Source organism: Mauremys reevesii, linkage group 24, assembly GCF_016161935.1.
Source record: "Mauremys reevesii isolate NIE-2019 linkage group 24, ASM1616193v1, whole genome shotgun sequence".
NCBI classification, from domain to species: Eukaryota; Metazoa; Chordata; order Testudines; family Geoemydidae; genus Mauremys; species Mauremys reevesii.
Genome location: NC_052646.1, coordinates 11,802,168 through 11,866,084, shown reverse-complemented (window position 1 = coordinate 11,866,084; position 63,917 = coordinate 11,802,168). Strand labels below are relative to the sequence as shown.

At 46.6% G+C, this 63,917-nt stretch overlaps 1 protein-coding gene and 1 pseudogene across 5 annotated transcripts; one reads left to right on the top strand and one right to left on the bottom strand.

Annotated features, from left to right (window-relative positions):
• The first annotated feature begins 6,323 nt into the window (after positions 1-6,323).
• LOC120390182 (natterin-3-like) lies at positions 6,324-58,157 on the top strand. 5 transcript variants are annotated; one of them, XM_039512575.1, is made up of 6 exons: positions 6,324-6,455; positions 6,546-6,656; positions 30,993-31,328; positions 50,452-50,594; positions 52,766-52,871; positions 57,104-58,157. In XM_039512575.1, the coding sequence occupies exons 4-6, from the start codon at positions 50,544-50,546 to the stop codon at positions 57,673-57,675; spliced, it is 729 nt and encodes a 242-aa protein (XP_039368509.1). In that variant the 5' UTR covers positions 6,324-6,455; positions 6,546-6,656; positions 30,993-31,328; positions 50,452-50,543; the 3' UTR covers positions 57,676-58,157. The 5 variants fall into 5 exon arrangements, with proteins under 5 accessions (XP_039368509.1, XP_039368512.1, XP_039368511.1 ...); XM_039512578.1 differs by lacking the exons at positions 6,324-6,455; positions 6,546-6,656 and adding an exon at positions 27,120-27,164; XM_039512577.1 differs by lacking the exons at positions 6,324-6,455; positions 6,546-6,656 and adding an exon at positions 29,636-29,712.
• On the bottom strand, positions 29,444-29,982 carry LOC120390512 (annotated as a pseudogene).
• Positions 58,158-63,917: the final 5,760 nt, after the last annotated feature.

Below are 63,917 nucleotides of genomic sequence, written 5' to 3'. Positions count from 1 at the left end.
CTCTGAATCAATCTAATATAGTAACAGACACTACAGATAAGAACTAAAGTAAGCAGAGTCAGAATGAGCTCTACCCTGACATCTGGTGGTGAGCTGTGGAAAAGGACTTCAGGGGCTGATCTCGTTTGCATGGGCACACCCACCCTGCCTAGCATGATGTGACTGCTTGCCCAAATGGTCACTTTGGCTGCTGTGGGATCTCCAATCTCTTTGTTATTAGGGGCAGGAGTAATAAAGTGTTGTTACCCTGGTTATGTGAATCAGTAGAACCATACTTGTCATTTTTATGATGGAGGGACTTACCCTCAACCTTTTGGGTATTATTCCCCCACCAGGGACATTAATTTTAACTATATTATGCTCACTCTTAAAGTGAGTGGTTCAGTTATAGTTACCTCTTTGACCAGATCCTGTGCTCCATTTAGGACTAAATCAAGAATTGCCTCTTCCCTTGTGGATTCCAAAACTAGCTGCTCCAAGAAGCAGTTTTTTATGGTGTCTACAAATTTACATTTACCCATTCAATATGAGGGTAGTTGAGATCACCCATTCTTATTGTGCTTTCTGCTTTTGTAGCCTCTCTAACCTCCTTTAACATTTCACAATCACTGTCACCATACCGGTAAGCTGGTCAGTAGTATATTCCTTCTGCTATACTCTTATTATTCAAGCATGGAATTTCTATACATAGAGGTTCTTTGGTACAGTTTGATTCATTTAAGATTTTTACTTTATTTGACTCTATGTTTTCTTTAACATACAATGCCATTCCCCCACTATCACAACCTACTCTGTCATTTCTATATATTTTATACCCCGGTACTACCTTATCCCATTGATTATCCTCATTCCACCGAATTTCCATAGTGATACAAGAATGAGCTGAGCTCTGGAAAACATGCCTTACAGTGAGAGACTCTTAGGAAATTCATTCTATACAGCTTATCAAAGAGAAAGTTAAGAGGTGATTTGATCATGATCTTTAAGTACCTACCTGGAGAAGGTTTTTGAAGTAGAGAGCTCTTTAATTTAGCAGACATAGGCATAACAAGATCCAGCGGCTGGAAGCTGAAGCTGGTTAAATTTAGGATAGAGATAAGATGCAAATGTTAAATACTGTTGGTAAATAATCACTGGAACAACATACCTAATGGTGTGTGGCTTCTCTATCACCAACAATTTTAAAATCAAGATTGAATGTTATTCTAAAAATATACTGTAGCTCAGCCACAAGTTATGGGCATGATGCTGGAATAACTGGGTGAGATTCTCTCACCCCTGTTATACAGAGAAAAACTGAGTAATCATAAAGTTCTCTTCTAGCCTTAAAACTGGTGAACCTATGAATATGAATAATTACATAAAAAGAAGTCAAAAGAACATTGTTGAGTTGCAAAGTCAAGCACTCAAAAGTTAGGCCTGTGCCACCTTAATTTGGCCCTCTTGTTCATATACATACTTAAGTTCCCTGTAAGCTGCGCAGTCATGCAGCAGCCTATTTAGCATTGTGCAGGTGCTCAGGGAACCTGCCTGGGAACCTGCCACAGCCAGGGGAGGGGAAGCCCTCCCCCAGCCCCAACCTAGCCCATACCCCAACCTGCCATGGCTGGACCGGGCCCCAGGGCCCAACTATGCCACAGCCTGGACCTTCCCTGCCCTGGCCCAAATGCAACCAGAGCAGCGCAGCCCGGTCTGGCCCCAGCTGCAGCCGGAGCAGCGCGGCATGGTCCGGACCCAGCCGTGGCAACCCAGGAGCTCTGGCCCGGACCTGTCATGGGGTGTTCCTTCCTGAACCCAGCCCCAGCCCGGACCTGTGGGGGCCAGGGGACGGGCACCTATCCTGCTTCCCCAGCCCCAGAACTGCCGTGGCAGGGAGAGGCACCTCTCCCCCCACCCCAGATACTGCTGCGTGGAGAGAGAGCTGGGGGGAGTCCTCTCTTCCCACCATAGCCCCAGAGCTCCCTCCTGCATCCCAAACCCCTCATCCCCAGCCCCACCCTAGAGTCTGCACCCCAGCTGGAGCCCTCCCCTCAACCCCAACCCTCTGCCCCAGGCCTGAGCCCCTCATCCCCAGCCCCACTGCAGCGTCTGCAACCCCAGCTGGAGTCCTCACACCCCTGCACCCCAATTCTCTGTCCCAGCCCTGAGCCCCCTCCCACACCCTGAACCCCTTGGCCCCACACCCACCACATGAATTTTGTTATGCTCACCAATATGAAGGTGATATGTCACACATCACCTCCATGTTGGTGCACATAACAACATTTGTTCTGCACATGGGTGGGAAAAATTAGAGGGAACACTGATTATGACATAGACAACTCATGCCTCCTGATACTAGAGGGCATATTGTAAAGGGGAGGATATGTGACTGCCCCACCTGTCTCCTTTGGGAGAAACTTGCAGCCCCATCTACCTGGGCCACGGCAGTTAATCCCGCCAGCTCCTGGGGGGCTGGGGCCACAGGAGCAGGGAGCATATGCCTCTGGGACCGGGTGGGGCCAGCCTCAGCTGAACAGAGGCCAGAGAACCTGCTCCCAGCACCTTCCCCAGAGCCACCCCACCCCACCCTGTGCACAGCCCAGGGACCGCCACACTATCCCCACCCCACCAGAGTTACTGGAGCTGGAGTCTCTGTTCTCCTGCTGCACCTCCCGCCCAGCAAGTTTGGCCTCTGTCCCTGGCAGGTGGGTCCAGGCAGGTAGAGGAGAGGGCGGGCAACTGCCCCCCACCTCTCCTGACAGGCTGTCTTTCAGGCAACTGCCTTGCTGCACAGAGCAGCTACCCGGAGAGGCCAACATGAGAAGTGGCTGGTCATGCATGCTGGGGGGCCGGTGCAGTAGGACAAGGACAGAGACCTTCTCCCTCACCACGCTGCAGGCCAAGCAGAAATCAGGGAGGGGGGGACTTGACCCTGCATGCCCCCCATATGTCGCCTATGCATTATGATACAGCCTTTAATGATATGATCACATGCTAAATTTTTCCATCAGACCATTGCATCCAATATTGATTAAAAAATTGTCAGTGATGGAGAATCCACCATGACCCTTGGTAAGTTGTTCTAGCGGTAAATTTCTCTCACTGTAAAAATGTGCACCTTATTTCCAGTCTACATTTGTCTAGCTTTAACTCCCAAGCCATCGTATTGTGTTAGACCTTTCTCTGCTAGACTGAACAGCCCATTATTAAATATTTGTTCCCTATGTAGATACCTATAGACTGTAGTCAAGTTACCCTGAACCATCTCTGTTAAGCTAAATAGATTGAGCTCTTTGAGGCTATCACTATCAGGCAGGTTTTGTAATCCTTTAAACGGTCTTGTGGCTCTTCTCTGACCCCTCTCAAATTTATCAACATCTGTCATAAATATAAAGGGAAGGGTAACAAACTTTATGTATGCAGTAATATAAAATCCCTCTTGGCCAGAGATACAGAATCACTTACCTGTAAGGGGTTAATCAGTTCAACTAACCTAGTTGGCATCTGACCAGAAGGACCAATGGGGAAAGAAGATACTTTCAAATCTGGGGGAGGGGCGGGGGAAGGGTTTGTTTGTTCTCTTGTGTGTGTGTTCCCTCTTGAGAGAAAGAGAGAGACCAAGCAGGTAATCCAGCTCCTACAAAAATGATACATCTAAAATTCCAGAAATTGTAAATAATTGCAAGGAAATCCATTAGATTATCTTTTGTTTTAGCTTGTGAATTTTCCCTATGCTAAGAGGGAGGTTTATTCCTGTTTTTTTAACTTTAAAGTTAAGCCTAGAGGGGAATTCTCTGTGTTTTAAATCTTTTTATTACCCTGTAAAATTACTTTCCATTGTGATTTTACAGAGGTGCTTCTTTTACTTTTTTTTTAAATATAATAAAAGTTCTTCTTTTAAGAACCTGATTGGTTTGTAGTGTCCTAAAAACCCAAGGGTCTGGTCTGTGCTCACTTTGTTAACCTATTTGGTTGGTATATTATTCTCAAGCCTCCCCAGGAAAGGGGGTGAAAGGGCTTGGGGGATTTTTTTGGGGGGGATAGGGCTCCAAGTGGCCCCCTCCCTGAATGTTTGTTTAAATCACTTGGTGGTGGCAGCAATACTATCCAAGGACAAGGAAAGGAATGTGTGTCTTGGGGAAGTTTTTAACCTAAGCTGGTGGAATATAAAATTAGGGGGTCTTTCATGCGGGTCCCCACATCTGTACCCCAGAGTTCAGCGGGAACCCTGACACATCCTTCTTGAATTGTGGGCACCAGAACTGGACACAGGATTCCAGCAGCAGTTGCACCTGTGACAAATACAGAGGTACTCACTCCTACTTGAAACTCTCCTATTTATGCATCCTAGGACTGCATTAGCCCCTCTGTTCACAGCCTTAAATGGGAGCTCATGTTCAGCTGATTACCCATCAAGATCCCCTAATCTTTTTTAGTCACTGCTTTCCAGGATAGTGTCCCCCATTCTGTAAGTATGGTCTACATTTTTTGTTCCTAGATGTATGCATTTACCATTAGCCATGTTAAAACTCATATTGTTTGCTTGCATCCATCCTACCAAGCAATCCAGACAGCCTATCCTCCCCATTATTTTACCACTCCCCCAATTTTTGTGTCATCCACAAACTTTACTTGTGATGATTTTGTTTTCTTCCAGATCTTTAATAAAAATGTTAAATCATTAACTTGCTGATCCAAGGTTCCAATTTCCAGTAATAACATAGCTTGTTCCTTTTACATTTCTTATCAAGTGCTGTCCATTGAAGCTCCTTTCCACCCAGTCCCAGACTCTGCCTAACACATCTCTGGGAAGTCCGTAGGGATCTCCTTTGGATTCAACACACTCTTCCAGCGTGCTGACCTCAACTACACATTATCCTTCTTCCAGTCTTCTGAAATTTTCCCAGTGTTCCAAGACTTTATTGAAAATCAACATGAACAGTCCAGTGAGCTCCTCAGACAACTCTTCTAAAGCTCTTGGATGCAAGTTCTCCAGACCTGCTGATTTAAATATGTCCAACATCCTTCAAAGATACTACTGGACTGGAAAGAGTCCAATAGTGATATGATGTGACTACCTGATCTATTTTTTTTACAAAATATGGAACAGAAATATTTATTGAACACATTTTTCTTTTCTGCATTATTATTGATAATTCTGTTTCCATCCAGTAATGGACCAATATCAGTAGTATACTGCATGATAGTATTAATCACCATGTATTTTTGACAGGTTTCCATGCCCCATTTAGGGATTATATCCCGCCCGCCACCCCTGTTTCCGTTGGTGCCGAAGTTTGGCGCCGTCGGCCATTTAGAAAAAAATTTATGTTTGAAGAGGAGGAGTGTTGTGTGTTTGTGCTTGGATACATTTAGAGAAAAAGGTGAAAGAATAGAGTGAGAAAGTTTAAAGATTACAAAAAGAAAGTTTGGGATAGGTTTAGAGGAAAGAAAGGTTATTTGGGGATGTTGAGTAAGGAGATATGCTTTTAAAGATCTAGTTTGGCAGGTTATTAAAGAATAGAAAGAGAGGAAAAAATAAAGCAGTAAGAGAATTGGTGTTACTGAACACAGGCTGAGTGAAACATCCTACCTCAGTGACTGTCGATAGTGAAATGACAGCTGTTCTGGGCGGCGAGTCTGGGGAGCTAGCCCCTTCTTTTGGTGGACCAATCCATAGCTTTTTTACAGCTAGGTCACAGAATGCACTTGTTGAACCAATCCTAGAGGCCCAAGGTTTTTAGAAATGGACTATCGCTGGGGTGAGTGATTTGAAAAACTCTAACCAATGAGCATTTCACAGTGTGTATAAAACCACATAGTTTTGTGAATGGGGCTTTAAAATCAGGTACCTAGACACAAAGACATGTCTTTTTACAAGACGCCTACAGATGCCGGAATTATTCCTGGGTGCACCAGTGCGTGTTCAGAAGAGAAGACCCCTTTACACTTATTTTGCTAACGAGGCAGACCCGTTGCTGAACCCCGCATTTCATCCTGAAATAGAACCGAAGAGACAGGAAGACTTTATGGAACCATGGCCCTTTGTAAAAGAGGAAAAGGATAAAGTGCAAAAAAATTTGTTGCCGGCTTTGGAGGAAGCAGACTCGAAGGCAGAGGTAAGACCCCTTTTTATAAAAAAGTGAGGAAAAAATACAAATGTTTTATAAATATTTATAGTTAAATATTTTTGTTTTTTATAGGTAGGAATGGAAGAAGAGCCTGTATACAAGGACATGGCAACCGAGAGGCCGTTGGAGGATAGCGATGTCGAGAACCAACCGAGTCATGGAAAGATGGTGATGTTGTTATGGTAAAAGCAAGTGAAAGCTTTACCAGTTGTGAAAAAATTATTACATTTATGCACTTAAAAATGATTTTTTTGGTTTTTGGACAAGCCAGGACCATACAAGATTACTGCTCTGGTGTGTGACCAGTGGTCGACAGGTGCAGAGCCAGAAGCACATGATGAGGTAAAATCAGCTTAAATTATTTGAAAGAAAAGAAATATATCTATGTAAGCTGCTGGTTAAATGCTACTATATGGTTGTGCTTAAAAATAGGTTGCTGAAACGATGACTGACGGAGCCCCCACCTGTGATGATTCAGAAACAAACACAGAGAGGGTGTGCAGCGAGTGGTTGTCAAATGTAGAAACAAAAGAGCATGATGAGGTAAAAGCAACTTAGAGGACAAAAGCAAAAACCCAATCTTGTGTATACATGTGTTTTAAAGTAAGACGGGTTAGACAGGTCGATGTTGCTAAAGAAAATGTATTACTCTCCTGGAGAAGTTGGGAGTTTTGGGGGTGTAACACCCTTATTTCAGGCTACTAAAAGACACTGTAAAACTTTAAGCAGAAAGCAGGTTGCCGCTTGGCTTGTGGATCAAGATGCTTACACTTTACATAAACCAGCAAGGCTTAAATTTAAAAGAAATAAAATGGTTGTGTCTGATGTGGATGTGCAATGGCAGGCGGATTTGGTTGACATGGCCTCCTATTCTAACCACAACGACAGTTGTAAATCTATTTTAACGGTGATAGATATTTTGTCTACGCCTGGGCGGTAACCCTAAAGAATAAGACAGGGGTAGAGGGGGCAAAGGCATTTAAAGCTATTTTTACATAAGGCTGCGTGCCTCAAAAATTACAAACAGATTGAGGAAAAGTTTTAAAACAAAGCTTTAAAGACTTTGTTTAAGCAACATGGGGTACACCATTTTGTTACCAATAATGAAGTCAAAGCTGGGGTCATGGAGAGGTTTAACAGAACTTTAAAATCAAAGATGTGGAGGTATTTTACCGCCCATAGCACCTTTCACTACATCGATGTGCTGCAGGCCTTCATAGATGGTTATGTAAGCAGAGTCAGGATGAGCCCTACCCTGACATCTGGTGGTACATTATGAGGAGTGGGCAAAGGAATTTTAGGAATGTGCATTTGCATTGGTAAACCCACTCCACTTAGCATAACACACAGCAGCATGGGAAGGTTATTTTCACACTGTGGAATCCCCAATTTCTTTGTTATTGGGGCAGGAAGGAAAAAAGAATGAGGAACTATGAGACTGCTTTATGACAGAAATGACTCAACCTACATTAAATAGTAAAAACCCAGTGAAGGGAGAGAGCTGGGGACTGGTGTGTGTACCTGATGGTATGGGGCACTTCCTCCTCTCTCCACTGTTAAAGAGCAGAGCTAATTTTGAATCCTTTAGGTCCATCTAGAGAGCTGCTGACCTGAATTAGTTGAAATCACTAGATCACTGAGTGCTGTGTTAAGTGGTAGGAGAGCCTGAGATCTATCACCAAGCAGCTGGGCAGAGGAGCAGTTTGCACAGCACGTTGGCAGCCCATGGAACAGTGAGCAGTGTGGAGCGGTTTGTGGTCTGCTGGAGGAGCGGCACAGCTGGTGGAGGAGCCAGTCATGGTGAGGCTGCAGCAGAACTCCATTTCCACCCAGGCTGGGGTAAAACTCTGCAGATAAACTTTTGAACTCTGGGGTGGCACTGACCGGAGACTGAGACTTTTGGGGTGTTGGACTTTGGGGTGATTGGACTTAAGACCCTAAGGACAGTGCCAAATGTGTATAGTCCTGTTTGTGGTGTCTCTCCAACGTGATGCCACATTGTTTTGTCCCAGGTCACTGGGTTTTGCATTGTGTTTTGCTGCCAACTCAGAAAACAATTGTCTTTATATTTTGAGAATTACTGTTTGTATAATGGCTAATATGTTTGGGCACAAGCACTGGGGCATATATTGGAAAAGATTGTGTTGGGTTATTTGCTGGGAAGAGGAGTTTGAACCCTGGTTGGAGCATACCACTGAAATGCTGCATTAGATGTGCTTCGCACTCATTGACCCTAAGGTCAGTGTGAAGGACTGCCTAGAGGCCCTTGATAATACCTTTGGGGTTACTGTAAATTCCTTGATTCCCGACAGGAAAGGGGTGAAAAAATTTCAGCCTATATACAGAGGCTGGAGAGACTGCAGAGAGAGCTGTTGCAGTGACTGCTGAGCAGATGGATCAGACCAGACTGGCCGATCCTACTTCATCTCCGACTAAGAGAACGGCAGGATCATCCCCCAAGTTACTCCCAGCTGATAAAGGAGGTCAGGGAAGAGGAAGAAAGGCAGGCTGCCAGCAAGTGTTGGGAAGCCCAAACATTGGAACCAGCCAGCACAACGCCACTGCAAATGGCCAGTGTACTGATGGTGAGCACTACAGAGGAACTTGCCCAACAAATGCAGGTCCTGACAGAACGGATAGCTGAGCTGCAAAGCACCGTTGACCGAGCTAAGATTTCCAGGAATAAGGAGCCTCAGACTGTGACAATGGAGAAGTCAGTATCTAGAGCCACTGTGAGCAGTTGGGAGAGAGGAAGGTCTGGGGACAGAGACCACCTAGACCTACAGGATTTGAAGATTCCCCAGCTGGGATCCCTGCAGGACTGATAAGCAGAGGTCATGGTGAGGATTGAAGGGGTGGAGTGTAAAGCCGTGCTTGACACTGGATCTCAAGTGACTATTATATTTCAGTCATTCTACCAACAGATGCTTAGGCACCTGCCTATACAGCCACTGACTGGCATTGGTCTGTGTGGCCTCAGCATGGATGAATAGGTATGTCATAGTGCACCTGGAATTCCCAGAGGAGGTTGCTGGGGTAACGGAAGAGAGAGACACAGCTGCCCTCTGATGTGTCTGTGCTGATAGGGACCAACTCCAGTCTCTTCAAGGTGCTGGCTGGGGACCAGTACCTGAGTACCCTGATGATCCATACGCTTACTGAAGAAGCCTATGGAAGATTGTGCTTGTCATGAGTACCAGGCTGAAAGGCAGTAAAGGGACATTAGCAATGATAGAGCAGCCAGTTGAAGGAGAGCTCCCGAAGGAGTGCTGGTGTGACTATACTGATTGCTAATGAAACAAGTCGAGATGTTGTTGTGAAGCAAGGACAAAGATAGCAGACCTCTTCGAGCCTGAATCATTGTGAAACCCCCAGTGTGAGACAGTTTCGACAATAGACCCAGCCCAGTGTTTTTTTTTGGAGGAGATTCACCATTAGAGGAAGTGGAAAAGAAGGTCTGAGAGAAAAAAAAAGAAAGACCCAAGTGTTCTCACTGAATGAGTGGGATGTGGGATGTGCAAAAGGTAGAGCACAACATCAGACTACATGACTGATGGAAGATGTGCGACAACATCTTCAAGAGCTGGCTGCAAATGGCATCATTACAAGTGGTTGATCAGTACACAATGCCTCGAGTCCCAAGATGCTTTACTGTGTTTTACTGAAGCCAGTGGTTCTCTGTGTTGGATCTTAGATCCCTCTGGGTGAAGAAGATAAGAGAAGACAGCCTTCATCTGCCCATTAGGGTTTTATCAGTTCATGCCCCAAGGGATTTCTGGGCACCTGCCACATTTCAACGTCTTATGGGAAGTTGTTGGAGACACATTTTTACTAGTGTTAGTGTTAATTATTTGGATGACCTGATTGTGTTTGGAAGAACTTTGGAAGAGCATGAAGAAAGACTTCTTAAAGTGCTTGATAGGTTGGAGGATTATGGTTTGAAGCTTTTACTGATCCTGATAAAATCAATGATCTTACCAGGGGATATCAGTCCAGCAAAACAAATCTAAGACCAGGAATAAACCATTTATCCTGCATACAGATGCCAGTTTGGAGGTCTGGGAGCAGTACTGTACCAGGAGGTGGGGCCATCACTGAGAAATTTCGAGACTACTTTGTATGGTGCTCAGTTCCAGGTGTGGACAGACAAACAACCCACTGACTATGTGTTAACAAGTGCTAAACTGGATGCTACAGCAAAGATGGGTGGCATTCAATACCGATCAGGAGAAGCAATGTAGATGCAGATGCATGTGTCAGGCGTCCACAAGCACCAGGAGTTTGCTGTATACCCACGGATGGCATGGATGCGTTGCTGAAGCTTTGGGACTGTGACTGGCAGGAAGCCCAGCTGCAAGATATTGACAAAACTACTATTGAGAGAATGGACCAAGCTAAACTGATTCAATGACTTTGGACATTTAGGGATGGGCTGCATATCTGAAGAACATTACCAGCAACAAACCTCTGGAGCTGGTTTGCATTGATTCTTGTCTTTAGAAGTGGACAAGAGGAATAGAGCAGAAGGCAACCTGGAGCCAACATGTTGCATTTCTCTCTTGATGTTTAGATTACCCATAGACCTGTGCTTTGGTGTATCAGAGGATGGCGATAGCTATGAAACCCATCAGCAATATGTGCTGCATCTGCAGCTCAGAAGAATGCAGATCGTAACAAACATCGATATGATGCTGCTGGCAAACACAAGATAGCTGACAGATGGAAGGCAATACCTTACTTGGTGATGGATCAAACCTGAAGAGGTCCAAGCCACTTCCCAACGTGGACAGCCAGCCTCCTGCAGCTAACCTACCCCTACTCAGCACATCTGAGAGAATCTGAGAGGAGAGGACACAACCATGGTGTATCCTAGGATGAAGACAAGATTGCAGTCTCGATCAGCTGAATCAAAAGAGACTACCTCTCTTCCGCCTAAAACCCTATGGCAGAGTATTAGGCCCCATTTCCTGACTCCTGAGCCACTGGTGGAACCCCATGTAATGACTTACACAGATTATTGGACAGTGGCGACATACAGATGGAAGATGTCCCAAGCACCTTCGATCCTCCACGGTTAGAACTAGAAATGCAGGGGCCTATGCCAGTATCTGAGGAACTCACAGGAAACCTCCCCATCCGTCACTCAGAGGATGTCCCCTACCACAGCAACAGAGTTTCTTCATAGGCGAGACAGAGTAATAAGACCAGTGGATGCACCTGGGGTGATTAGTGAACAGGTTTGTGAAAGCTAAAGTGGGCTATCTGAGGCCCTTTGGAGGACCAGTAAGTTGGTATAGTAGGGAATGTGATTTGTCGGGACGACAAATTTCTCGGCTGGGGAGGATGTAAGCAGAGTCAGGATGAGCCCTACCCTGACATCTGGTGGTACATTATGAGAGTGGGCCAAGGAATTTTAGGAATGTGCATTTGCATTGGTAAACCCACTCCACTTAGCATAACACACAGCAGCATGGGAAGGTTATTTTCACACTGTGGAATCCCCAATTTCTTTGTTATTGGGGCAGGAAGGAAAAAAAGGGGCTGTTACCTTAATTATGTGAATGAGGAACTATGAGACTGCTTTATGACAGAAATGACTCAACCTACATTAAATAGTACTTGCCAGACAAGGGACAGGGGTTCCAAAACCCAGTGAAGGAGAGAGGCTGGGGACTGGTGTGTGTACCTGATGGTATGGGCCCTGGAACACCAATTGCACTTCCTCCTCTCTCCACTGTTAAAGAGCAGAGCTAATTTTGAATCCTTTAGGAGTCCATCTAGAGGCTGCTGACCTGAATTCACGTTGGGCCATGTGGCAGTGGGGCTCTCCTACTACAAGTTGAAATCACTAAAAGAGCTAAACACTAAGCTAAGATCACTGAGTGCTGTGTTAAGTGGTAGGAGAGCCTGAAGATCTATCACCAAGCAGCTGGCAGGCGGAGCAGTTTGCAGCACGTTGGAGCAGCCCATGGAACAGTGAGCAGTGTGGAGCGGTTTGTGGTCTGCTGGAGGAGCGGCACAGCTGGTGGAGTGGAGCCAGTCATGGTGAAGGCTGCAGCAGAACTCCACGGCATTTCCACCCAGGCTGGGGTAAAACTCTGCAGATAAACTTTTGAACTCTGGGGTGGCACTGACCGGAGACTGAGACTTTTGGGGTGTTGGACTTTGGGGTGATTGGACTTAAGACCCTAAGGACAGTGCCAAATGTACTTGGAGGGGGGTTTTGCTTATGGTTTGTGTATAGTCCTGTTTGTGGTGTCTCTCCAACGTGATGCCACATTGTGTCCCTCCTTTATTAAAAATCCCCTTTGCTACTGTCCCAGGTCACTGGGTTTTGCATTGTGTTATTGAAACGGAACCCCTGGATACTGAACCCGGCCCTTGTTGCTGCCAACTCAGAGGGGCAGAAGGGTTACAGTTACAACACAAGTTATCACAGAACTATTAGAGGATGCTCGATTGACATGACACATGCTAATGCACTGAGCATATGGAAAACTGTCTACGGGGATAGTTTTAAAATAAAGGCGCCGCATGTGATTTTTAAGAAAGGGGATCACGTAAGGGTATCTAAAACAAAGGGCACTTTAGAAAAGGGATATCAGCAATCCTTTACCGATGAACTATTTATCGTGTCAGGGGTTTTATTATGAGGACAGAGGCCTGCGTATGCATTACAAGATTACGGAGAGGAGGAAGTCGCGGGCTCTTTTTACCCCAAAGAATTACAAAAAGTAAACCCTAACCAGGAACGCGTTTACAGGGTAGAAAAGATTTTAATGAAAAAAGGCTAGGGAAGGAATGAGTATTTTTTTGTGAAATGGAAAGTTTGGCCTAAAAAATTTAACAGTTGGGTTAAAGTGTCTCAAGTACAAGACCTTTAATAAAGGAGAAAAAAATGACTGAATGGAGTTTTTACATTATCTTACCAAGCAATGCCTCTGCCGGGGCTTTTCCTCAAAATATTAGTTCCAATTTTACAATACAACTAGACAAGCCTTTAAATTTGATAGGTAGTTGGGATGTCGCTTAATCGGAAATTCATTATTGTCACATGGGTTGCCCTAACAAACTACTCCATCGCCACCCTTTTTAACCATCTGGATGTCATTCTAGGGCTAGGCGACCATCTTATCAGTCAGAGCAACAATTGTTACCCTTTCAGAGCTTTGATAGAGTTGATTCTGAACTACAGCCATGACACCCTCGCTACACAGTTTTCGACAGGAGGGTTTCATAAAGACGTGGTGGGGGCCCACGAAAGCACCCTTTTGGTCGGTGCATAAACCCCTAAACAAGGGGTTTATGCACAGGGCCAGACTAACGGCCGGCAGCCGGAAGCTGGACCTGTTGGGGCCTCTACACAGCGATTTGTTTTTTCAAGAAAAACTATTGCTGAATGGCATGGACTTGAAAATTAAACTAATGCGTAGCAAAGATGTTTTTTGCCTCATGAGCGGGAATGCCAACCAGAATTATAAAGTTCACATTATTTCAGCGTCCCTGTTTGTAAAATGGGTGAAAGTGATCCCGGGGGTCCGCTTGGGGCACGCTGAAAGTCTGATGACTGCCAATGCTAGGTACTCGGTAGACAGGGTGGGCAAAAGGTGTTTAGCATTCTGGCCGGGCAGTTGTGTCAGTAACAAGGAAAACCTCTTTTTGGGACAGTTACCCAAGCAGCTCGTAATTGGTTTTATAGACAACAACGCCTTCAGCGGCAGCTATGTTAAAAACCCTTTTAACTTTAAACATTATAACATTAATTTTGTGGCCTTGTATGTGGATGGCGAACAGGTGACAGCGAAACCCCTACAATCCGATTTTGAGAATGGAAACTGTGTGAAGGAGTACATGCAGCTTGTGCAGGTGACTGGAAAATATGTAAAGGACTGCTCGCTCTTGATTGACTGTGGTGAATTTGCCCAGGGCTATACTCTGTACGCCTTCGATTTGACCCTGGATCAGGAGTGCTCCGATCATTATTCTGATTAAAACTGGAAACCTGAGAGCAGAGATTCGGTTTGCAACGGCTCTGCTCTCTACGGTTAACATGATAGTGTATGGGGTTTTTGATAACGTGCTCGAAGTGAACCATAGAAGAAATGTCCTGTTTGATTATATGTAATCATGAACACCATGCAGCAAAGGCGTATTTTATCAAAGGACCCTTATTTTTTAGATGTTTTTCCTAGCGACTTGCTTCCTAAAGGTTTTGTGTCTGGAAGACCTTTGGGGCTTATTGTTAACATGCACCCCCATGACATACCTGGGGAACACTGTCTGGCTCTCTGTTTACCAAAACAGGGGCCTGGTGAGTTTTTTTACTCCTGTGGATTTCCCCCAGACAGTAACTTTTTTCCTAAATCTATTATGACTTTTTAAAACCGTAACTCTAATAATGTTGCGTTTCATCAGAGACAACTACAGGACCCCCTAGCTGTAACCTGCAGTTATCACTGAATTTTTTTTAAACAATATAATAGGGGGTTTATCTTTTAATCATATTTTAAAATTGTACACTGATGATTTACCAGAAAATGACCACCTAGTGATATGGTTTGTAAAAGGGAAAAGACCAGGCATGCCCAGACTTGTTTCAAACATGTTTCAACATGTTCAGATGTGTTTGTCTTGTCGTTAGTTTAAAGAGGTGCATCAATAAAGCACACATTGAATTTTGTTTACGTCTTTTATTTTACACCGTTAACCATTCGATTTTTTTGTTTTTTAACAGGGACAATTTTAAAAGGGGTGATGCTACTTGTAGCCTTGACAGGCGCTAGCCCTGTTTTTAGACGTTCTAAAAACTCTTTATTGCTAACATGCCCTACAACAGACGTAGGCACGTTCAGCTCTGCCAAGGCTTTCATAAAAACAGGCCACCCTTTAGGAGTCCTCTTGTTAATGAAAGAATAAGAACCGGTTACCTCCCTGACCAAATTGAGCATGTGAGACCCCGGTACACAAAGCTACCATTATTGGCCCAAGAAGAAACATCTCTATGGTTGTCTGAGTTTATTTAACAATATTTCAGCTTTTTTCTTATAGCGAGAATTTACCCCCTGTGACGTTATGACTGTGATACAATATCTCATTGAAAGATGACAGGGCCAGAAAGAGTTAATTAACTCATAGACCTGACCCATGGGTGAATCTTAAGGACGGATTAGGAAGATATGTAAATGACTAGAGCTTTGAAATGCAAGTCTGCATTGTTAGAGGTAGAAGGGGAGATGTTTGCTCAGGTCTTGTGATGTCAGCAAACAAGTCTTGTCTATTGCTATAGTTTTAATTCAAAGATCAAAAAAAGGAATATTAACATTTATAATGATACTTGAGTAAAATAGTATTATTGTCTATGTGTCTCTTTGAAGGTTGTGCTAACCTGTATCTGAACTGTTTAATGGGTAAATTACTCTGTGCTAATTGCCAGGATGTTTGGGAGAAGGAGTTGAGCCTATTGTTTTCTCAGGCCGAAAGGCTGCTGGAAATGTATAAAAAGCCTGGGACACGATCCTTCTTCATCTCAGATCTGCTTTGGGTTTCAAGAGGGGGAGACCTTAAGCCATAAGGATTGAGATCCCCAGTCATTGACTGGAGCCACCCTGAATATGGAACTTGGACTATAACCTATGGACTATTTCTAAAAGGACTTTTGGCAACTACAAGCTCATCTCTGCTGTGTATCTGAACCTCAAGAATTGAATTCAAGTCTGTCTGTAGATTAATCTTTTAACCAACATTCTCTTTTCTTTTTTAATAAATTTTAGCTTAGTTAATAAGAATTGGCTATAGCGTGTATTTTGGGTAAGATCTAAGTTATAATTGAACCTGGGTATGTGGCTGATCCTTTGGGATTGGAAGAACCTTTTCTTTTATATGATGAAGTAAGATTCTTAGGAATCATCATCATATCTGACAGGTGTGTCTGGACGGAGGCCTGAGGCTGGGCACTTTAAGGGAACTGCGTGGTTTGGACTTCTAAGTGACCAGTGAGGTGCTGTAGAAGCTGTTTTGTGCTGGTTGGTAAATCTAAGTATTGGAATAACCACCAGCGTCTGGGGTTTGTCTGCCCCGTTTGGTTTGCAGTTCACCCTGATTGAGTGACCTCAGCTGGCTCCCACGGGCAGCACCGTCACACCCCCTCCAATACCTCCCGAATGACAAAGTCCGATAATCCCCCCTGGACTTCAGGAGGTCGAATTTCCTCTTGGGGAGAAAAAGGTTTATTTTAGTCTTTTCCATTTCACCATGCAATACCAGGTATCTTTGCAGGACCCCCTCGTAAAGTTTAGCCTTCTCGTAGTTGGATAGACCAAATCTTTGAAGGTCTTTCATTTCTGACTCCAATTTGTGAGTGGTTGTGGTTCTGATATTTTCTTCACCGCTAGCAGCAAGCTTTATTTGTTCTAACTGGTGGCTAGGAATGAGGTACAATTTTTAAGCATGTTCCATTATGTGTTAATTAAAAGGCTTGACAGTAGAGGGAGTGCAAAGCTCAGCAAAGGTCCAATAAAGCCACTGGCTTGTTTTACAGTTAGTTTTTTTTTCTGAGGGATAGCTTTTTATCACTCAGCTTTTTAATAATTCCCCGTTTTCTTTTTAGGACGCTTATTTGTCGGGGTTTTAGAGGAACGTTTCCTTTTAAAGTATTGAGCACTATTTCTGAGATGGCTGCTACCCAGGGCCGGTGCAAGGAAGTTTCGCGCCCTAGGCTAAACTTCCACCTTGTGCCACCCCCTCCTCAGCTAACCCTGCCCCCCGCGGCAGCTAACCTAGCCCCCCACCCGGGGATCCCCCCCCCGCGGCAGCTAACCCCACCTGGGGAGAATCCCCTCCATCCTCCTGCGGCAGCTAACCTTGCCCAGGGAGACTCCCCTCCTGTCCCCCCTCGGCAGCTAACCCCGCCTGGGGAGCCCGCCCCAGCTCACCTCAGCTTCACCTCCTCCGCTGAGCAGCCAGCGCCGCTCTAATTCTCCTCCCCTCCCAGGCTTGTGGCACCCATTGGAGGAGACTTAGAGCGGGGGCTGTGTGCTCAGCGGAGGAGGCAGAGTGGAGCTGATCTGGGGCGGGGAGTGGTTCCCCCGCACCCCAGCTCACCTCCACTCCACCTCCTCGCCTGAGTGGGCTTTTAGGCACCCCCGAACCACTAGGCGCCCTAGGCAGCTGCCTAGTTTGCCTAAATGGTTGCACCGGCCCTGCTGCTACCAGGTCATCAGAAGCTGAGCAGAGAATAGCCTTCCTTTGTTGCAGCTTGGCTTTGATGAGAAATCTTAAAAGAGCCAGGTTTTTCTGCATGCAGCTAGACATGTTTGTTAGGGGGATGCTCTTTTTTAAAATTGAAGTTTGATAAAAATAACTATTTTTTATGTTGTTTTTTTTAAGGTGTATACACAGGGCCAGTCTGAGAGGAAAAGGCCTGTTCTTAAGCTGAAGGCTTCAGGCACTGAAGCATTTAAATCCACCAGCAGATACCTGTAGGGGTTTTTGGTAGCGTCCTCAAAAGCCTCCAAAAAGAATTGTGTTTTACCAGGGTACATTTGCCAGGCCAGACTGGTGATTTGCAGTTTATATACTTGGTATTTAAATTAATCATTTGCTTTTTTTCCCCTGACAAAACACGTTTTGCACAATGTACATAATACTTAGGTTTTTGTGGTGCACGTATTTTGTAAAGGCTTTCTCGATTTCACCGCTTTCAGAAGCAGACTCCATTAGATCATCTATAAAAACCATATTTACTTTATTACTAGGAAATAAATGTTCATCATTAAAAGTATTAGGTAAACCTTCCAAAAATGTAATACATGGAAATTTTTGCAGCAACTTTTATACAATGGTTGGCAACAACTATAACACCACACAATATTTTCAAGCATACATGATAACTTATTACCATTTTCTAACAATTGCTTTATAAAAAATGATTTTCCAGAATTCGAGGGGCCACAAAGCAAACAGGAAAAGGAGGGCTCTTTTGTCGTAAATGACTTTCTGGGTTTTCTATAGAATTCTTGTTTCTATAAACCAATGTTTTTTTATCCTTACTATTCCGGGCTGCTGTACCATGATTTCTTTTGGGACCTCTCCCGTGGGGTAATCCCAGACAAGTTCTTTTAAGCTTTTAAAATTATTTTTTTCACTATTTCCTGAGTTGAGTGTGATGCCATTTAATTTCATACAGGTTTTACCACTGGACAGTTTGTACCCGTATGTTTTAGGCCCAGTGGACAAAAACTCCACGATGTGTCCATCTGGTGGTATTTCGCTGGTGAGATCCCCTAAAATTTAGGGGTCCCCAACCCCCGGTCCGCAGCCCGGTACCGCGGCCTCTTAGAAACCGGGCCGCGAACCGACCCAGTGGAGCTTCCGCAGGCATGCCTGCGGGAGGTCCAGCTGAGCCGCGGGACGAGCGCTCCCTCCGCAGTCGTGCCTGCGGGAGGTCCGCTGCTCCTGGGGCTCAGCTCCACTGAAGCCGGTGGACCTCCCGCAGGCGTGCCTGCGGAAGCTCCAGCTGAACCCCGGGAGCAGCGGACCTCCCGCAGGCACGACTGCGGAGGGAGCGCTCGTCCCGCGGCTCAGCTGGACCTCCCGCAGGCACGCCTGCGGAGGGTCCGGCAAACGAAACCGGTCCCTGGACCTACAAAGGTTGGGGACCCCTGCGAAATCCCCTAGGGGCAGATTCCACTCCGCTTCTTTACTCACAAAAATCACAGAGACCGTATCATGATAAAGGCACTGCTCCTGTAAGCACTCTAACAGACGGAGCTCTAGCCTGGCATAAGCGGTAGTGAAGCTATAAACAGGTTAGTGTTGCTGGAATGGGTGCAGTGTTCTTTTGCGTACTTCCAAGACACTACGGCTGTGTCATCATCGATAAACTTGCACACTGACACATTGTAATAAGGCACAAAGACGTACTTGAAGAGCTCGTCGGGGTCCGTTACTATACTTGTGTTAGTCAGATTCTTCGCTGACCAAATTTTCCCCACAAGGAATTTAAAAACAGCTTTGAGAATTGCCTTTTTGCGGGGTTTACCTTTATTTTGTTTAGATGCAGACACATGCCTTCTCTTTCACGGTACTCTTTAACATACTGTTTTTTTTTCAACTCATCCGTACACCAGTGAGGGAACCCCGAGGCCTCTTGTTTCTGTCTCAAGTGTGTTTTAATGTAGTCTGAAAACAGAGCATCTGAAGAGTGCTTAAAATGCCAGACTTCATAAATCTCAGCGATCCTGTACCCTTTGTTTAAAGCCTCCACCAAATCTACTGTGCACCAAGTCCCTGTTAAAGTCCTCTCCTCCTCACTGTGCATGCAGGGGTCCTTTTGTCTTGTTTCTGCACAAAGGGCACACAGGGGGAACATTAGTTTACCACTGACCCTGTATACAGGGAAATACAGGCCTCTCGGAGGGTACACTTTAATCTTGGTGATGCCAAAGTACTGTCTGATATCCCCCAAACCCTTATACATGATAATGGGGTGCCCCACAGAGTATTGTTTAGTCTTGTTAACAAAAGTGTAGAGGCTGGTAAAATCGTAGTAATGACTCTGTTCCCCGGGCTGCAGCTTGTAATAAAGGCAGATGGCATTCATTCTACCACCATAAAAGGCGTCTCTAGGAACCAAAGGCTGTGACAGCTTCTTTTCTCATAAAAAATCCCCCACCCAGTTATTGTTAGCTAACATAGCCTGCCACTTGTGTTCCCACATGGTCCTTACCTCAAACCCCCGTCTTTTTAAAAATTCAGCCTTAATTATGGTTCGGTTGTACAGTTGTCCATAGGTCACATTAAGCAACAGATTGTAATCATTTTCACAAATGCAGACGGGGCAGCCATGAAAAAAACAGTTGTTAAATTCAAAGGTCATAGGTTTACCTGCTATGAGGGTGTAACCGTCCAAAAAAATAGGACCCAGCTTTAAACTCCCAACCAGGGGCGGCTCTAGCCATTTCGCTGCCCCAAGCACGGCGGCATGCCGCGGCGGGGGCTCTGCCGGTTGCCGGTCCCGCGGCTCCAGTGGACCTCCCGCAGATGTGCCTGCGGAGGGTCTGCTGGTCCCGCGGCTCCGGTGGACCTCCCGCAGACGTGCCTGCAGAGGGTCCGCTGGTCCCGCGGCTCCGGTGGACCTCCCGCAGGCGTGCACCGGAGCCGCCTGCCGCCTTCCTGGCGACTGGCAGAGTGACCCCTGTGGCATGCCGCCCCAAGCACGCGCTTGGCGTGCTGGGGCCTGGAGCCGCCCCTGCTCCCAACCTTGCAAAGCATGTTGGATGTAAATGTTTTCTGTGGGGGCTATGTACAACAACCATTGAATGGCTGAAGTGGAATATCTCTTTTGATGTTTGTGGTAATTGTCTAATGGCAGAAGGGCTATGGTTCGTTGTTTTAAAAAATTAACACAGCCATGCAAATTGATGCTAATGTAAGGTACTGAAAGGGGTCTATACATTTAGTGACCACCTCATCATCATCCTGTCCTGAGTTTTTAACAATCTGCTTCGCTGTCAGCATCTTTTTGACAATAATAGCGCAGTTCTTTCTGGAGATCAAATTCGTTTTGGCGATTGTGTTGGTACCAGTTCAGAAATTCCTGTGATTTTTAACTTCATAGAAGCCGCACTTATCGCAAAGACTTCTGATTTTACAATCAACTTTACCATCTTTTGCCAAAGTGCTGTGCCTTTCTAAACAGGCCTCACACCTGAAAAATAGCTTACAGCTGGGACAGCTCTTTTTTTCATTGGCCACTTTTCTTTTTTTAATCTTTAAACTCTCTCACTCTATTCTTTCAACCTTTTTCTCTAAATGTATCCAAGCACAAACACACAACACTTCCCTAAGCCTGTTGGCTTAACAGTGAAATCCTTGCTGATCTTAAACACAAAAAAGAAGCTTACAAGAAGTGGAAGATTGGACAAATGACCAGGGAGGAGTATAAAAATATTGCTCAGGCATTCAGGAGTGAAATCAGGAACGCCAAAGCACACTTGGAGTTGCAGCTAGCAAGAGATGTTAAGAGTAAAAAGAAGGGTTTCTTCAGGTATGTTAGCAACAAGAAGACAGTCAAGGAGAGTGTGAACACCTTACTGAATGAGGGAGGCAACTTAGTGACAGGGGATGTGGAAAGAGCTAATGTACTCAATACTTTTTTTGCCTCTGTCTTCACAAACAAGGTCAGCTCCCAGACTACTGTAGCAAAGTATGGGGAGGAGGGGACCAGCCTCCTGTGTAGAAAGAAGTGGTTCAGGACTATTTAGAAAAGCTGGATGAGCATAAATCCATGGGGCTGGATGCGCTGCATCCGAGGGTGCTAAAGGAGTTGGCGGATGTGACTGCAGAGCCATTGGCCATTATTTTTGAAAACTCATGGCGATCTCGGGAGGTCCCACATGACTGGAAAAAAGTGAATGTAGAGCCCATCTTTAAAAAAGGGAAGAAGGAGGATCCAGGGAACTACAGGCCAGTCAGCTTCACCTCAGTCCCTGGAAAAATCATGGAGCAAGTCCTCAAGGAATCAATGTTGAAGCATTTAGAGGACAGGAAAGTGATCAGGAACAGTCAGCATGGATTCACCAAGGGCAAGTCATGCCTGACTAACCTAATTGCCTTCTATGAGGAGATAACTGGGTCTGTGAATGAGGGGAAAGCAGTGGATGTGTTATTCCCTGACTTTAGCAAAGCTTTTGATACGGTCTCCCACAGTATTCTTGCCAGCAAGTTAAAGAAGTATGGGCTGGATGAATGGACTATAAGGTGGATAAAAAGCTGGCTAGATCGTCGGGCTCAACGGGTAGTGATCAATGGCTCCATGTCTAGTAGGCAGCTGGTATCAAGCAGAGTGCCCCATGGGTCGTTCCTGGGGCCGGTTTTGTTCAGTATCTTCATTAATGATCTGGAGGATGGCATGGACTGCACCATCAGCAAGTTTTCAGATGACACTAAATTGGGAGGAGTGGTTGATAGGCTGGAGGGTAGGGACAGGATAAAGAGGGACCTAGACAAATTAGAGGATTGGGCCAAAAGAAACCTGATGAGGTTCAACAACGACAAGTGCAGAGTACTGCACTTAGGATGGAAGAATCCCATGCACTGCTAAAGACTAGGGACCAAATGGCTGGGCAGCAGTTCTGCAGAAAAGGACCCTGGGGTTACAGTGGACGAGAAGCTGGATATTAGTCAACAGTGTGCCCTTGTTGCCAAGAAGGCTAATGGCATTTTGGGTTGTATAAGTAGGGGCATTTCCAGCAGATCGAGGGATGTGATCATTCCCCTCTATTCAGCACTGGTGAGGCCTCATTTGGAGTACTGTGTCCAGTTTTGGGCCCCACACTACAAGAAGGATGTGGAAAAATTGGGAAGAGTCCAGTGAAGGGCAACAAAAATGATTAGGGGGCTAAGCACATGACTTATGAGGAGAGGCTGAGGGAACTGGAATTGTTTATTCTGCAGAAGAGAAGAATGAGGGGGGATTTGATAGCTGCTTTCAACTATCTGAAAGGGGGTTCCAAAGAGGATGGATCTAGACTGTTCTCAGTGGTAGCAGATGACAGAACAAGGAGTAATGGTCTCAAGTTGCAGTGGGAGTGGTTTAGGTTGGATATTAGGAAAAACTTTTTCATTAGGAGGGTGGTGAAGCACTGGAATGGGTTCCCTAGGGAGGTGGTGGAATCTCCTTCCTTAGAGGTTTTTAAGGTCAGGCTGGACAAAGCCGTGGCAGGGATGATTTAGTTGGGGATTGGTCCTGCTTTGAGCAGGGGGTCAGACTAGATGATCTCCTCAGGTCCCTTCCAATCCTGAGATTCTATGATTCTATGAAAACTAATGGGACATTACTTGTATTATTTTCACTTATCTGTATCCCGTTATAATGCAGCAGCAAACATTTACATTATGTATACTCCTTTGTAAGTCTTGTAGAATGCTAATGAAGAACTTTAAAAGAAAACTGCTAATTTTAAAGCAAGTGGCCACTGTGTGTGTTGACTAGAGGTCAAAGACTCAAAGTGTGTTCCTCACTCACTATCATCAGAGGAAAAGCCCACATGGGTGGAGACACTATCAGCTTGTTTTCCATCAGAAGAGGTTACAAATATGGATTTAAGGAAAGATTCTTCATCTCTGGACTGTTTGGAGTCTTACAGGGAAGTGTACCAGATGCAAAGTGGAGACCCCCAGAGACAATCTGGGTACCCAGAAAAGACTTTGGGGAAACTGACAGTTTATTACATCACTGCCACAATTAGGAATTACAAAATGTGACTCACTTGTGCATATATTTTACCTGTTTTAATGTCTCAATAACACTCATTTCCTTTTCTTAGCTAATAAATCTTTAGTTAGTTTACTGTAGAATTGGCTAGCAGCATTGTCTTTGGTGTAAGATCTAGAGTACCCATTGATCTAGGGTAGGTGACTGGTCTCTTGGGACTGGGAGCAACCTGGCATGGTGTGATTTTTGTTTTAAGTGACCTTTTATCACAAAATTCAGTTTGTCTGGGTGGCAAGATAGACTGGAGAGTCTAAGGGGAGTGTCTGTGACTATATGGTAAGACTTGTATTGTGATCCAGGAGTTCACATTTGTTACTGGATTGGTGAAATCTAATTATGAACACATCACGAGCTTGGGGTCTCTTCCCTGTTTCCTGACAGTCTGCCCTGAGGTAGGCACTCACAGTTGTGAGCCACTCCAGACAGCATGACAAATTTAATAGTGATGCTTGTTTAGTTTATGTAACTTTAGTGCCCTCGTGGCCAAGATGGAGTCTGCTCTGCAGGCAGCTCTGGCCAAGAGAAGGCAGGAATGCAACAGGAAAAATCCCTTCCACCCCAGGGGCACCTGTTCCAACCCCTCCAGAGTGAACACACACTCCCACAGGAAAAGTACAATGGATATAACAAAGAGAGATATTTATTTACAGAGGGATGAGAGGAGAAATACAACAAGGGGAAATATAGGGGGAGCAGTAGAACAGGGTTGCCTCCAAAACAAGGCCCCACAGGCCCAGTGGTAGCACAGTCTGACAGGGCAGACACTGAGCAATGTGTCTGCACACAGAGTTCAGGAGTCCTGAGCAAAGTTCCAGTCTAGTGGTGAGTCTTGGGTGCTTCTGGTCATTTTCGGCGCCAGTGAACTTTCCCCCAACAAACCCCTCCGGTGCCCTCTTCTGCCTCTCTCTGCAAAGCTCCACAGAGCAACCACCTCCCCACTTAACTAGCTACAGCCTCCCTCCTTGTTCCCAATGCAGAGTCACAAGCCCCAGTACTCACAGCCCCATGCAGCTCTGGGCAGCCGTGATACTGGGTCCAGCTCCGGCCTGTCCTTCTTGGGCGATTCCTCCCTGGCCCAGGACTCCTCTTGGCTCCTGTCCTGGGGTGTCCCCGATCGGCCCTCTCCTTCCCAGGCTTCTGGCAGGTTTTCTCTTGCTTTCTTTGTCCAGGGCCTACAGGCTGCTCCCCCTCTCCAGGGCCACCCAGGGGGGGGGGGGGAAAGTAGGGCAATTTGCCCCAGGCCCCGGGCTCCGCAGGGGCCCCCATGAGACTGGCTGAGGCTCCCTCCCCGGCCCAACCCCACTTCTGCCCCTCTCCTGGAGCCTCAGCGCATCCAGGAGCGTCCCTGGACAGCCCTGCAGTGTGCCTCCAGCGGGGCCTGAGCTCCTCCCCACTCAGAGCCGCGTGGTCAGGGGGCGGGGCTGTGAGCTCCAGGCCGAGTGGAGGGACCTCAGGCCCTGCCGGAGCTCGCAGCCCCACCCCCTTACCATGCGGCTCTGAGCGGGGAGGAGCTCAGGCCCCGCCAGAGCCATGCTGCAGCGCTGTTCAGGGATGCTCCTGGATGCAGTGCGCTGAGGCTCCGGGTGAGGGGGGAGCCGGGGGTAAGGGGCCGGGGCCAGGGCTGGGCCCAGGGGGCGGGCATTGGCTAAAGTGCAGGAAGTCCCAGGGACAGTCAGGGCACAGGGAGGGGGCAGAAGTTGGTGGGGGTGGTCAGGGGACAGGGAATGGGGGGGTTGGATCTTGGGCGTTCCGGGGGTCTGTCAGGACTCAGCAGGGGTGGGGATGGATAGGGGTTGGGGAAGTCAGGGGACAGGGAGCAGGGGTGGGGTCCCGGGGTGGTGGTTAGGGGGGTATCTGGGGGATGGTGAGGGGACAAAGTGCAGGATGGGTCGGGGATTCTGAGGGGGGGCAGTCAGGGGGCAGGAAATGGGTGGGGGTCGGATAGGTTCTGCCTCCTTGCCATCTCTGTCTAGACCCTCAGGTAAAGGTGTTCCACACTGCAATTTGATATTGTGCAGGATGCAGCATTGTGACCCTAAAACACCCTCAGAGTTCACAATTCTGTAACAGCAACACAAAGGATTTTAGGCACCTACAGTTGGGGCAGCTGAGTTGGGTTTTATGAATCCCAGTGGGGCCTGATTCTTGGATTTAGAGCTTGGACTAATCTAAATCATTAGGAAAGGGCTAGATAATAGGTCTAGATAATATGACAAAAAATGTCATAATGCCTTTATATAAATCCATGGTACGGCAACATCTTGAGTACTGTGTGCAGATCTGGCTGCCCCATCTTGAAAAAGATATATTGGAATTGGAAAACAGAAAAGGGCAACAAAAATAATCAGGAGTATGGATAATAAGCTTCTATATGAGGACAGATTAATAAGACTGGGACTTTTCAGCTTGAAAAAGAGAGAATTAAGGGGGGGATATGATAGAGCTCTATAAAATCACCTTAAGCACCTAAGTCACTTTGTGAATCTAGCTTTGTAGACTATTGCCAGGATAACAATGTGTTACTTCAGGGGCAGGGTCCAGTGGCCACCTATGTTCTTGAAGATGTTTGCTCTCACTGCAGTTTTGAGAAAGGAACCAGTCTGGTATTTATTTATGGATTTTTATTAATAGAATAAACAAGCAAATGTAAATATAACCCCTTTGGGGTTTAGAGAACATGGCCCCTTTAAATCTTTTTCCTAGGGGGGAGGGGAAGAGTGAGAAAAAAGGAGGGAAACTCAGGGGGTGGGGCTGGAGCTCCAGGGGAGAGGGGCAGGGCTGCCCAGAGGATTCAGGGGGCCGGGGGCAAAGCAATTTCGGGGGCCCCTTCCATAAAAAAAATTCAATATTATACAATACTATATTCTCGTGGGGGGAGCAGGGGGTGGGGCCACGGAGGGTTCGGGGCTCCTGATTGTGTCCCAAATGAAAATCAATTGGCAAGAGCAAACATGACAAATGCCCAGGTTTGCCAAAAAGGGGCTTGGGAGGCTGAGTAGTGGGGCTCGGCCAGGCCCACATGAGGGTGCTCGGGCCAGCTCCACGTGGGGGGCAGGGGGAGGGTTACTGAATTGGGCCAGCTCTGTGCAGGAGGGGGAGAGGAGCTTGGGTGAGCAACTTGGGCCAGCTCCACCTGATAGGGAGGGGGCCTCGGGCCAGCTCTGCATGGTGTGGGAAGGAGCTCAGGTCAGCTCCGTGCAGGGAGATATTGTCACCCTACCAGAGCCTGGCTCCAGCTTCTGGCCTGGCCAGGGGTGGGACCTCAGGGGGGAAGAGGAGGAGCAGGGGCAGGGCCACAGTTCTGGTGCCAGTGGCCTTCCCACCCCTATACAGGGTCCAGTGCTCCTGCAGGGAACCCCAAATTGGCTGGGTAGGGTTACCAGGTGTCCAGTTTTTGACTGGAACACACAGTTGAAAAGGGACCCTGGTGGCTCTGATTGGAACTGCTGACTGGGCCATTAAAAGTTTGGTGAGTGGCACAACGGGGGCCCGGGGCTAAGGCAGGGTCCCTACCTGCCCTGGCTCTGCGTTGCTCCTGGAAGTGGCCACCAGGTCCTGTGGTCCCTAAGCAATGGGTCAGACAGGGGCTGGGAGGCTCTGCATGCTGCCCCCACCCCAGTGCCAGCTGCAGCTCCTATTGGCTGGGAACCACGACCAATGGGAGTACAGGGGGTGGTGCCTGTGAGTGTGAAGGCAGTGCACACCAGGGAGAGCTGCTTGGTGGCCCATGTGCCTAGAAACTGCAGGGACCTGACAGCTGCTTCCTCAGAACTGCAGTAAGCGCCGCCAGGACCCCATGCTCCCTCCCACACCCTAACCCCCTGCCCCAGCCTGGAGCCGCCGTCTGCATCCCAAACCCTTCATCCCCAGGTCCACCCTTGAGCCCACACCGCCAGCCAGAGCCCACACCCCCTCCTGCACTCTGAAGCCCTCGGCCCTAGCCTGGAGCTCCCTCCTGCACCCCAAACCCCTCATCCCTGGCCCCACCCCAGAGCCCACACCCCCAGCCCAGAGCCCTCACTCCCTCTTGCACTCCAACCCTCTGCCCCAGCCTGGAGAAAGTGAGTGAGGGTGGGGGAGAGTGAGTGACGGAGGGAGGGGGGATGGAATGAGTGGAGATGGGGCCTTGGAGAAGGAGTGGGGCATGGGTGGGGCCTCAGATAAGGGGTGAGTGAGCCAACAAAGGAGAGGGAATGTAGTGAGTGGGGGGCAGGGCCGTGGGGAAGAGGCGGGGCTAGGGTGTCCAGCTTTGGGCAATTAGAAAGTTGGCAATGGCAACCCTACCCCTGCTCTACCCCCTCCCTTTCTTTCCCCACCCCATCCCCCTACCTCTCCACACTGTCCCTTTTCCCTGTCCCCAGTAGTGGCTTAATGCACAGGCCCTGTGCCCAGGGGTCACAGTCATAGGGTTGCCAAATTTCTATTCACACAAAATGTAACACCCCTGCCTCGCCCCTTCTCTGATGCGCTGCCCATGCCGCTGCACTAGGGTGACCAGATAGCAACTGGGAATAAACAGGACAGGGGGTGGGGGGTAATAGGCACCTATATAAGAAAAAGTCCCAAGAAACTGGTGAGACAGGTTAGATCACAGAAACCCCCTTTGGGACTGCTACCTGATGTGCTTTGACTACCTCTGAGCCCATTTTCCCTGCCAGCTTAGGACTTCAGTGACCTGCCTGATTTGAGCCAGACACGCTAGCCTGCTACAAAGGCAGACCCAGGTCTGAACTACATCCCCTAAAAGCTGCAGGCTTAACTGAAAACAGCTTAAGAAGTGCTCCTATCTCCAACACCCAGGTACCCAGCTCCCAAACTCCAAATAAATCCATTTTAGCCTGTATAAAGCTTATACAGGGTAAACTCATCAATTGTTTGCTCTCTATAACACTGATAGAGAGGTATGCACAGCTGTTTGGCTCCAGCCCACACACCCTGCAGGCATGCATAGCCTCCCTGCAGGGCAAAGCCCCACTCCGTCTCTAGGGGCCAGGCTCTCCCAAGGCAAGGATCACAGGGGACTGGAGGAGACGCTGCCCCACGGGGCTCCCCCTTCCAGGTCACTGCCCCTTGCCCCTCCCTGATTCAGAGCTCATCCTGTCTGCCTCGAGTAAAGGGGGCTGGGGCAACCCCTGCCCCAGTGTAGGCAGACGCTGCCAAGAATGGGGTCTGGCCCCAGGCTCTGAGCCCAGCCCCTGCTCCCAGTGGCGGATTAACAAATATGGCGCCCCTAGGCCCTCAAAAAATTGCCGCCCCCCCACCAGTTCACCTCTGCTCCCCTGCGGTAAGACTGGGAGGGAGGGGGAGAAGGGGAGTTGTGGCGCGCTCGGGGGATGGCAGTGGTGGAGTGGAGGTGAGCTGAGGCAGGAAGCAGTTCCCTGCCCCCTCCCCGCCCAAGAGTCACTCCCCGCACCTGCCGGCCCCAGCTCACCTTTGCTCCGCCTCCTCCGATCGCGTCACTACTCGCTTCTCCCTCCCTCCCAGCGCTTTTGCGCAGCGAGCCTGGGAGAGAGGGGGGAGAAGGGGAGTTGTGGCACGCTCGGGAGATGGCAACGGTGGAGTGGAGGTGAGCTGGGCGGGGAGAGGTTCCCGGCCCCCCAGGGTTACTTCCCGCGCCCGCGGGCCCCAGCTCACTTCTGCTCTGCCTCCTCCAAATGTGCCGCTACTCGCTTCTCCCTCCCCCCCAGCACTTTTGTGCAGCAAGCCTGGGAGGGAGGTGGAAGGAGGGAAGCACGGCACGCCTGGGGGAGGAAGTGGGCCGGGGATTTGGGGAAGGGGCGGAGTTGGGGCGGGATCATGAGCAAATTTGCCGCCCCTGCTAATTTGCCGCCCTAGGCCTAGGCCTTGTTGGCCTAGGTGATAATACGCCACTGCCTGCTCCCCTCAGCAACCAGGCACTCCCTGCTGAGAGGAGTTGGGAAGGTCCCCTTCATGGGTCCAGAAATGCCCAGCCACAGGCCCAGGAGGGGCTTCCTGCAGGTGTCTGTGTAGCTGAGCAGCCCTGTCCCTCTGCCTTCCCCCCCATGTGCAGGGAGAGGGGGGGCTCCGGCTGTGGCTATTTGTTGTGGTTGTGGAACTGGATCACGGCTTTCTCCTGGTCATGCGTCTCGATGGCTCTGGGCCAGATTCTACGGATCTTATGGATGGCGTTGACCCCAGTGAGTTTCTGGGCCTTCACAAAGTAACAGGCCAGCATGGTTCCCTGCCAAATCCCAGCATGCAGTGCACCAACACAGCCTCGCTCTTGGTGCTGGCATCCTCCACGATCTGCAGGAAGTGCTTGATCTGCTCCAGCGACGGGGCACAGAAGTCCTGGATGCAGAGGTGATGGTGCTTGATGCCAGGGCAGGTGTTGTGGTAGGGTGGGCTGCGCTCGGTCAGCGACACCAGGTGCTGGATGCCATGCTCATACATGTACTGCTAGTGTGCGGGTTGCTGTGGCATGGCCAGCCCTGCCAGCTTGCTGGGCACCACCCAGGAGAAGTTTGGAGGGACGGCTGATGCCACTGGTGCTGAAGCTGGCCAGGCTGGTGCGCACAGCGCATACGTTCTCTGCAGCTCGCCGGTGGGAAGTGCAGGGAGCCCCTGCCACATGGTGCCTGGGCTTGGCCAGAGCCAGGGCTGCGGGGTGGGTCCAGGCTGGCCTCAGTCCGTCCCCCGCTGCTACCAACGCATGACCTGGGGCCGTGCGGTGGGAGCTGTGGGTTTCTGGCTCCCGGGAGCTGGGGGAGGCGTCAGGGGCTGTTACATGTATCTTTGTGATAATGTTGTCAGTTGGAGGGAGTTCTGACTGGGATTATTGTTTGGCTTGGCCACCAGTGTTTGTGAGAGTCTTCCTTGCACCCCACTCAGGTTGCTGGTTCCTGTGAATTCCATTCCTAGACCTTGTCTGCACTGACAGCAACATGTAGAATATGTGTAGCTACCTGCCACAGTGAAAAGCAGGCTGTGTCCACACTCACTGCAGTGTGTAGCTAAATGTGGCAATGACAGGTTCCAGCCGGAAGGAGGCAGTGGGGAAAGGCTCCACTGGCAGGGAGGCATTGGACACTATGCTGTTAAAAATACATTTGTGTGTATTTACATTATTATGAAAAATATGGGATTTGTATAAACACACCCACCCCCTCCCTCTGGAATGGGTTGGGCTTGTTTTGAAAGGCAGTGCCACTTTTTTTGTGTGTGAGACTAGGCCACATTCCAGCTGTGGGGAAGCAGTCAGGACATTATGCTGCTTAAAAACAGTGTGTACCTGGGAGAACAGTTTTAGAACTCTGTTACTTTAGGCTCTGTGGGGAAATGACCAAAAGCAAGGATTCGGAATAGAAAATTAGTTGAAAATAGCATGAGAATAAGCTAGACAATTCAGCCTTGTCCTCTGCACTGAACTGGTACAAGTTTGGGGAGGACCAGAGGATATTTAAACTTAAGGTTTAAGGTATTAAAACTTCATTTAAATGTAAAATTGAACAAAACCCGGAAGCCACTAGGACGCCTTCTGAATCTAAGTACGCTGTCCAAGCCCTCCCCCTCTCCCCAGCACACAGTAAAGGCCGTCCTTTTGTGCCTGTTAGGTTTGGTTTCAGTTTCCTTTTTGTTCGTAGGAGAAACGACAGTACCAGTCTGCAGGGAAGAAGGACCACATGCCCCAGGAGCGCGTGCGTGGGGCCAGATTCTAGAAGGAGAACTGAGGAATGACTTGGTTATTTTAGTGGTTTGTGATCTTTAATGTGATGGAATGAAAACTGGAAGGTGAGGTTCCTGTGTGAAGTTGCAACTGAATGCACAATCTGCACTTCCTCTGCGTGCAATGAAATTTTGGAAGGAGAATCCCAGCAACATTTCGAACAGAAACGTGTTTTAAGGAAAGGAGCATTTACTGGAGGTGTCTAACAGTGAAGAAAGTGATACGCTAAGAGGTTTTGTTATTCATGTTCCCGGTGGGTTTTTTTTTCTTTCATTTTCTCCCTTAGTTCTGCATTTTAAACCTTATTTTCCTCTGAATTTCCCATTCCTTTTCCTGGTACTTTGCTTTGGGAAAATCTGTTTTTTCGGTTTAACTTGTAAAAAATGTATAATCAGTAATTGAATTTCTGAGGGTATGTTTTGCATGTCTGACTGTGTTCTATGTTCACATATGTGTTTGACATGCATGATGCTGCTGTGATTTGTCAGAGAGGAGACTGGTTTGTTGAAGCAGAGCAGGTCCATGAGACCAAGGGCAGATCAGATCAGATCTTCTTGGACCAGGGAGCAAGGTGAATTTAAGGGGCTGGTTTAGATTACCTTTGTTAGAGCTGTCCAGAAAACAGAATTTCTGTCCTGTGGAAAATTGGAAGGTTTTGGAAGTATTTCATCCCAATTCAGGACAAAGAACAGAATCTCACAATATTTTTTGTGGGAGAGAAATTAAAAAAAAAATCTGTTTTTGGAGAATGAAAATGGATTTTTTGTCTTGCTGGCAAAGTGACAGACTGACCATATCCTGAACAAACTTTATGGAATTCACATAAACTCAATTGAATTAAGTTAAAACTTTTTGAATTAGGGTACATTGTGGGTGTGTTGTTGTGGCACTGTATGTACCTTCTCTAGTAGGGAAGGCAGCTGTTAATGAACCTTCTCCATTATCAGCTTTGGAGAGCGATGCATATACAGGTTCAAACTGGATTCTCCAGAGACCAACAGACAAAGAAAAGACTTTTGGATGAAGAGACGGAGTTTAAAATGACTCTGGGCCTTCTTCCTGATCCAGCAAATGGACAGGACACCTGGTCCACAGAGGGTCCCGATTCTTAGCGTAGGATCGGGGGAACTTGGCCTACTGAGGCCTCATAAGACAGACAGGGAAGAACAGACAGCTTGTTCTGAGCTGAAGCTCTGATGAACTTGTAACCACAAGGAAGCCCCTGTGATGAAGGTGTTGAAAGACTGCTCCTGTGACAGCCCCTGTTAGAGGTGGGGTGATCTCAGGTAAGTTTATTAGCATTAGGTTCTTTTATTGTTTTTAATGTTTTCCCTGTAATGGTCTGTACCTTCAGAAGAAAGTAGGCTGGCTTAGAAAGAGCTGTGTGGTGACTTATATCTATAGCAATTAAATCTGTTATCAGTCTCTGAAGAGAAAGCAAGCAGGTCTGCTGAGTCAGCCTGTCTGTGCTGGGAAGTACACAGTAAATGCAGGAAACTGTGAAGCCTGGAAAAAAACTGGTCAGAAGGCAACAGCTGGCTAGCTGGAAACCTCACAGTGAATGTCCTTGTTACTCCTGGGGGAATTCTGTGCCACTGCACACATGCAGAATTCATGTCACCTACAGATTTCTTTGCATCCCTACAGAAAAATGACTTCTGATGGGGAAACAAAAGGAAGCTGCAAAAGTGGCCACACACCCCTCCCAAGCAGTGCAGGTGCATCATTTTGGGCGCCCAGAGCAGCTGGCGGTGAGGTAAAACACTGCGGGAGGGGGAGGCCAAGGATGAGGATGCTCTGACTGGTGGCTCCAACCCTGTGCTGGGCTCAGCTGCTAGTCCTGGCTGGGCTGGGGCAGGGAAGGATGGGACTTCCTCTTCCCCTGAAGGATCATCTGGGGCTGGATCAGACCCACCCTCAGAAACCTCCTCTGGCTGCAGGAAGCTCCACACTCCTGTCCCTCCATTTCCTGCCTCTATCACTCCTCAGCCATGGCGGGAGGAGTCGCTGTACAGAGAGTTGCTCCCTGAAGCCAAAGCCCCATTCATCTGGACCCCTTGTACCCAACACTTCTGCTGAGCCTCACTCCCCCACACCCAGAACACCCCCACTGAGTCCCCTGCACCCAAACAGACATCCTGCCAAGCCTCACACTTTGCACCTACCCCCCCACCAAGCCTCATCCCCTCTTCATCTGGACCCCCATTGAGCCTCTCCCCTCTGCATCCAGGCAAACGCTACACCCACCTGCTGGGCTCCCACACTCAAACCCCCACCCTGATGAGCCCCACCCCCCTGCACCACCGTGATGTGCCCTCCACACCCAGACCCTCCTGCTAAGCCCCGACCACCATCACCTAGACCCCCATGCAGTCTCCCATTACCTCTGCACCTGGAACCTCCCAAACAAGGCCCTGTGTATCCAGAATCCTCCCGCACCCAGACCCACCACCAAGCCATCCACACCTAGATTGCCCCACAAAGAATCATCTTACCCCACACCTGGATACCCCCACATTAAGCCCCTGAACACTTGGATCCTGTTAAGTTGAGCTAGCCTACCCGTACCTACATGTGCATGCGAGACTCTGTCCCTCTTGCTCATTATATTGGTGTGCCTGGCACAGAGGGGCAGGGCCCCTGGGTGTTGCTGGGGCAGGCCCGGCCCTTGTGCTGTGTCAGGGTTGGGTGCAGCCTCACTGCTGAGTCCGTGTCCCGGGTGTGTGTAGGCTGTACAGTGATCTCCCAACTCCGTGCAGCCAGTGGCCTGTGCTCCCCACTGCCATTCTGGAGCTTCCACATTTATTTATTGACAAAATATGCAGAATTTTAAAATATTGTGTGCAGAATTTTTAATTTGTTGGTGCAGAATTCCCTCAGGAGTACCTTGTTGAACCATTCAGGGAAATACAGATGAAGTTGCGCTGAACTGTGCCTGGAAATTGACAATAGGCTTCGAAGTGGACTGCCAGATGCTGAGCTCTCCACCTACCTTCCTCCCTCTCAACCTCCCTCCCAGCCCAGCTGTGGCTCCCCAGCTGCCTCCTGGAAGGCTCTTGTCAATTTCACTTTCTCCCTGCAGCAGGGCAGCTAGGGTTTGGCCATTTCAATTTTCCTGATGAAAAGCCTTTTTTTTTTCTTTCAACAAAATTGAAATTTTCCTCCAGAAAATTTTGATTTTGTGCAAAGACCATTTTCATTTGGAAAATCATTCTGACAGACAATTCCCAGCCAGCTCTGATCTGTATGGGCTGCCTGTCGAGCTAGCCAGTCTCCTGTAGTGTGTCTCAGAAAGGGTTGGGAAGATGGCAGACAGGATGGTATGGGCTGGGGAACAGGATTCCTTCTCTGTCCCTCTATGATGTTGTGGGGTAGGCAGGCTAGGTGGTCATCCTGAGAGGTGATAGGAGTGGGAATGCCCAATCTCCCCCTAGAAGAAACTCCAAGGGTGAATTCTTAGAGGTGGGAGATGTTATTGGTGAGGGGATATGAGCAAAATGGGGGATGGATCATAGGGACAGGCAGGTGTATGACATGATGGCTGGATGTTTGTGTTGGGAGAATGGGCCTCATTTGCTATGAGGCAAGAGGGGCAGTTGCCCTCCCCGACCTTGGTTTGCCCTTCCTACTTTTCCTGCGTCTATATGCTCCATGCCCCCTCCCAACTGCTCAAAGATATAATATAATCACTTGTTCTGTTCTGTACGCGGACACACCTTTGTCCCCTCCAGAACTGTTTTGAAATGACATCACTGTAGCACTTCCCTACACTGAGGGGAGAATGTAGGTACTCCACCTCCATGAGAGGCAGTAGCTATGTTGACCGGAGAACATAGCTCCCTTGACACAGCGCTGTCTGCATTGGGGTTAGGTTGGTATAATTACGTTGTTCAGAGGTGTGGATGTTATACCGATGTCCATTTATAGTTGAGACCTGGTGTTAGGGGGAAAAAACGGCCATACTTTCTTTGAGCCCTGTAAACCAACAAAAAAGGGCATGAGTCCAATTTTTATAAGCCTTTGAAGATTGTTTTTGAATATCATATAACTGCTTACAAGTATATGAATGGTACCGATTGAAAAGGACTGTGCAGAATGGTACAAGAGGGGATGGAGAACTGAGGGATTACACCAAGCGAAGAAACATTTAGGCTTAATTTCATGAGAAGTCTATTCAATTGTGAGTAATTTTCTAGTGGAAGTGCTGTGAGCCCATCACAAATTAGTCTGGAGAGAGCACTGCGAGGGACAAGTCTGCTTTGCATCTCTAGCTTCTGAGATATTTAGAAGAGGCTTTAATTGTATGAAGGCAGGAGATGTTAAAAATCTGTGCCCATGACATGCCACTCATGATGTGGGTTGGAGATCCTCTCCTTTCCTGTCTGCCTGGTTCATCCCTCAGCCTTCAAAAGGTCTCCTTGTCCAATCTCACTGTATTCTTCAGCAATATGAATGAAAACCTCAAGGATCTGTCTGCACTTCGCAGGCAGCCAGGACACAGGACTCTAGTAAATAGGTACATAAGCGATAACTGGCAATAGCTCTATGTTCAGAGCAATAATCAGCAGTCTGGTGCATTTCCTGTTCCAACATGAACTTGGCTGAATTCCCAGCTCTCAGCATGCAGCCTTGTAGGGCCCCACCCCCTGAAACAAGATGTGTAGAACTGAGAAAAAAGATCTCAGAAGGGGTAAATTTTACTAGCAGCATTGAATGAGTATAATCTGGCCCCTTCTTACTCCACATCACTACCTTGTGCAGGCTTTACACTGCATCCTCTACTCACTTTCCACGGCTCAAAGTTAGTGCAGACCTCTGACTGCTCTTAACACTCCTTTCCCCTGCCCCCCATGTTTACAATAAAAAATTGCTAGACATTCCTGTCGGAGAAAAACACAGTTCTCACTTTCTGGTTGGGTGCAGCAAAGTCAGATACTTTATTTCTCAAGCAATTGCATAGAGGGAGAGAGTGCACTAGGACACAGAGTTTCCCCCTCCTAGGCAGGTCTCTCTGTAAACAATTACAGCAAGCATTTATACCTTTATTACAGACAATAATAAGCAACACTGTACAGACAGTAGCAAGCAACAGCTTCATTTTGTTTATACATAGGTCATCCTGATAACTTATTTTTCTCACTTATTTTGACTCTAGTCCACATTCTATCTTATCTACACAAGGTCGCAACAACTTCTCACACAGTTCTTTCCCACTCGCCTCACACAATCCTCATTTCTATAAATATCATGTTATTAGGGTTACAGCTAGCCTGACTCTTGCTAACAGAGACTGTCATGCATTAAAAACCCCTTCAAATCCCTGTCAGTTCTTTCTCTACTTCCACCCCCCCCGCCACTTTTGTACTTCTCGTACAACAAATATTCTCAAACCTCTATTTGCATTAAGCCATGGATTTCAGATTCTATATCAGATGTTTCAACCTTAGGGGTTTTAATTGGATGTAATGACAATGCATGATTAGCCTGGACATGAAAGGTATTACTATTATCATGTCCTTTACAACAACAACATGATCCTAAACTAAATAACAACAATAAAAAAATAACATTCCCATAATAATAATATGATGGAGTTGTTGTACAGTTTTAGTCACAAAGCACAATACATCATACTTAGTACATAAAGTAGACACTCTATAAGATGTATGAAAGGCATTCTTTTCAACTTGATATATACTTTGAAGCATATGAATTTGCCCTCGTAATTCAGAGATTCTTTGAACCTCTGATAACAATGAAAGCAAATCTTGAAACCGATCAGGTTCTAAACTAGTCCAATTAAAGGGTATCTGGAACCTAAGGGCTACTTGTAAAATTCTATCCGCAGGCTAGTAGATAATACTGCCTACAGCAGTAGTGAGATTAAAATGTATATCTCGCAACATGGTGGTTTTAACATACACACAGCTATCATTAGCTTGAAAAAGTAGGTGTCTTATCAGGGTAGTTCCTTGTCCCCTACCCTCCCAACAAACATTGTCATGAACAGTGACAACTTCCCCTGGCTTCAGTTTACGTATACACTGAAGCTGTGGGGGTTCTAATGGCCAAAATGTCCATTGACTCCCTAACCCCATCCAAATGTCGGGTGTAATCCCAGGAGCACTGACTAAAATTGATTAGGCGTGCCAAGTAGTCTAATTTTCCAGATATCTCGGTGTATCACCCAATCCCACATGCATCCTCCCCATGGACCTGGCAGGATTCGGTATGTGGGAGCCCACACCCCTCTAAGGAAGGAGCACTGGGGAATGTCCGCACTTCCACCCAGATAGTCTCACAGTATGTCTCCATGGCCACAGATCAGATGGTACTCCTGATGTGTCTGTAAGGGCAGTGGGCCAAGCCTGGTGCTCAAGATCATTCCGAATGGCCATCAGCTGGTCATTCAGGAAATCCTGAATTTCTGAACATGCTAGATCCCACTGCAATGCCTTCCCAGCCTCAGTGATATTCAATACCATCTCTGTCAGCAACTTCTGGGTCATAGAACTAAGGGCGGATATAACATGTAACTCACCAACTCCAGCCTGTACTTGGGTTAGCTGTGCCCCAGAAATAAGGCCAGCGGCCTTCTCTAGTTGCCCCAATTTCTCATCATGTTTTTGGCTTTTAAGAATATTCCAAATGGCTGCTGCACTATTGGCCCCATCCCATAGGGATCCGGTCAAGTCTCTCTTCTTTCTAGAGGAAATAACCCAGGCCCTCTGTTGTGCTAATCTAATGGCAGCTCCCTGTGAGCAATTTGGGTATGTAGAGGTGATCTGGAAACTGGATAAGGGCAATGTAAATTTGACAGTCCCTAGTGTAGTATTAATCACAGTCCATCAATATCCTAATACATCTCTCTTTGGTGTAGTACTATATCACATCTGTTATTTAACTATCCTCAGGTACTTTCAAGAGGCATTAATATTAATAGCATAGGAGGGGGTGTATTGCAATAAGGTACAGGTTACATTATTAGTCACTGGAATAATTTCTATACAGGTGAAATTTTCTGTGGCAGAACAAACTCTTTGGGTATTCATTTGATTACTCACTAATTGGGTGACCAAATAACAATAACGGCCTCTTTCATGTAACACATTGCAAACTCCAGGAACAGCCATCATATCTACTTCACTATGGAACCCATCAATTTCAATTACAGATTCTTGGGGTTTATTTGTAGTGATATCATATACTTTTATCTCCTCTGACCAGTCTTTTCCCACTCAATTGTTTGCTTATATGGGACATCCTGAACTTTAAAAATATTTTTTCTTTCTTTTTTTCCCAATCTTTAAATAAATCACTAAAGTGTGAAGGCCTTGGCCATTGGTTTTATCAAATATATGGCATTGTCTGTATTTGGATGTATTACAGGGGTAATAGTGTAATGGAGGAGATGGCAGGGGCAGTGGCAACAAGGTGCCTTTGGTACTTGTCATTTAAAATCCAATTAGAGAGGACAATATATGCTGAAGGATTTATCCAAACCACAGGGCGCAGCCTGTAGAATAAACCCCAACATCCAATCAATACCACATTCCCAAGCATGGGTCCCACAATTTTTTTCCTGCCAGTGTATAAATCTTAGTTTCTTCACCAGGGTCAGTTCTTAATGTCTTTTGTAGTCAGGAATTCCTGGACTTTGGCAATTTCAGTGGAACAAGTGTTCCTTCTTCTTTCCTGAAGCAATCTTGGTTCAGCATCATACAGGGGAGAGGTTACCAGCACATTACCCTGTAATGGTTTTGCTTCTTCTAGAAAAATCCAAAGGCACAGTAGGTCTGTCAGTGGACAAGGGAGAGGTTACTAGCACTTCACCTTGTCCTTTTTCCCTGCTGTCCAGAAGGCACAGCAGAGCTAGAAGGAGAAATAGGCCAATCATCAGTAGGAAAATCCTCCCGAGGTGGAGGGGTCTTTTTGCAGTGAGAAGCATGGGTCCAGGCAGGTAGTCCTTGGCACTTCACGACAGTGTTGGTGGTTAACAGGACTTGAAAAGGGCCCTTCCAGTGTGGAGCCAGAGCAGTCTTTCGCTGATGGACCTTTACATAGATCCAGTCTCCTGGTTCCAAGGAGTGGTAGGGCTGCTAGGGTCTTTGGCATGGGCAGCTCTAGGCACCAGCAAAGCAAGCACGTGGTTGGGGCAGCCCATTTGCAGGGGTGGCAGGGATCGAGCTGAGAACCAACAGGCGGCTCTGCGAGCTGTAGTTCCTTGGTTAGCTCCCTGCCTATAGAGCCAGCCCTGGAGCAGGGAAAGAACTACATTTCCCAGCATTCCCTTGGCCACTACGAACTGGAAAGGAATGGGGGGGACCTCATGCTGCAGCCTGCTGTGAATGGAGAGCTGCACTGTGAAGGGTAGGGATACCATATTTTAACATTCAAAAAATAGGACACTCCACAGGGAGGGAGGGTAGCCCCACCCTGCCACCATCCACTCCCTCCGACTGCCCCGCACAGAAACCCCAACCCATCCAACCCTCCCTGTCCTCTGACCACCCCCTCCCAGGACCCCTGCCCCTAACTGCCCCCCAGGACCCCACCCCCTATCTAAGCACCACTGGCCCTTGTCCCCTGATTGACCCCTGCCCCTAACTGTCCCCCAGGACCCCACCACCTTTCTATGCCTCCCTTCTCCTTGTCCCCAACTTCCCTCCTGAGACCCCCAACTTCCCCAGGACCTAACCCCCTACCTGTCCCCTGACAAACCCCTGGGACTCCCATGCCTATCCAACCACTGCCTGTCCCCTGAGTGCCCCCCCGAACTCCTGACCCATCTAACCCCCCTTCTCCCTGCCCCTGACTGCCCTCCCGAACCTCTGCTCCATCCAACCCCCCCACTCCCTGTCCCTTGACTGCCCCCCCGGAACCTCCGACCCCTTCTCCAACCTCCCAGCCCCCTTACCGTGCCACTCAGACCAGTGTGTCTGGCTCCGCGCAGTGTCAGACAAGCTGCTGCATACATGCTGCCGTGCTCCCCCATGGAGCCACAGCCCCACCCCACCCCACCTCAGCACCTGCCTTCCAGATTTGAACACGTCAACATTCAGGAGTGCTCAAGCTCAGTTTGGGCAGCTGTTACTTCATTTCTCCCAAATCAAATATACTGATCCAATGTAACTTGCTGTAGAAAAAGTAGGATAAAATTGAGCAAGAAATGCTTTCCAGTGGTTATTAGGACTGGAATTGCTATTTTCAACAGCCATTGCCTTTTTTGTTTGTTTGTTTGTTTAAAAGGAAGACAGTGATATTGCATTGGCAAATTCCCCATAGAAAGAAAGAGTGGAACAAAAGAATAATAAGGACATCTCAACTTTTCCTCATTTATGTAGGACAGTCTTATAATATGCATCCAGATATCCTCCAATCACACAAGCTGAAAATTGTTCCACTTTACTGCAGTTCTGTAACCATATGGGAACCAATCCTGTCTGTGTTCTGTGCACATCCAAAATTCCTGCTGAATGACCTGCCCTGGGAGCGAGTTACCAGTGACCCAGGGCTGGGGCGGAAGGAGGGTGCAGGTGGGGGTGGGGAGAGCCCAGGGCTGGGGCGGCAGGAGGTGTGTGTGTGGGGGGCAATGGTGGGGGGAGAAGGGGGAGCCCATAGCTGCGGTGGCAGGGGGTGTGGGTGCAGGGGGAGAGCCCAGGGCTGAGGCAGCAGAGGGGATGCGGCGAAGAGCCCAGGGCTGGGACGGGGGGCAGCCAAAAATTTTGTTGCTTGGGGCGGTGAAAAACCTAGAGCCGGCCCTGGTCTTTGGGTAGCGCTTCTATACCTGTGAGAAAAGAAACCTAACACATTTCATTAATGCATGGCAGTGTTTTGCAGATTTTACAGCTGCTTGGGCACATTCAAGCCCACCCCCCCCCTTTCTTGGTTATCAGCCAAGTCAAGCTGTGAGCAGTGTCCTTGAATCGGTCCAGCGTCTTATATTTGGACTGAGCTTGCTAGCTATTTTTTTCCCAGTTAATTCATTCTGATCTTTTTCCTTCTCCCCTTCTTGGCTTCTTTTAGCCTACAAAGGAAACTTCCACTCTTCACTCATACACCTTTTCCCAACCATGAACACATACACATTGCCGTTTGTGACGTTATTGATATAAATTGGGACCATATAGAACATGGGTTGCAACCAAGGTCCCGTAGTGGCACCAAATCTTAGGTAAAGGGGGTCATATAAGGTGTCTAAGACCAGGTTATGGGTTGCTGATTATGATTATGCTGTCTGTGTGCATGTATCATTTTTAGTTGAAGTTATGTATATTGGCTCTATACTGTCTGTATTTCAAGTTGGTGATGTGCTTCTGGGTGATATCCCAGACAAGTTGGTGTTAGCCCTGCCTAGCCTGCTTGATGGCCCATTAAGGACCATCAGCTACACAATTGACCCATGGAGAGAAGGCAGACACGCCTTGTGACTCAGCAAAGTATGCAGGGACTGGCCCATGTGACTCCAGACTCCATTTTGCTGTAATTTTCCACAGTAAGGACAAAGAGATTCTTGCACCTGGAAAAGCATATATAAGGCTAATGCCTCATCTCCATCTTGTCTTCAATCCTGCTTCTTACCTCTGGAGGGACTTTGCTACCAACTGAAGCTGTGCACAAAGGACTGATGACCCATCCCAGCGGGGGATGTACTCCAGAGATTTGATTTGAACCTGCAGTTTACTCCATCACTGCTGCAAGCCTGAACTAAGAACTTTGCCATTACTGTATGTAATTGATTCCATTTAACCAATTCTACCTCTCATCTCTACCTTTTTCCCTTTGTAAATAAACCTTTAGATTTTAGATTCTAAAGGATTGGCAACAGCGTGATTTGTGGGTAAGATCTGATGTGTATATTGACCTGGGTCTGGGGCTTGGTCCTTTGGGATCGAGAGAACCTTTTTCTTTTATTGGGGTGTTGGTTTTCATAACCATTCATCCCCAGGACGAGTGCACTGGTGGTGATACTGGGAGACTGGAGCGTCTAAGGAAATTGCTTGTTTGACTTGTGGTTAGCCAGTGGGGTAAGGCTGAAGTCCTCTTTGTCTGGCTGGTTTGGTTTGCCTTAGAGGTGGAAAAACCCCAGCCTAGGGCTGTGACTGCCTTGATTGAGCAATTGGTCCTGATTTGGCACTCTCAGTTGGGTCCCGCCAGAACCGCATCGTCACAGTGGCGTAGTCGTGCTTGGATCCACAGAACCAGGTCAATTAAGCTTTGGGTCAGAACCCCACGCTATCCGAATTCGAAATTTGGGATTGAGAGTTTGGTGGGTTAAAGATCAGTGACCATGAGACGGAAAGCATCAGCAAAAGCAATGAAACTGCAAGCCTTGAGAGACAGCCTGCAGTTTGAACATGAGAAAAAACTGTCAGAAATTCGAATGGAAGAGAAGCAAGCCTTGGCCCAGCTGGAGAAAGAGGCTGCTGAGAGAAAGAAAGAGGCTGCTGAGAGAGAAGAAAAAGCTCGGAAGGGGCGTCTGGAGCTGCTGGCTGCTGAGGAGAAAACTCGACAGATGCAACAAGAAACTGCTAGACTCCAGCTCCAAAAAAGCAAGGGAAGAACAGCAGAAATTGTATCCTCTTGAAAGTCCAGTTTGTAACAATGTTGGTATGTTGTATAACTCTGAGCAGTTGTCTGGGGGTAACCAAATGTACCCCAACAATGCCACCTTTTATGTCAATGCTGTTACTGTGTGTTCAGTAGAGGGTGGCCCCATAAATTGTGCCAGTGCTATGTATGGGAGTGGTAATGGAAAATTCATAGAGAGTGTAAAAGTGAATGGTAAAAGCTGTTTAGGGCAAATTATGGCTTCTAACATCACTCTTGTTAAAGCAGATCTGGTCAAAGAGGAAGATTATTTACCAAATCAAAGTGTGAATGTTGTGATCCTCTATGAGTTTACTGTCCATGTGCCTTTAGCCAGAATCTACCTCGAATGGAATGGGGCTCAGCATGAAGTGATAGCTGGCATCAGGAAGTTATTGCCTAAAGATCTTTTAATTGGGGAAAATGTTAAAGCTTTGTTCAGTCCAGGTAGCCAGTCACAGGACAGGAATGATCTTAAACCTGTGTCTATTGTTGGCAATGATTTGCCTGAGGTGGGTTGCTCCAAAGGTTTATCTGTGCCAGAAAGCAGTGTGTCTGTGAGTGGAGTTTCTGAAGGTCTGTCTGATGTCTCGGAAGGAAATCTGAAGTTAGATCAAGTGCAGAAAGATCTCATTGGTGAGGAAAATGTTTCTCAGGAGCAAATTAAAGTAAATGGTCAGGTGAAAGCCCTAACTGAGGAGGGAGAGGGTAAATTTGTAATGGATTGTTGGCTAGTGCAGCTTGTAAAAGTGAACCTGAAATGGGTAACTGTGATTTGCTGGAAGTAGCTCAGTGTAGTGAAAAAAGCAGCAGCTTATCTGTTGGGAGTGGCAATGTGCCTGGTAGGGAAAGTTTGGAGGAGCCTAGGCAGCCTTGTGAGATTATGGCTTTGTCTAATCAGCAGTTTGGGAAGACAGGGATAGTGGAAAATGAATGTCCCTATCCCTTACCTGTTTCCTGTGTGGAGAAATGTGACAGTGAAGGGAATGTGCCTATGTCTGTCAGGGGTATTGACTTGCCTATGGAGGAAGTTACCCCATTCTCCAAGCAGTTGTCTGTGAACAGCCCTGTGTGCTGGGACAAGGGAAATGAGATCCCAAGCTGTGTCTCTGGCTCTTCTGTGTCTGTAGAGCAGACAGAAGGTGCCTTTCAGCCTGTGATGGTTGAGGGTGATTCAGTTGTCTCGGAGTTGGTTGTAAATACAGCTAAAGCCCAGGAAGGGAATGGTCCTAAGTTTGTGTCTGCTGGGGAGAATGGCACTGTGACTAGGTTGCATCCAGTTAGTGTCTTAGCAAAATCCCAGAGAACAGACAATTCTGGTGCTTGTAATTTGCCAGTTGCTAATGTGTGGTTGGAAAAAGGTGCAGCAACTCTGTCTGATCAGGGTAATACCCTATCCAGGGCACAAGGAGAGCATGAAGGTGATTTAATTGTGTTACCTACTGACAGTTGGACAACTTGTGGCAAGAAGGAAAAGATTCCTGAACTTGTTCATGGCCAAGGGAAGGAGAATGCTTCTAACCTGTTATCTAGAAAGTCTATAAGTTTGCCTGAAAGGGGATTGTGTAGAGATCTGCCTGATGGGCCAGAGGTGATTCTGAATGTAAGTGAGACCCAGCAAGAGTCTGTGGTTGCTCAGGAAAGTGTTCCTTTAAAGCGAGCCCTAGGTGAAGCGGGGAAGAGAAGAATTTCTCAGAGGGGTGAATTGCTGCTTAGAGAAGCTCATAGGGAAAGAAATCCTCATGGCAATTTGTGCAAGCAGTTTACTACATCTAAAGGGTGTGAAAGTGATTTAATCAAGGAAGTTTCAGTTCCTAACAGCCAGAAATTTTCTGTTGTAAATGGATCCACTGACTTTCCTTTTGAGCGATCCACTGTGGGCAGCTTTGAAAGGGTCTCAGGTGGAGTAGAAGCTGTTAACAAAGTTGAGCAGCTCTATAACCACGAGGCTGTGTGTGGCCAGCTTGCTAGGAAGACAATGGTGTTGGAACAGGAATATCTCCATGCTGATTCTGTGAGTGAGCAGTCTGTGCTTCAGGATCTGAGGACAGATTCAGTTACTGGTGTTTCAAAGCAGAACAGTTTTATGGCTGAATGCTTAAGACTGCAGGGGAGAGCATGCCAGCTCTCACCCTCAGACCCTTTGGATTTGTGTGGTATCTCTGTAAGACAGAGTCCAGCCTTGGAATTGGTAGCAGCTAAGAAGTTAAAAGCTAGTGTTTGTGTTAATGCAAATTACCTGGCTGGCAGGGAGAAGAAAGACTTGCTAATAGCTGTTAGCAAACAGAGCCCACCCCATCAGCCAGTGAATTCTGTTAAGCAAGAGAAATCAGGGTTAAATCCTGCAGGACAAGGAGGAAAGAAACAACTGAACTTTGCAAAGGGAAGCCACAGGTTAACCCTAAAATGCCCAAACCCCAATGGTATTGAGCCAAAGGTGTGGTGTGACAAACATGATTGTAGATGGACACTTGCAATAAATTTGTTGTTATTGCTAATGGTAATGTTTGTTACTAATGTGTTGCTATTACTAAGAAAGGTAAAAATGTGCAATGTGCCTAATCTTGTGGAAAATCCCTTAAACATGTTGAGAGTAATGCATGAAGACATACTTTATGTTAAAAGGCCGTGTTATACTAATGTTTCACTGTTAATGCCTGTAGACAATCTTGGAACTTTTCATAGAAGAAAAGACACTCCAGACCTAACGTGCTGTATAAAAAGGGAAACTAAGGCACACTACCAAATTGATTTTATGGCTAAATGCCAAGATTCCTGTACTATAAACATTAATATCTATCTTAACTTGATGTTAATTGGGCTCCAAACATTTGCCAAAATTTGTATGGATAAAGTAGCTCTGTTCTTTAGCTCTTGGCAAGATCACATGAAACATACAGGAACCCTGCTGCAAAAGCAGATCCAATCCGCTGTTGTTCAGACCAGGTTTTACCTTAAGTTTGTAAAGAGATTCAATCATGTTATTGAACAGGACTTTGATAAACCATTTCTGGTATACGCTGGTATGGCCTCTAGCCCAACACTAGCTGTAGTGAGACAGACCCAAGGAAAGGGGGCTTTTGGGATGCAGTCAGTGATGTTTGTGACATCCCTTCCTGCATCAATTTTGCGTTGGGGGTGTGACGTTATTGATATAAATTGGGACCATATAGAACATGGGTTGCAACCAAGGTCCCGTAGTGGCACCAAATCTTAGGTAAAGGGGGTCATATAAGGTGTCTAAGACCAGGTTATGGGTTGCTGATTATGATTATGCTGTCTGTGTGCATGTATCATTTTTAGTTGAAGTTATGTATATTGGCTCTATACTGTCTGTATTTCAAGTTGGTGATGTGCTTCTGGGTGATATCCCAGACAAGTTGGTGTTAGCCCTGCCTAGCCTGCTTGATGGCCCATTAAGGACCATCAGCTACACAATTGACCCATGGAGAGAAGGCAGACACGCCTTGTGACTCAGCAAAGTATGCAGGGACTGGCCCATGTGACTCCAGACTCCATTTTGCTGTAATTTTCTACAGTAAGGACAAAGAGATTCTTGCACCTGGAAAAGCATATATAAGGCTAATGCCTCATCTCCATCTTGTCTTCAATCCTGCTTCTTACCTCTGGAGGGACTTTGCTACCAACTGAAGCTGTGCACAAAGGACTGATGACCCATCCCAGCGGGGGATGTACTCCAGAGATTTGATTTGAACCTGCAGTTTACTCCATCACTGCTGCAAGCCTGAACTAAGAACTTTGCCATTACTGTATGTAATTGATTCCATTTAACCAATTCTACCTCTCATCTCTACCTTTTTCCCTTTGTAAATAAACCTTTAGATTTTAGATTCTAAAGGATTGGCAACAGCGTGATTTGTGGGTAAGATCTGATGTGTATATTGACCTGGGTCTGGGGCTTGGTCCTTTGGGATCGAGAGAACCTTTTTCTTTTATTGGGGTGTTGGTTTTCATAACCATTCATCCCCAGGACGAGTGCACTGGTGGTGATACTGGGAGACTGGAGCGTCTAAGGAAATTGCTTGTTTGACTTGTGGTTAGCCAGTGGGGTAAGGCTGAAGTCCTCTTTGTCTGGCTGGTTTGGTTTGCCTTAGAGGTGGAAAAACCCCAGCCTAGGGCTGTGACTGCCCTGTTTGAGCAATTGGTCCTGATGTGGCACTCTCAGTTGGGTCCCGCCAGAACCGCATTGTCACACCGTTATACAGTACATTAGTCTTATTATTCAATGTATGCCACATACACCCTTCCAGTAAAATAACTTTATTACAGAGCTTTGGAGCAACAAGCGAGGACGAGCACACCCACTTTTGAGGAGTCCACTCAGTACAACCTCTGGTGTCCAATAGCTTCCCTTCCTCCCCAGCCCTCTGGCTAGAAAGGTAGCCAGAAGGACCCCATATGCAATATGGGGAGTGGGTTGACTTTTCATGCCCTTGCTTCCAAAAACTGTTGGTATGCACATTTAACAACATTTTTTCAATTAAAAGATCTGGCCAATGAAGTTTCTTTTTCTTACTTATACTAAAGTCTAATACATTTGCTTATCACATTTTCCCGATTTAGCCAAACACTTTGTATTTCAAGTTGAATAAAACAAGTATCTACATTTTAAATTAACCCTTCTGTTTGATTTTAAACTAGACTATCCTATGAAAATATTAAACACAACAATTCTGGCCACGAGACAAACATCACAAGACAGGACATAGAACACAGAACATAGTTCCTATTGTGCCAGTAAATGCATGGTATGTTGAATGCTGTTCAGCTAGCATCAGTTTTCTCTGATTATCTGAAAGACAAAAGAACAGAGGTCTACCCCTTCTGGGTACTCTGTCATTGCTTAAAATATACAAATACCCTTGTTGATTTCAAGCAAAACAGAGGAATTACCCCATATTGTCTTGTATTTGTTTCATAGGCAGGCCAGGTTTCAGTGGTTTCTACCTTATCAGTTAGATAATTTGCATTAATAGAGATGCTTTCTGGCTTGCTTCTGGATCCAAAGCTATCCACAGCTTAAAGATTCTTACTTAAAAAGGGACACAATTTACTTTACCAGAATTTTGATTGCCTTTTACTTCTAACTCCAGCTTTCAAACACACAGTGACCTGAAAGAAAACATCACTACTTATTGTAGCCCCTTAGAGCCTATTACGGTTTTAATTACATAGCACTGTATACATTTCTTTAGCTAATTTGACTAAATTGTTCATAGCCAAATGATTGCAATCAAATAATTTCTTTGCCTGGATTTATTTACAAAACATTTCAAAGACAGCAAGAACTTTCCTCTTTAGCATTTTTACAAAGTTCAACTGCTGTTCCCTCCAGCAACTACAGAGTTAACTTCTCACTCTTTCCTTAAATCACTTGCTTGTCTCCCAACAGCCACTTTATATCAACTCAAATCACCATTTCAAATATTGTCCTGGGTATTTGAAATCCCCATGTTTATACTTACTTACTCTTTTCCTTCCACTATGCCCTCAAAATTTCCAACCTATTTTCCAATCTCTCTATCTCAGGGGTAGGCAACCTATGGCACGGGTGCCGACGGCGGCACGCGAGCTGATTTTCATGGCACTCACACTGCCTGAGTCCTGACCACTGGTCTCTGCATTTTATTTAATTTTAAATGAAGCTTCTTAAACATTTTAAAAACCTTATTTACTTTACATACAACAATAGTTAGTTATATATTATAGACTTATAGAAAGAGACCTTCTAAGAACTTTAAAATGTATTACTGACACACAAAACCTTAAATTAGAGTGAATGAATGAAGACTCAGCACACCACTTCTTAAAGGTTGCCAACCCCTGCTCTATCTGTTGCCTGTCTGCTTGGGCCCGATCCTGCTTTCCTCGCTGAACCGTCCCTTCCAGGGGCACCGGTTTGTTCCACTACCAATTTAGCTAGGAGGGTGGGCTTCTCAACTAGCCCCCACTCTTCCTAGTCTCTTCCCTTAAACATTCTTACTCACAAGGCTTGCCACCTGGGCAAAAATGCATGGCACATGGGCATTTAACTATTCAATTTCCTCTTGTGGCAAACACACTGCTGTTACAGCGTATGCTGAGCACAAATGGTTAAATTTTGCAAGTCTCTGAAGGACCGGTACTTGCTTAGCCAGTGCTTCCTTTTCTGCCTGGAAGTCCTATCTCAAGGCCTGCATCTTGCCCTGGGCATAGGTTTGAGTTGCTGCCTGGTTCATAATGTATGCTCTTAATTGCTCAGTTCTAGTTATCAAGTACACATCTCTTCCCTTTTCTCCAACTTCTCTATTGCCCAGTCCTTCTATGACTGGGGGTATATTCACCTGACACCCTTCCCGGTCAACTGGGGTGGAGAGAGGAATGCTAAAGCCCTCTCTGGTTCTCAGACTTAGGCTACCGCGGCAGCGCTTTGAAGCGCTAAGTGTAGTCAAAGCGCCAGCGCTGGGAGAGAGCTCTCCCAGCGCTGTCCATACTCCACCTCCCTGTGGGGAATAACGTACAGTGCTGGGAGCCGCGCTCCCACCGCTGGGGCTTTGACCACACTGGCACTTTACAGCGCCGCAATTTGCAGCGCTGGAGAGGGTGTGTTTTCACACTCTGCTGCAGCGCTGCAAATTTGCAAGTGTAGCCATGGCCTTACTGCGGCTGAGAGTGGGCACACCTTTAATCATTCAGTCCTCAACATATAACACCAACAATATCAAGCAAAGCAAACATTAAAATAACAAGGGCAAAACAAAAGATGGTGTGAATTCTGCAGGGCTCCCCCCTTTTCAATTGCCCACCAACTGTGACAAATTGCTGTTACCAATCTATCCCTCGTGTCAGGTGATCAGGCTGACACCGCAGGATCGTTGGGGGAAGATAAAGAAAACACACCATATGACTGAATTTAAAGCTTCATTAATAAAATAAAACAACAGAGAGTGTTGGGAACGCTCCCACATCACTCAGGGAAAAAAACATTAATGCCAAGCCTAAGCCACTTTCATACTCACACACATACGTCCAAACTGGCCACGTCTGTGTATAACGTTCAGAGAAGGAGGAGAGGTGGACGGGAGATTATCCTGTATACAGCTTGTCCAGAATTTGGGAGGGCTGTTCTTTTACACTCTGGGATCTCCTGCGGCGTCTCTTTCAGAGATTCCAGTCCAGGTCAACTGCCTGTGGCTTCTTCAGCATCACCAAACCACACCGGCTCCAGGGTCACAAAGGCAGACTGTTGGATCTCACTGGACAGTTAAGCTTTGCAAATGTAATCTCAGTCCTGTAACTTGTATTGCCTTTGGTTTGCCTCTGTCTATAGTTTTTTTCACAGCCAACTGGGGCCGAAAGCAGTTTTTCTTTGTACTTAGCATGGTCTGCATTGATTCTTGACCTTGAATGCAGAGCAACTTTCTCTTTATCTCTGGGCCAAGCTGAATTTCAAATTAACCCGTTCCTTTCCTCAATAGACAAATTGCTCCCACTGTGTGTCAGAGGCTTTTTTTGGTGATTAAAAGCTCCTCTGAGATGTATGATCTTATCTAGATTGAAGGTACCTTCAAGTGGGCATTGTTTAGGTGGATTTTCACGCATGTAAAGATTCCAGTGTCTCAATACCTGTAGGTTTTAGGACCATAATGTACGTACATGTAATATGCTGGGGTACCCTTAGGGGGTGAGGGAGAATGCTTAGACTGTCTCCCACCCATTTTCCAATCACACACAGGGAAAACACCCTGCTTGCTAGTGGCTGATAAACTAAGGATCTCACCCTACAGGGCACTCACACAGGAGAGGCACACGGAGAAAAGGAGGAGGAGGGAAGATCTGTTCACACACTCCTAGACCCAGGTAGCTTCCTCGCCGGACGATGCCAGACCGAGTCAGCCCACTGTGGGCTGGATCTTCTAAAGCAAGCAGGGTAACTCCAGAATCTGTAGAATATTTCTGGTCACAAGCTATTGCTTTGCAGAATACTCTGGGCGTCTTCCGGCAACTCTCATTTACACTGTGTACACCCGCCCCCCCCCAAAGCCTCTGTTTCTAAATACCATGATGCATCTGTACCTTATGTCCGGACTCAATACACTTTCCCTTATGAGGCGGTAACAACCCCTCTTGAGGTGGTAAAAACCCCTCAGCACCGGTGCATATGTAATGCATTTCCCTTATGCATTAACCTTATTGGGTGCAGCCAAACTAACAGTTCCCCAGTACTGCATACAACTACCTTATTGGGGGTGGCAAAACTAAGTCCCCAGTACCACTTCAAACTAACCTTACTGGGGGTGGCAAAACAGTTCCCCAGTACCGCTTTGCATTTGATCTTGCTGCACAGTCAATAAGTTCAGATGGCGTAAGCCCAACAGGGACAATTTTCCTCCAATACCCCAATAGAGATTTCAAAAGGTCTCATACCTCTCTTGTGGTGCCATGGGGTTCAAAGGGGAACAATCCGCAGCAGCTGCCGTTGTCTCAGTAGGCGTTGCCATCCTGGACGAGCCCCCAAATTGTCAGAGAAAAACACAGTTCTCACTTTCTGGTTGGGTGCAGCAAAGTCAGATACTTTATTTCTCAGGCAATTGCATAGAGGGAGAGAGTGCACTAGGACACAGGGTTTCCCCCTCCTTAGGCAGGTCTCTCTACAGGTAAACAATTACAGCAAGCATTTATACCTTTATTACAGACAATAATAAGCAACACTGTACAGACAGTAGCAAGCAACAGCTGCATTCTGTTTATACATAGGTCATCCTGATAACTTATTTTTCTCACTTATTTTGACTCTAGTCCACATTCTATCTTATCTACACAAGGTTGCAACAACTTCTCACACAGTTCTTTCCCACTCGCCTCACACAATCCTCGCTTCTACAAATCTCGTTTTATTAGGGTTACAGTCAGCCTGACTCTTGCTAACAGAGACTGTCATGCATTAAAAACCCCTTCAAATCCCTGTCAGTTCTTTTTCTACTTCCACATTCCCTTTCATCCCTCTTCACTTGTGCACAGCTTTCCCTAACTATCCCCACACCTGGCTCGATTCTGACCTTACACCATCCCCAACACCCTATGGCCCACCCCACTTCCTGAGCCTGCAGTGTCCTCGTTAACCCTAACATACCAAGGCATCACTCCTCCATGTCCTGATCCTTTTCTGAACTTTCTCCTCATCTTGCCCCATTGGGTTGATCTCCATGCCTCCAAACCAACTTGCACATGCTGGCCCTATACTGACCTTGCTTATCTCCATGCCTTGCCCCAGGTTCTGATTCTATACCTAGACTTTTGTTACCTCCCTAAACTCTTCAGTACATCACAGAGGATTACAAGGGTGTGTGTCTCATGAGCAATGACAGAGGGAAAGTAAAAGTCCCTTCTCTATTGATTACGTTGTTCATGCACACCACTGTGCTTTGTTGGACAAACATCAGGGGTAGGGTGTGTGTGTGTGTGGGGGGGGGGGGGAGTATTTACATCACTGACTTGTACAATATGAGAAATGCCAGACATTGGATAGAAGGGTTCCAGTGTTGCTGTATCTGTGTTGGCCCCAGGATATCAGAGAAACAAGGTGGGTGAGGTCATATTGTTGATTGAACCAACTTTTATTTTTCTATAGCTCTTGACCATGGTGTTATAACCTGTTCATATGTGTATATGTGCCATATATGCCCTTTACTGAATTACTTTTGTTTGTGTGACTGAGTCATCCACTGGGAAGCAGGAGGATACTGATATATGATAGAAATTCCCATTGATCTCAGGTAAAGGTCTGTGGTTTGGGAAAGTTTTATAGCTGCAAGTGTGCATAGCAGAAGACTACATGGTATAAGTCTGTAGCTATTCAGTATAAGATTCTACTCAAGGTTCTAGTTTTTTTAGGAAAAGACAGAACCACAGCTATGACCACTTGAATCTATTAAAAATAGATCTATTGAATCTATTAAAATCTTTTCTTGCTCAAGAAGTGGTGTTAACTGATGTCCTCACAGGATAGTACCTTGGATAATTATATTTTTTCTACCTAAAATTCCTCTTGTAATAACAATTGTTGTTTTTCACTTTTCCTCCCTGAAATTTTATGGGAAGCTGGAATTCTACCAGAAGGACATGTCCATGGATGCAGACACAGAACTCTTGGAAAAGATTAGTCTGAACAAATCTGCTTCCGAGATGGGGGAGGAAAAAGAAAAAGGTCAGTAATTCCAAAGGGGCTGTAATCTCCAGAGACTTTTCCTACTGAAGAGCCACAGACCAGTGACTAGCAAAGGGACACAGTTTGAGATGAAGTTAATAGGACAAGAAAGAGATCTTGGTAAGCACATGGTAAAAAAGTGAATAAAAATGCATTTAAACTATTCAATACCAGTGTAGGTTAAGAAAAAAGAGAGGTTAAAAGAAAAAAGAGGATAAGAAAAGAGAAAAGAGAGCCCCCTTTGCAAAGGACAAAGATAAAGAGTACATGGTTGAATCAGAAAGAGAGAGAGAGACAGAGAATGAGAGCGAGAGAGAGAATTCTTACCTTTCCAGTCTTTCTGTAGAATGAGGCAATTTCCCAGTTTCAGACCCTCTCAGGTTTGTTATCACCACCTTTGGTTCGGACCAATCAGAGTTTGTTCTACAACAGCATCATAGAATTCATTTTCCTGAACCAATCCTAGAGTCCCAAGATTTTAAACAAGAGCCATCTCCCTCCTCTTTTCCCTCTTCTCCTCCCCCTCTTTTAACTGTCTTATTCTTATCTAAAGAAACAGACCCCCAGCATTTTTCCCACCATGTAGCTCCTTTACATAGGGGTTTTTATAAAAGTTAAAACCATAAGCTTTTAGTAACACACAATTTTAAAAGTTTTCCCCTAAGTTTTAGACTAACGTGTTATTTTTTAGTAAGCAAAATATGAAACAGGCTTTTGCAGCAAAGCTCCTGTTAGCAAAGCAGCTTCTGTGAGTCAGTGGATCACAGAGAAGGAGTTTGCATCTTTACCTGCTTTTTAACAAACACATGTTAAAGTTACATTAAGTTTTGCAAAGGTATAATTACTTGAAAAGACAAACCTAAGACACATCCCTTTTGTATGTGTTGTAATAAAAAAAGAACAGGCAGAAGCACCCTAGGTTTAAAACCTCAGGTTTTTAGTAACAGACAGTTTATATACCCCTTATTTTGTAAACTAGTGGATTAGAGAGAAGTTTGTTTCTTTCCTCACTTTTTAACAAATAGAGGTGAAAGTCTTGTAAAGGAATAAACACTTGAAAAGACAAGTCTATCTAAAGACACATTTCTTTATTTAGCCCCCTTGGCACAAGTGTTTTAATACAAAAAAAAAAGAGCACGCAGAAACAACCCCTGGTTATAGAAGTAATGTATAGTGACAGAAAAGTTTTAGACTAATGTGGGTTATTTTTTAGTAAGCACAATTTGAAACAGGCTTTTGCAGCAAAGCCATTGTTAGCAAAAACAGCCTCTGTGATCAGAGATAAGAAGGCCAGAAGACCCCAGATTTAAAACCACAGGTCCGTAGTAACAGACAGTATATATTTCCCTTATTTTGTAAACCAGTGGATCAGAGAGAAGAAGTTTGTTTCTTCCCCCACTTTTTAACAAATAGAGGTGAAAGTTATAGTAAGGCTTTTAAGGGAATAAACACTTGAGAAGACAAGCCTATATGAAGACACATTCCTTTTGCATATGTTTTATTTAAAAAAGAGCATCCAGAAGCACCCCAGGCCTAAACCCTGACTAAGAAAAAGTTTTAAAAAGCTTTTTCCTATGTTTTTAGTGAGGACAATTTGAAGGAGCCTTTTTAAGTTACTGGGTTAGAAAAGAAGACAACTCTGAAAAACAAGTCTATCTGAAAACACAAATTTTCATTTAGACCCTTTTGCATAGGTGTTTCAATATAAAATGAGCATGCAGAAACAGCCCCGAGTTAAAAACACAGAAAACGTGTTTATAAAAGTAATGCATAATGATAAATACGTTTCCCCCTGTTTTAAACTAACATGGATTATTTTTTAGTAAGAACACTTCGAAACAGCATGCTTTTTTAGCAAAGCCATTGTCAGCAAAAACAGAGTCTGTGAGTTTGTGGATCAGAGATAAGAAGGCCAGAACATAACAAGAAAGCCCTAGGCCTGCTTTTAAAACAAAATTTTGCCAAATACTTGTATTAGAAAGAATAGTAACTTTAACTGTAAAGAAGCTTACTATATAAAATAAAAACTTTTTAACCATTAAAGCTAAAAGAAGTTAAAGTATGTAGCCAGAGGATTCCCGCCTTTTTTTTCCCCCAGAGAAAAACAAGTAAAAGGGCCCCTGCTCTGCTCTTATCTAAACAACCAGGACCGTCTGTTTTTCTCAACACTGTAATAAAAGCTGACCAACACATAATATAAACAGTTCAAAATGTGTTTTTTAAAGTAATGCTTAAAAAAACCCCTCTTTTCTAAGTTATTAAGTAAACACTTAAAAGACAAACCTACCTAAAGACACAATCCTTTATTTACAGGAGTGTTTCAATTAAAAAAAAAAAAGCATGCAGAAGCACCTCTGGCCTAAACCCTGACTAAGAAAAAGTTTTTAAAAGCTTTTTCCCAATGTTTTTAGTGAGAGCAATTTGAAACAGCCTTTTGAAGGTAGTGGATTAGAAAAGAAGACCCCTTTGAAAAACAGGCTACCTGAAGACACTTTTTTCGTTTAGCCCCATTGGCATAAGTGTTTTAATAAACTGTAAGTATGCAGAAAGAACCCAGTGTTAAAAACACAGAAAACCTGTTTATAAAAGTAATGTATAGTGATAAAAAAGTTTTTCCCTAGGTTTTAGGTTAGCACTGGTCATTTGATCCAAACCAAAGGTGGTGATAACATGCCTGAGAGGGTCTGAAAGTTGCCTCATTCTACAGAAAGACTGGAAAGGTAAGAATTCTCTCTCTCGCTCTCATTCTCTGTCTCTCTCTCTCTCTTTCTGATTCAACCATGTACTCTTTATCTTTGTCCTTTGCAAAGGGGGCTCTCTTTTCTCTTTTTTTATCCTCTTTTTTCTTTTAACCTCTCTTTTTTCTTAACCTACACTGGTATTGAATAGTTTAAATGCATTTTTATTCACTTTTTTACCATGTGCTTACCAAACAGGCTCTGCCTTAGTAAATTCCCTTTTAAACCTAGTTTTCAATATTATTTATTTTTTTTCTTAAACTAAACCTTTACAATCCTCTCTCCTTACTCAATCATATCCAAATAACCTTTCTTTCCTTTTTTCTCTAAATCTTACCCAAACTTTCTTTTTTCATCTTTAAACTCTCTCACTCTATTCTTTCAACCTGTCTCTCAATGTACCCAAGCACAAACACACAGAACACTTCCCCTATTCAAACACACCTGCAATTTTTTTTTCAAAATGGCTGACGGCGCCAAACTTCAGCGCCAACGGAAACAGGGTGGGAAGGCCGGACATAAGCCCAAAATGGGGCATGGAAACCTGTCAAAAATACATGGTGATGAATGCTATTGAGCCATATATTACTACTATTTTAGCAGTTGTCTTCTCATAGGGTACATCCCCCAAGTTTACAGATACATTAAAAATCCCTTGCTGTTGAGCTTGCAATTTCATGTGCCAGTCCCTTTAATATTTTTGGATGCAGATTAGCCAGGACCCTCAATTTGCTCCAATTAAGCTGTTTGAATTTGACTTCCACCTTGGATGTGCTATTTCCACTTCCAAATCCTCATTTCCATTAGCCTTCCTGCCACTAACACTAAGTCCCTCATTACCCTTATTAAAAACTGAGGCAAACTATCCATTTAGTTGTTGGGTCATGTCTAGAATATCTTCAATCTCCACCCCATCCTCAGTGCTTAGCGGCCTCTCTTCTTCTTTCCTTGTTGTCTTTTCATTTATGTGGCTATACAACATTTTACTGTGGGTTTTAATTTCCTTTGCATGGTCCAACTCTGCTTGGTTTTTGGCAGTTCTAACTTTCCCCCTACACTTTCTGACCTCCTATGCTAGCTCAGGGTGTGGAGTGAGTGGAGCCAAGGCTGTTCCCCTCCCTGATCACTCGCATTAGGGGAAAGGCTCAAAGTAAACATGCCCAAGGATTCTAGGTAGCCTGTGCAGGGGCAGATACTATCTGGTACTCATAGAGAAGGAGGCAATAGGAACCTTTTGGAAACTGAGATTTTCCTTATAGGCTTGGATGATTAGTGTCATTTGTGAAAGGTTACCACCAAAGTAACCATCAACCTTACCAAAATACTGATCATTTCAATACTGGCAGAACTTCTGACCACAGTAGAAAATCCATCCCTGCATTGATTACTCTATTAAACAGAGAACACCCAACACACACACACACACGAATGGAAATGGAAAAAAAATGGAAATGTGAATTCCACTCATGTGCTTTACATTGTTTTTCATTTTAGTCTTGGGAAACAACAGCAACCATGCTGCACCATCCCTGATCTCCAGCCTCCAGGAGGAGACCTCTGCTTTGAATACTTACACAGCAGAGGAGGAGAAGAGCAAAACACCTCCAGAGAACAAGGGCCAGATCATTTTTGATGACCACAAAAACCTGAAATGGGTTGAGTGGGAAGGGTCAGTTCCAAGCGGGGCAGTTTCCATCTGGAATGAGGAGGCATCTTGCAGAGAGTATGTCTGTGCAGAGGCAGGATGTTCTGTTGGGTTTTTCAATGAAAGTAAAGGTCCATATTGTTACTATTCCAATGCTGATCAAGAACATCGCACCTCAAACTTCAGAATGTTGGTAAATGAGAATAATGGTGAAGTGCTAGAGTGGAAGAAAGGGTCATTTGGTTCCGTTCCACCAAAGTCCGTTCCAAGCTACCCAGGAGTTAACGTTTTTGTAGGTAGGAATCGTTATGGCTTAGGAAAAGTAGTCCCTAGGTTTGAAGCTTTCTTCTTACCTCACCATGGCAAAGAGAAGTTTTACAAAGAATACGAAGTTCTGACTGTTAACACACCCAAGAAATAGCAAAAGTTCAGTATTTAATAAATAAGGCAAAATTTTCTTACTGGCCAATTCCAATCTTAACATGGTCCAAAATCCTTAACAATTTTCAAAATATAAAAGAAACCACAACCGATGAGCAATGCTGAAAAATTGGTCACCCTACTTGAAATGGAGTGGTTTCGACAAAAGTTCCCATTTTCGATGGGACATCAGTATGTTTTTCATCAGAGATAACTTTTCCATCGTATTGGTGCCAGTCATACCAAGCTGCAAAAACATCCATCTACCTGTGAAATGAATGTCCCCACCATTCATGAATGTGAGATGGTCACGATGGGTACAAAGACGAGGGCTCATATACCCTAACCAGCCACACTCATCCGTACTTATCAAAAGGTAGAAACTCTCAGCAACACCATTCGGGAAACAAGCACCAACATCCACATCTCAGATGTGAATGCTGAGGTGAGACCATGCTAGCCCATAATAAATGCTGAACTGTGTCCAAAAGAGTCTGTAGTTCCAGTATCAGCAGTATGGAAAATAGTAGCTCTACTTTAGGCTTTTTCTTTTCCCAGATTTTAATCTTTCCATGGAATTAGTGTAATAACTTTATTGTTTAACATGTTATTTAGGGTTATTGTTTTCTTTAGATACTGAAGGTTGGGATCAAGACCAGCATACAACCCCCAAGGAACACCTCCTTATCCACTATCTACTTTATTCTCTGTTCTTATGCCCTCAGCTGCCATGTATAATGCTGAACAGCCACAGGAGAGTAAAAAGATGATAAATGTTGTGCATCCGATTTATTTTTCTAGTGTTCGGATGGTTTTTAGCATGCCCATCATTGTAGTATCTAAGGCCTGGTCTACACCACACGTTTAAACCGAATTTAGCAGCGTTAAACCGAATTAACCCTGCACCCGTCCACACAACGAAGCCCTTTATATCAGTATAAAGGGCTCTTAAAACCGATTTCTGTACTCCTCCCTGACGAGGGGAGTAGCGCTGAAATCGGTATTGCCATGTTGGATTAGGGTTAGTGTGGCCGCAATTCGACGGTATTGGCCTCCGGGCGGTATCCCACAGTGCACCATTGTGACCGCTCTGGAAAGCAATCTGAACTCGGATGCACTGGCCAGGTAGACAGGAAAAGCTCTGATCAGCACGGGTGGCGATGCAGTCCCAAATCCAAAAAGAGCTCCAGCATGGACCGTACGGGAGAGACTGGATCTGATCACTGTATGGGGAGACAAATCTGTTCTATCAGAGCTCCGTTACAGAAGATGAAATGCCAAAGCATTTGAAAAAATCTCCAGGCTATGATAGACAGAGGCCACAGCAGGGACTCACAGTGCTTTGTGACAAGCGTAACAGAAAGCCAAAGAATCAAATGGACGCTCGTGGAGGGAAGGAGGGGGGACTGAGGACTCCAGCTATCCCACAGTCCCCGCAGTCTCTGAAAAGCATTTGCATTCTTGGCTGAACTCCCAATTCCTGAAGGGTCAAAAACATTTTCCCGGGTGTTTCAGGGTATATGTCGTCAATTTACCCCCTCCCCCCCCTGAAAGAAAAGAGAAAAAAAAATCATTCTCGCCTTTTTCCAATGTCACCCTATGTCTACTGCATGCTGCTGGCAGATGGGGTGCTGCAGCGCTGAACAGCAGCATCCCCTCCCCTCCCTGGTGACAGACGGTGCAAAATGACTGATATCCGTCCTCATCATCATCCCGTGAGTGCTCCTGGCTGGCCTCAGTGAGGTCGGCCGGGGGAGCCTGGGCAAAAATGGGAATGACTCCCTGTTATTCCTGGCAGATGGTACAGAAGGATTGAAAACCTCATAGCAACTGGAGGCTGAGCGCCTCCCCTCCCCCCCGCCGCTTTCATGTCTAATGAAGATTCTGTACTGCCTGGACTATCATAGCAGCGGGAGGCTGCCTCCCCCTCATTTTATCTCACTAAAAAGTCAGTGTTTCTTATTCCTGCATTCTTTATTACTTCATCACACAAATGGGGGGATACCCTGCCATGGTAGCCCAGGAGGGGTGTGGGAGGAAGGAAGCAATGGGTGGGGTTGTTGCAGGGGCATGCAGGATATCTGGGGCTCTGACCCGGAGCGGCTGTGCTCTCTGGTTCTCTAGTAGACTTGCCCCATATTCTAGGCAGGACTGACTCTATTTTTAGAGAAAACAAAGAAGGGAATGACCTGGGGAGTCATTCCCAGATTTGTCCGTGCACCCCCGGCCAACCTCAACGAGGCCAGCCAGGAGCACCCATGACAGCAGCAGATGGTACAAAAGGATTGATAACCGTCATCGCCAATTTCCAATTGCAGACGGCTATATAGGGCTGGTAACCCTCTCTGCTACCTTGCAAAGGCAAATGAATGCTGCTGTGTAGCACTGCAGTACCGCATCTGTCAGCAGCATCCAGTACACATATGGTGACAGTGACAAAAGGCTAAACAGGCTCCATGGTTGCCATGCTATGGCGTCTGCCAGGGCAATCCAGGGAAAAAGGGCGCGAAATGATTGTCTGCCATTGCTTTCACGGAGGAAGGATTGAGTGATGACATTTACCCAGAATCACCTGCGACACTGTTTTTGCCCCATCATGCATTGGGATCTCAATCCAGAATTCCAATGGGCGGGAGAGACTGCGGGAACTATGGGATAGCTATGGGATAGCTACCCACAGTGCAACGCTCCGGAAATCGACGCTAGCCTCGGTACATGGTCGCACACCGCCGAATTAATGTGCTTATTGTGGCCGCAAGTACTCGACTTTATACAATCTGTTTTTAAAAAACGGTTTCTGTAACATCAGAATAATCCCGTAGTGTAGACATACCCTAAGTGCTGCATAGCTGAATTAATTCTGCATTGTGAGGTCTATTGTCATGGATCCACAGGGCAAGCTGGCCCCTGACCTTTTGTCATGGATCCACAGGATCACTGCTGTGGCCCCTGCTTTGGAACAGTCTCTAGGAGGATCACCTTCAGTGTGCCAGACTCCCTTGGGGTCTCTTCCACCTGGGTCAGCTATGTATCTTCACCACCTCCTTAGACTGGACCTCTGAACCTTCAGCACCCCTGCTTCAGACCCTGAGTTCTGTTCAGTGCCTGAGGGAGACTTGTCCACTCTTCAGGGATCAATGCAACTCACTCAGCATTTTCAGTGACACTAACACAGCATTGTCCAAACAGAAGGGTTTATTAGTCATCTGGAACACAGCGTAGGAAGTCCTTGGGTTTGTGTAGAGAAATGAAGGTGAAAGCATAGCCCAGAGCCCACCCAAGCTGTAATGAAGCCCTTGGTTCTTTCTCTGTCTGACCTCCTTGGCTAGACTCCAGGTGAGAGCACCTTGACTGGCTCCAGCAGCCAACTTTTATCTCATACCTCTCCAGCCCTTTGTTCCTGAGCTGGGGAAAAGCTGCTTGGCTTCTTGCAGAGAGGTGGGGCAATCCATGGTCATTGGTTGCTGGGTTTAAATGTCCTAGCAATTGGATTTGTCATTGTCTTCATGAATTCTCCACTGATATGGGATTGCCAGCCAGTCCCTTTCCAATGATCCATTTAGTCCCAGGCTGCTAGGTGCCTTCAAACCTCTGTGTTAGCCTGCCCCAAGAACAAACGGTCCCTTTCCAGCCAAGTAAGTAAAAAGGGGAAAGTGAGGCACACATAGAACTCAAAAATAGTACAAAAAATTCCCATTTGCTCACACCTTTATATCATCTCTCTAGCAGTGTGCCCCTCTCATGCAGCTTGTTGTGGGACACGACTAAAAGCACCAGTCTCAGATCAGACTGCCAGAAAACAGGATGTGTACCCCAAACTGGTGGGGTACGTAAGTTTTCACTAAGCCAGTAACAAATATGTGCTTCTAAAATACTATGTGTGGCAGAGCTCTGACCTTGCCCCGTGGGTTCTGCAATTCCAGGCTTCAGAGGCTCACTCCACATAGCCCTTCTCTCTCTAGGGCCAGGGATTGAGTCTACTGAGCCCTTTTCATCATAAGCCAGCAAGGAGGTTGATGAGAGAACTCCCACAGTCTCTGTTGCTCCTATGGCCTCATACCAAAACAGTTTAGCCTTCTGTCCTGACAGGGGCCTGTCTTCCCCTCCCAGGGATTGTTCTTGTAGTGGTGGGTTGGGGGGAACCTGGGCCTGCCCTCTACTCTGAGTTCTGGTCCAGGGGCCCTAATGGTAGCAGCTGTTGGCAGCCAACCATTCACTGCCAGAGTTGCTACATTTCCCTGGGCCACTTCCCCACAGCTCTCCTGCTTCTCCCTTCTTCACCCTTAGGGCTCCCTTACCGATGGTTTGAGGGTGTCTTCATTAACCAGCCCTTCAGCCGCACTTCCTCTCCTCTGGCTCCCTGGCGCTTCTTGGCCTGACTGGAGTGAGCCCTTTTATAGCATCAGAGGGGCCTTAATTAGAGTCAGGTGCTTAACAGCCTCAACTGACTCTTAGCAGGTTAATTGGAGTCAGGTGTTCTCATTAGCCTGGAGCAGCCCCTGGTCTGATCACTCAGGGAACAGATGCCTGCTTCTCCAGTGGCCAGTAGTGTATCTCCCGTCTACTCCTCTGCTGTAGAGGGAAGGAGGGAGAAGGCTGCTGCTGCTGTTCCTGCTGGGTACTGAGCCCTCGCTACTGCTGCTGTTGCTGATCCAGCTGCTCCCCTGGCTGGGCTAGACACCACCACCCACCCCCTTTCTCTGCTACCTGCTTGCTGGCTGGCTAGTGGACCCCACTCCCACCCTCAGTTGCTGCTGTTACTCCAACTACAGCCCTGGGGGGGGGGCTACTGGCCTGCTCCCCAGAGGAGGGGAGTGTGGGACACCAGCTCCAGCCCTTGTTGCTGAGGACACCACCTCCACCACCACCATCTGAGCAGGGTCCCTCCTGCCTGGCCACCAGACCACCTGCTGGAGCTGCTGGGGAGCTGCTGGAGCCCCAAGGAAGAGAAGAAGAGGACCACCTGCTTCTGGGGGAACGCACAGAGGCTCTGAAGACCACAGTGGAGGGGGCACTTAAGCACTGAGTAATTTTTGAACTGTGCTCTTGTGGTGGGGGTCTGGACTGTGTTTGTGGGGACACTGGGGGTGTGGCATGAAGCCTGGTCCATCTGTGCCCCCCTTCACCTCCCCCCACTGCTGCCCCCTCCACCGCCCCCACTGGCTGTTTACTATCTGCCTTGAGCTCCTGCCTCTGGGACTGCGCTGCTCACCTGGCTAGCCATGCCCGTTTCCACCATTTGGGCCTGCAGCAGCAGCTAGCTGAACATTAACTTTTCGTGCAAATGCTTGTGGGCGCACCCCCACCTTGAACTAACCCCCTTCCCCTTTGCTATAGGTCCCCCAGCTTTACCCCTTGCTGCCTACCCCATTTATCCCTGCAGCCTTTGTCCCTCCCTAGCCCCAGCTTCAGTTTGTTTATCTGCCCTGCCTGTTTCCCTCTGCAACCTTGATTGTCCCACCCCAGCCCTGAAGTTAGCCCCTTGTTTCCTCTGCCCCACTTCCAGCCTGGCTGTTTCCCCTACCCTCGCAGTCCCTCAGCCCTGATTAGCCCCTCCCCTTGTGCACCCATGGCCCCTCCTGTGCGCTTGTACCCTTCCCCGTTTGAGTTTGCCCTAGTTCACTGCACCCCTCCCAATGTTGTTGTATCCCCCGATCCCCTAGTGCAGCTAGAGGAGCTGGATTTCCACCTCGAGTTGGTGACTGACATTCCCCCAAGTCCTCGATAACCCTCCCCGCGCATTTAGACCTCCCCTTCTGGTGCCCTCCTCCCCTGCTTGCAGCCTAGCGGGGAGGAGTGGTTGCCTCCCTTCCCCCCCCCCTTCGCTGTTTGTCCCCCTCCCTGCTCCCATTATGGCAGGGGACACAGTGGGAAAGACCCCTCAAACAGACCCTGTCACCCCTCCTCCACCTGTCCCCGCGTCCACTTCCCTAACCTCTACCTCAACCGCCGCTGCCAAACTGCCTGCCACCGCCCCCGCTGGGGCACCGGTGTGGTGAGTACCGGGGAGACCTCTGCTGCTGCCGCATCCTTCGCCCCTTCCAATTCTGGTGGAGTCCCCCAGCCGGCAGGAAAGGTCAGGGAAAGAAGAAGAGTAAGGGCCCTGCTAAAAAGACCAGGCCCTCCATGGCAGGGGCTGCCCCCGCTGCTCTTCCCCGCTGCTCCTTCCACCAGCTCTGTGGGGGCCCCTCCCCTAGCCCCCAGGGCATACACACAGGTGGTGGCAGCCCCACTGCCCACCGC

What these genes read in the sequence shown, in the direction of transcription:
- LOC120390182 (XM_039512575.1), top strand. Translation starts at nt 50,544, where the DNA reads ATGCCAGACCGAGTCAGCCCACTGTGGGCTGGATCTTCTAAAGCAAGC. An exon ending in GATCTTCTAAAGCAAGCAGG is followed by an intron (nt 50,595 to 52,765) that starts GTAACTCCAGAA and finishes TTTTATGGGAAG; the next exon opens with CTGGAATTCTACCAGAAGGA. An exon ending in GGGGGAGGAAAAAGAAAAAG is followed by an intron (nt 52,872 to 57,103) that starts GTCAGTAATTCC and finishes TTTTCATTTTAG; the next exon opens with TCTTGGGAAACAACAGCAAC.